The 72089-nt window shown below is 38.8% G+C and overlaps 5 protein-coding genes across 13 annotated transcripts in view; 3 read left to right on the top strand and 2 right to left on the bottom strand.

Annotated features, from left to right (window-relative positions):
• The window catches only part of LOC129095608 (CREB3 regulatory factor-like), a 25543-nt gene extending 16039 nt beyond the window's left edge, over nt 1–9504 (bottom strand). The window contains exons 1-4 of one of the 7 annotated variants that reach the window (XM_054604116.1): nt 9419–9504; nt 1289–1366; nt 1104–1169; nt 883–999 (exon numbers count right to left, since the gene is read on the bottom strand). In XM_054604116.1, the coding sequence (XP_054460091.1) occupies nt 883–999; nt 1104–1112 (126 nt within the window). In that variant the 5' untranslated portion in view covers nt 1113–1169; nt 1289–1366; nt 9419–9504. Of the gene's footprint in view, nt 1–882; nt 1000–1103; nt 1170–1288; nt 1367–4007; nt 4207–6367; nt 6416–8588; nt 8718–8740; nt 8819–9418 lie in introns of those variants that run through there. The other 6 variants (XM_054604122.1, XM_054604115.1, XM_054604117.1 and 3 more) reach the window with 6 other exon arrangements.
• An 11846-nt stretch (nt 9505–21350) lies between these two features.
• atpv0e2 (ATPase H+ transporting V0 subunit e2) lies at nt 21351–25529 on the bottom strand. Its single transcript, XM_054604126.1, has 3 exons — nt 25426–25529; nt 24062–24109; nt 21351–21444 (listed from the first exon to the last, which is right to left on the bottom strand). The coding sequence occupies exons 1-3, from the start codon at nt 25527–25529 to the stop codon at nt 21351–21353; spliced, it is 246 nt and encodes an 81-aa protein (XP_054460101.1).
• Nucleotides 25530–29443: 3914 nt separating this feature from the next.
• Nucleotides 29444–48775, top strand: LOC129095609 (stress-induced-phosphoprotein 1-like). Of its 3 annotated transcripts, none has more exons than XM_054604124.1 (16): nt 29444–29607; nt 38558–38652; nt 38933–39013; nt 39795–39854; nt 40674–40850; nt 41651–41779; nt 43450–43495; nt 44246–44336; nt 44461–44602; nt 44786–44890; nt 45151–45238; nt 45744–45765; nt 45994–46068; nt 47138–47240; nt 47331–47470; nt 48141–48775. In XM_054604124.1, exons 1-16 carry the CDS (start codon nt 29562–29564, stop codon nt 48274–48276), a joined length of 1536 nt encoding a protein of 511 aa, XP_054460099.1. In that variant the 5' UTR covers nt 29444–29561; the 3' UTR covers nt 48277–48775. The 3 variants fall into 3 exon arrangements, with proteins under 3 accessions (XP_054460099.1, XP_054460098.1, XP_054460100.1); XM_054604123.1 differs by having other exon boundaries at nt 38930–39013; XM_054604125.1 differs by lacking the exon at nt 29444–29607 and adding an exon at nt 37833–37856 and having other exon boundaries at nt 38930–39013.
• A 474-nt stretch (nt 48776–49249) lies between these two features.
• LOC129095309 (B-cell receptor CD22-like) lies at nt 49250–57195 on the top strand. Its single transcript, XM_054603708.1, has 7 exons — nt 49250–49358; nt 51805–52152; nt 52276–52494; nt 53290–53550; nt 54951–55032; nt 55147–55207; nt 56320–57195. The coding sequence occupies exons 1-7, from the start codon at nt 49304–49306 to the stop codon at nt 56344–56346; spliced, it is 1053 nt and encodes a 350-aa protein (XP_054459683.1). The 5' UTR covers nt 49250–49303; the 3' UTR covers nt 56347–57195.
• Nucleotides 57196–68182: 10987 nt separating this feature from the next.
• On the top strand, nt 68183–69959 carry LOC129095307 (hsp70-Hsp90 organising protein-like). The gene is made up of 5 exons (XM_054603707.1): nt 68183–68186; nt 68966–69056; nt 69181–69322; nt 69462–69566; nt 69822–69959. Exons 1-5 carry the CDS (start codon nt 68183–68185, stop codon nt 69957–69959), a joined length of 480 nt encoding a protein of 159 aa, XP_054459682.1.
• Nucleotides 69960–72089: the final 2130 nt, after the last annotated feature.

Below are 72089 nucleotides of genomic sequence, written 5' to 3'. Positions count from 1 at the left end.
CACAACAGTACATTGCTTTGCTCCTCCTGGTTCTCCAGTTTGGAGGTGAGCCGACCGACTATCCCCTTAAGGGCTGAGGCACGCTGGTGAATTTAAATGTTAGTATAAAATATATCCTTAAAATACCATCAACGAAACTGAGGGCCGTACTTTGCTTTTTTCTCAAACAAACAAACAAACAAACAAACAAACACATTCATGAATATTCGAAAAACCCCTGGAAAGTTTCAAAATGAGTTTATACTCGCGGTAGCTAAGCTAGAAATCTACGTAAGGACGACTGGCCTCTGAATTTCTGTAACTTGGCGACCCGATCATGTTACTGTCACAAATAGTTCATTGATAAAAACATTATTAACATGTCTAGGGATTAAACAAAGAAGGTCAATCTGTTTTTAAATGCTTTAGGAACAGGAAGTCTTAATAATCTTAATTTAAGTAAATATTTTCCAGCTTAATCAAACGTTTTCAGGATATTCAACCTTCATTTATTTATAATGGTTTTAATACTTGACTTGTTTCTTTACAGGTCTTGTGCATAGTCAATAAAGTAGTCCGTGAATATGAGATATGAGTTTACAGTTAATTACAATCCATCCTCGTCATTGTGGAAGTTGGTTCGTGTCTTTTTTCCGGTTCCATCTGCAGTCTACGTTCATATCTATGTGTTACACTCGCTGTCTTTTTGAATCTTCACAGTTCATTTAGTTTGTACGCTACTCTGGCGTTTTGTAGAATGATTCAGCGCACAGAGCATAGACGCCTCCGTTCATGCTCGGAGCTCGCCCGCCGTCTGCAGAGGCTCTCGCGACGGCGTAAAGCGCGAGTATAAACAAAGCTTCACTGTGAGTCACCTGACTAACGATATTTTCCTCGCCTCACCTGGTCGTACTCGGTCCTGCCCCCTTGTGGCGACATGGCCAGCGGGTAGGGGCTCAGCAGACCCCTGTGACCCCCGTAGGCCTCGCCAAACGCAGGCTCCATCCCATTCATGCCCGGCTGAGAGAGAGCGGGGGAGGAAACGCAGAGACACAGAGTGAGAGAGTGATCCATCAGGGAGGCCGCCAGCAGAAACATTCAGAGGTGACGGGTTCCTTCTTTACCTGAGGCATGCCAGAGGCAGGAGGGTGTCAGGTCGCGGTCGCGGCGTCAGGCTCAAGTGAGTTCTGCTGCATGCGACAACAACAAAATAAAACACAAAACAGAGTTCAGATGTGAGGGAAATCAAACCAGGAGACGGGAGAGGAGCAGAATGATCCACGACAAAAAGATGGAAGGTGTATTTTACCAAAGGTTGAGAGTCGAGGGTCAAAAGGGGCGGAGCTCCGTTCACATGTCGCAGCCCTGTAGCTCTCAGCCTCCCGGCCTGGAGGGAATAAACAGATGAACATATAGGCCTTTTAATAAAAACATAAAAAACAACCGAGATGTCAAAAAAAAATCCTCTCCTTTCACTTTGTTACTGTCATCTATCGTGGTAATATTCATAAAACACACAATTCAAAGGATTAGGAACTAAATGATCGTGTTTGTCTTTCAATATTTGCTTTGATAGAACATTTTGCAGGGGGTGTAAGTAGTTTTAATCGTGTATTATAAGCTGCTTAAAGCTAATGTTAGGAAGTGGAACGAGTCATAATTCCATCTCTAATATCTACGTTATATATTTATTTTTCTATTTTATTTATTTCATGTATTTATTATAACTATATAGATTTATATTACATCTCCAATAGAGTCCACAATGCAGCTTATGTAGCAATGAAACAGTGAAAGTTAAAAAATGTCTGTCGCTCGTCATCGATCGTCTACAAAGTACAAACATAGAAGACGGAGCTCTTTTCTGTCCATTCAGCCTTTATTATTGCTTAATATTACTGGCCACTTTTTTCTATTAATACATCTTTTTAGGCAACATGAAAAAAATATTGAAATGCTGCCGCCGCTGCCAGAAATGTAGGACACGTCATTTCCCAGAGAAAGAACCTGCCAACAAAGAGCATTTAAAATAGCAAACGCAGAAGCTCTTAAGTGCTGGATAAAGGTCGTTTTTTTACTGTGTAGAGCAGCAGAAGCATTCATGTCACATTTGTAGATGAATATGTGGATAATTAGCGGGAACTACGGTTAGTCATTTCAGCACTATGAGCCGATTCTATCACAAGATGCATCAAAGAATAACTTTTGATGTTAATTTGTTAAAGAATTACACCATGAAGACACTACGAGTGAGTTTAGAAAGATGAGGACGGGGATGAAAACAGAGTTGAGCTAATTATATATATATATTGTAAGAGGCAAGTAAAAAAAAAAAAAAAAAAAAAAAAAAAAGAAATCACATTTGTGTCCAATGAAAAGAGGCAGGAGAGGAGGAGGCTAATATTCAGAAGGCTAAATGTTGGCACCACTCCTCCAGCTAAGTGGAAAAATGCTAAGCTAGCCAGGTTAGCCTAGTGACAAGTTGAATTTAGCAGCATGAGTGGGTTTCATGACTTCCATTGATGTGAATGAACGACAACAAAAAGAAGTCACAGCCGTTCATATCGTAGCTCCTTCTTTGCTACACAGTTGGATTTTATTGATCTCTTATTTTCAACAAATGTGTCTCTCAATACTTTCACTCCTCTACCTATTGGTTCCTACTTAGATTTTAAACATTTCAAAATAGTTCATAAAAACATAAAAACAACAAAATTACTCTTAAACAGCTGGGCAATGTAGTTTTTAAGTCACTCAAACAAAAGTAAATACTGCATTTGCTAGGGGACTATTTTCAGCGGCGGATGAATCCACACTTGGTGCTCCAGTGAGTATTTTTGGCAGCAGGCGGTGTGTGTGTGTGTGTGTGTGAGATTGAGTCATAAGTGTGTGTGTTTGTGGTGATGAAGGAACAACAGTGAGGCTCTTTGATGTGTTGTTTGTAGTTTTTAGACAGAAATATGTCCTGAAACCCAGAAATGAGTCAGCATTTTTGCACTTCCTGTCTGGGAGTCTATGGGTTTTTTTCTGAATGTGTGTTTCTTGGTGTCTGAAATAAGGTCTGTGGTTAACACATGCTGAAGTGATTTCAATGTTTTGTTCTAAGATATACAATAGCTCGGTAAAGACGCCTCATGTGGCCGTGGTGTAGTTCTTTTATAGCCTAACGTTAGCCTATAAAAGAACTACACCACGTGTTCAGAAAGCTTTCGTAGCTTTACCTACAAAAAAAAATGAATGTGCTGTAATTCCTAAATATCCCAATAAATCAATTTGTCGGTCATCCACTTGATCATGAACCAGGAAGCACAGGAAGACCACACACAGATCTTTCACCCATTAGACCTTGCGATTAAAAAAAATCTGAGTTTATTTATTTTTCATGCAACTTCTGTACTTTAATACCTCCACTTGTCCCAAACTGGATCTTTTCCTAACTGAGCTGTTTCTCGTGAGACTGAAGTTTATTTTGAAAAGACTGCATGCATGTCCCGAACGGAAATCGACACGTGTTGCTGCAAAAACAAAAAGGAACAACTTGAAGATATTATTTACGATACTTTGCGTGAGGGAACTTTGCAGAGGAAAAATAAAAAACACATCCGGCTTTTATACAAACACGATACTTTTCATGTATTCATGGCATTCCCTGAAAACCAAAACACAGAATATGACCGCTCTCTGTCCCTTCTTCACCCAGCTAGCTCTGTCCTCCACAGAGCTGCTTCTTCGACTCCACCCAATACGTCCAAACTCCGCCAATGAGATCGTTTTTTTTTTCTTTCTTTCTGGGACGGATGCTGCTCTGCATCAGTTTTTTAATGTTTGTGTAACCAAAACTCCCGATCCTCCATTAGAGAGAGAGAGAGACAGAGAGAGAGAGAGAGAGAAGGCCACAGTGCAAAAAACTCCCGATCAGACCGAGCATGATGAAACACCGAGCAACACTAACACACACACACACACACACACACACACACACACACACACACACACACACACACTTGGTACCAACAATGCAGACCTACTGTTCGGTACCTGTAAGGAAAAACCAGAAGCAGGCGGCTCACACTGACCCTGGATCAGTGATTGTGGAGAACAATGGCGTTATGCCGTTCTGTGTGGATTGACCTCGGGCACAGAAAGAATGAGGAAACGAGGATTGGCTGGGCGGTTGTGACACTGCCTTGGCATGCCGCATGGAAAACTGGTATTTGGCACGAGGAGCGAGCCAGCTAGCAACACGCTGAGTACACAAGCACCCGTCAGACACATACAGCGTTTACAAAAAAAAGTAAATAACAAGCAGCTGGAACGACAGAAGCGATCCCAGAGAGATATGAATGCACATCTTTGTTGTGAAGATCTGAGACATACGACAGGAAGATCTTTACAGATTAAGAGCTGCTGATCATCAGGGGGATAATCATATATTTGACATCATCTACTTTATTGATACACTTGTTTAAGATTATGTTATGCTATCTTAAAAATGTCCCCTTATATTATATATTATGTTTACATGCAACGCTGTTTTATGACATTATGTATAGGGCTGCAACTAAGCATTTCTTTCGTTGTTGGTAAACTTGTTGGTTATTTTTGCTGATTAGTCGATACATTTTGTTTATAAAATGGTGAAAAATGTCAATATGTGTTTCCCAAAACCCACGAAGACGTCCTCAGATGTCCTATTTATGTCCACAACTCAAATATAATCAGTTTATTGACACATAGGAGGAAAGAAACATTTAAGAATCAGAGAATTTGGAAGACCGATTGTCCGATTATCAAAGTAGTTGCCGATTAATTAACGCGAATTAATGACAACCAATCGTTGCAAAACCTAATTATGAAGCATAACCACATTAATACAGACAAACACTAAGTATCATTACTTTGCAGATTATGTCATATTACTCACTTATCATATTATAAATAGGATATGATTTTCACAACAAGATTATCCTGGTCAAAAGAATTCACGAAAGCGTTACATTTTGAAAAGAATAATGCTAGAAGTCAGATTCATTTGTTTATAATGTCTTTTTATCTCTCTTTTTTTGCAAGAGAATCACTCAAAATATGAGAGTAGGGACTCTGTTACTATACCTGTACTAAAGTATGATCTAAGAGCAGCTGGATTATTTACAAAATATCAATATTCAACACGGTTCAACAGGACAGCAGAGTCACTGCCCATCTTTCGGCGCAGGCAGAAACCTCACCTCTTCAAGAAGTACTACCCTGATCCTTCCTCGTAGCACTTATTGTATTCATATTAGTTTGTTGCACTTATTGTTTGCGTAGTAATTTGCCTCTGCACTATACTTTTGCTCTGGTTTATGCTTTAAGATGCTTGTTTAAGAAAGGAGATGCACTTATGACTTCTGGTGACTAGTAGTTCTCTTGAATACCTATGTTGAATACACATCCTGTAAGTCTCTTTGGATAAAAGCGTCTGCTAAATGACTGTAATGTAATGTGATGGTTATCGTAAATACCACGACATCACGGCACTCTTACTGACTCTGCAGCTCCGTATGCACGTGCATCTTTAACTTTACATACTTTTATTTTATTTTTTTACTTCTCTGTGTGCATTTGTTCACATTTCTGTCACCGTGCTGCTGCGTTCCCCCTCCAGGGATCAATAGAGTCTAATCTAATCTTAAATCAGCGACCATCCTGTCACAGAAGGAGAGCCGCATTTCTTTGTGTCCTTTCACTACAAACAGTAAACGCAACTTTCATCTCGGTGGCGTTTCCGCCGCCATTTCCTCTTATCCGACGTTATCTGACTTCTGCTGCGCTTGCTCTAGTTTCTACAAGGTAAACTTCCACAGAGAAAAAATAGATCCTATGTGTTCAAACTCCTGATATATGTGTATAGGCGTGCCTTTTAGTGCAATAACAACCGCGCAGTTGTTCTGATGGTCCAACATATACTCGGTCCAAAGGTCTCCACGCTCATAAACAAACACACACACACACACACACACACACACACACACAGAGGCAGAGTTCAGCGTAAGGCAACAGGGGGAAACAAAAGGAAATTGCTTCATCTCCAGGAACTCACCGCGGGGCCACGTAAGCACCAATAACCGTCAGCTTTACGTTCACGCTACCATCCATTTAGCCCTCTGTAAACAAGACTCTGCAAGCAAAGTGGATGCCGACACAACCGCGTGGCTTATGTAACGACTACGGAGAACACGTACTGACAAAACAAGCGTGTGTGTGTGTGTTTACATCCACAGTGTGGTGAGATAATGGTTCATGTGCACGGCAGAGTTTACTTTCACTTATACGCACACAGAGTCCACATTTCAACAGCCTCTTCCATTTCACAATAACTTGATTTCCAGACCATAAATATACTTACAGCTGCCCCTGTTAGTAGTTGGTGTAGCAGTAATGCACAGGAGCCATTATCATCAACGCTGTGAGAGCAGAGCACATGCAAGATAAACAAGAATGACCCCCCTATGCTCGCAACAGCTTATGCAACACAGGGCAGGGCCTCAAACACGAGTGTGTGTCATGCTGTCATACATCAACAACTGCAAACACAGATTATTGTATCATAGGTGAATCTGATTTCTCAATATATTCGCTTTTTGTTCCAGAAATTGGACATTAAAGTCCAAGGTGAGGACTTTAAAGTGCTCTAAACACTCTAAAATCCAAATATGTTCAATTTAGTGTCACGTGAGACGAAGAAAAGCAGCAAATCCTCACAACTGAGAAGCTGCAGCAAGCAAACATTTAGCATTAACAAAGAATCAACTATCAGTCCATCGTCAATTGATTAATCAAATCATCGTAACCAGGTAAAGAAATATGACTTTTAAGGTATTTTTTTGTCGTATTCCGTCTATAAAAGTCATTTTTTTTATACTTCCTCATGAATACTCTGATGTGTGTGTAGTACTTTAAGATGTTTCTGTTCTATACAGCATCACCACAGAGTGAAAACTTGTGTTTACAAAGAACATTTCAAAATAAAGGTATGTTAGAAATGAGAAGCTCTCATCCAAACATGTGGCAAATGGAGAGTGGATGCAAGTCATGCTGACTGTGGACCGGGAGGCAAACGTTGACCAGACAATGAACCTTAAAACAGCTGGAGAAACAACAACAACAACAACAACAACAACAACAACAACAACAAGCCCATGGATGATGGATGGATGGATGGATGGAGGGAGTGGAGGAGTGGAGGGAGTCCACAGAGAGAGGCTGCGATGGCGGACATGAGTGAACCGAAAAAACAGAGAGAGAGAGGATGAGACCGGGGGGAGCAGGAGAGGAGAGGGGGAGGAGGAGGAGGAGGAGGAGGAGGAGGGGAGGAGGGGAGGGAGGAGGAGGAGGAGGAGGAGGAGGAGGGAGGAGGAGGAGGAGGAGGAGGGAGGAGGAGGAGGGGGGAGGAGGAGAGGAGGAGGAGGAGGAGGGAGGAGGAGGAGGGGGGAGGCGGTCTGTCTGGGGGAGGCCAATTTGCCAAATTAAAGCTCAAAAAAAAAAAAGGAAAGAGGAAAAATGTGCGCGGAGTAACAAAGCTCCGTGTCGGCTGGGAAATCTCCCCTAATGACACACATGAACTTCAACCACAGCCAGAGAATACTGACTAATATAATAATAATAATAATAATAATAATAATAATAATAATATAATAATATCCTCCCTCCCCTCTGTCTCTCCTCTCCGTGTCCTTGGAGCTCCGTTTCCCGTAGCAAAGAGGGGGTGAAGCCAAATGCGCGTCCAAGAAGAAGCAACTTACACCACCACCACCACCACCACCACCTCCTCCATCTGCGGATGAACAGAACCGGTGTGTGTGTGTGTGTGTGTGTGCGTCCAGCTGTGCACAGCAACACACACACACACACACACACACACACACACACACACACACGGTGCCATGGTGGCAGCAGCGTGTCCCGCATGGCACCGCACTTCCACGACCCAACATCTCTCACTGCATAAAAAAAATAAATCACAATCCATGCATTTATATATGAAATTAGAAATAAAAGCGTTTCATTCCTACCTCCACCACTCCACCACCTCCTCCACCACCACACACACCAAAAAAAACCCAAAGAAGCCACCGAGACAACAGGGATCCTTTCAGCTGAAGACAACAATACAACAGAGAGGAAGATGGGGCTCAGCTGGCAGTGCCACCGGATGTGTGTCCAACATGAATAGTTCATACGTCCAATGTGCCGCTCCCCGGAGTCTGGCTGGCTTTTTTCTTTTTCTTTTTTTTTTTTTTTTTTAGGGGGTGAAATATTAAAGTTGACACAAAGGAGGAAATAAATCAACCACATCAAGTTTTCAGCCTCGGCTGCAGGTGGAACACAGGACGAGTTTGAGAGGTTATTAAAAAAGAAAAAAGAAAAAGAAACACCATAAACACATTTGAATCCACTTCACATGGAGACATCCGTGTTAACAGACACTAAGGCTGCCTTAAAAACAACAATAAAGCATTTAAAAACACTCCAAAAGTCAAATCCTGTGCGTAAATCCACGTTTCAGAGCCATTAAAAGCACACATTATGACACATTATGACACATTATGATACATAATGATACATACTGTCTCTGGAGGATGCAACATGCAACATGAACTTCTCGGCCGCTTCACTTCACCAAAAACCCCGCAAGAAAAACGCGCATATTTGGTCCAAACGTCTCCAACATGACTGGGCTGTTTCTCTCTCATGTGTGTGTGTGGTTTTTTTTTTTTACCTTTCTCTTTTTTTATTTGTGGGTTCTATCTCCGTGTCCTCGGATGTCCTCCTCCTCCTCCTCCTCCTCCTCCTCCTCCTCTCTCTCTCACGGAAGTCAAAGGCTCCTCCGCCGGACCCCGGGGGTGTAAAATGTCGGCCTCTCCGGGTGATACTATCACACACACACACACAGGAGGAGGAGGAGGAGGAGGAGGAGGAGGAAGAGGAGGAGAATGAACTGCAACAATGTCCCCGATTCACCTCCTATGCAAGCGGTGCGGTGGATTAACCGGGACAGAAAAGATGGTTGTAGGACCCCCTCCTCCTCCTCCTCTTCCTCCTCCTCCTCCTCCTCCTCTTCCTCCTCCTCCTCCTCCATTGGAGCACTCATTTGCATTTCATTCCTCTAATAATAAAGTTTGAGTTGACCCCTCTCTGTGTTATAACATGGTACCGTCCTCTTTAAAACACCTTTTTCTTTTTTTTTTTTTTATGCAAATAGAGAATAAGAAGTGAAACTAAAGAAAAGAGGTAAAGAGATAAAGAGGTAAAGAGATAAAGAGGTAAAGAGGTAAAGAGCTGGAGCGTCCGGACTCTGGGTGTTTGTTTGTTTGTTTGTTTGTTTGTTTGTTGTGTTTTTTTAAAGCTTCCATTGTTGGGTGGTGTAAAGGAGCAGAAAGCAGAGAGAGGGACTGACCTGGTGGTGGAGGTTGTTGTGGGTTTTCTTCTCTTTTCTTTTTTTCCTTTCCTCTCTTCCACGGAGGGCATCTGAGTTCACCAGTAATCCCGTAAACCTTCCGTCAACCAGCACAGGTTTGACGAGCAAACACGTCCGGACACCGGTTCCAAAATAAAGAAATTAAAGTGATGTTTGTTGGGAAACAAGCTTTGTAAAAAGTGTTTGATTTCAATTCAAACCAGGTTTATTTTTAGTTTAGAGGGGGTATGATTTACATTTTGTTTCATATTTATTCTCATTATTATCTACCCCAAGATCTTCCTAATGAAATCTTAAGTAAAGAGGTAAAGAAATGAAACACCAAAGTATGGTTTACATTTTGTACTAACTTGTCATTTGCAATTTTGCATTTCAAGTGTTGATTGTAGAAATAAATGTTGTGTTTGTGGAGATTGTGTGTGTGTTTGATCTAAAGGTCTTTTTAAAGAAGCATAGTTTTAAGTGTGTGGATATCAACACCCCAATATTCCAGAATTCCCTCCATGGGGATCAATAAAGGAATATTGCTTATTGCTTATTTATAATACTTGTTTTTTTTTGTTTTTTTTCATTTTCTTTTTAATCTTTTCTCCTACTATGTCTCTTGTGTGCACTTTACTCTATGCTGCTGTAAGCCTGCAAATGTCCTCATAAATGATTATCTTATCTTATCTTAATAATAATAATCTATTCTACCAGGTTGAGGTTTTTTAAAACTTCCAGCAACTTCTTTCAAGAGAAAATAATAATAATAATAATAATAATAATAATAATAATAATAATAATAATGATAATAATAATAATAATAATAAAATCCTTTATTAGTCCCACAATGCATCCCAGAGGAGCAGTGGGCTGCTAAGAAGCGCCCGGGGAGCAACTTCAAAAAGCCGGGTGAAGCAGAAGTTATCCTGCTTTAGCGTCACGATACACTTGGAATTGAACTTGAAAAATGCACATTTAACCACCACATTTCATCACTATATGCATATATATATATATATATATATATATATATATATATATATATATATATATATCTTATAACCACTAATATAACAGGCTGTTAATTCCAAATGGGCCATATTTTGTAGAAATGTAACTATCAGCACTTCCACTGTTTGTTATGCTATTTGGTAATGCAATTTACATAGGGATTGGATTAGCCTTGTTTTATGCAAGTTGATTTGTATGGTTTGAATTGAAACTGACATTGAAATAATGAATCTTTATGGGGCCAAAATACCAAAATAACCCATCCTAGTTTACATATTTAAAATGACAACCATACAATAGATGTCAAAACAAATGTGTAGTTATATAAAGAGGTTTTTTTATTGTCATTGACATTACAGCCAGCCAGCAGCAGCAGAACAACAAACACAGTATACAGATACAAATACACAAAATGAATGAAAACTTTACTATGTGCAGCAGGTGAGTATATGGAAGCAATGAATACCAAATGTGCTTTTGCAGGATGTCATATGATGACATTTGAACCTTTTAAAATAGTTAAAATAGTTAAAATAGTTTTTTCTGTCTGTAAATATTATATTTCAGTTATTGTTTTTTTTTTTAATCTCATTTTCATTTGTATCTTGTCTTTCTTTACTATGTCTCTTGTGTGCACTTTACTCTAAGCCTGCAGATGTCCTCATAAAGGATTATCTTATCTTATCTTATCTTATCTTTTCACAGCATGCATACTATACATTATAGACTTTCCTTCCACTCCTGCTTTTATTGTGAAAAGCACCGACGCGTGTTTCCGGTTTGGTGCGTCTCCACCGTCAGCAGCTTGACCCGCAGGAGTCACTGAGACGAACCCTGTTTGTAACTACGACACGGTGACGTCACAGGGGCGGGGTCACATGACCCGTCTTTAAGGACACCGGGGAGAGAGAAGCAGTGAACCCGCTGACCTCCTCCTTTCCCCCGGGCTTCCTCAGAGCAGAGCCCCGCTGAAACAGCTCCACCTCCGGACCGACATGTTGGCCCCCCTCCCCCCCGGGCAGGAGGCCTCCACAGCGGGTTCACTGGAGCCGAACAGCCGCTCTGAGCTCGGTTCACTTTGTGAGGGATATGAAAGGTGACTCTAACCTCCTCCATTGATGAAGAAACACAATAATAGAAACACCTCTTAGATGAAAACGTAAACAAAAATACACAAAATTATATTAATAATTATCTAACTCCTTCAGCAATAACTGAACATTTTAACTTATTTTTATATTTATATTTATTTATTTATACGTAAACAAAAAAACAAAATTATATTAATAATTATCTAACTCCTTCAGCAATAACTGAACATTTTAACTTATTTTTATATTTATATTTATTTATTTATACGTAAACAAAATTATATTAATAATTATCTAACTCCTTCAGCAATAACTGAACATTTTAACTTATTTTTATATTTATATTTATTTATTTATACGTAAACAAAATTATATTAATAATTATCTAACTCCTTCAGCAATAACTGAACATTTTAACTTATTTTTATATTTATATTTATTTATTTAAACAAAAAACAAAATTATATTAATAATTATCTAACTCCTTCAGCAATAACTGAACATTTTAACTTATTTTTATTTTTATATTTTATTTATTTATTTATACGTAAACAAAATTATATTAATAATTATCTAACTCCTTCAGCAATAACTGAACATTTTAACTTATTTTTATATTTATATTTATTTATTTATACGTAAACAAAAAACACAAAATTATATTAATAATTATCTAACTCCTTCAGCAATAACTGAACATTTTAACTTATTTTATATTTATTTTATTTATTTTAACTTATTTTTAATTTACACAAAATTATATTAATAATTATCTAACTCCTTCAGCAATAACTGAACATTTTAACTTATTTTTATATTTTATATTTATTTATTTATACGTAAACAAAAATACACAAAATTATATTAATAATTATCTAACTCCTTCAGCAATAACTGAACATTTTAACTTATTTTTATATTTATATTTATTTATTTATACGTAAACAAAAATACACAAAATTATATTAATAATTATCTAACTCCTTCAGCAATAACTGAACATTTTAACTTATTTTTATATTTATATTTATTTATTTATACGTAAACAAAAATACACAAAATTATATTAATAATTATCTAACTCCTTCAGCAATAACTGAACATTTTAACTTATTTTTATATTTTATTTATTTATTTATACGTAAACAAAAATACACAAAATTATATTAATAATTATCTAACTCCTTCAGCAATAACTGAACATTTTAACTTATTTTTATATTTATATTTATTTATTTATACGTAAACAAAAATACACAAAATTATATTAATAATTATCTAACTCCTTCAGCAATAACTGAACATTTTAACTTATTTTTATATTTATATTTATTTATTTATTTATTTATTAATAATTATCTAAAGCAATAACTGAACATTTTAAATTATATTAATAATTATCTAACTCCTTCACAATAACTGAACATTTTAACTTATTTTTATTTTTTATTTATTTATTTATTTATACGTAAACAAAAATACACAAAATTATATTAATAATTATCTAACTCCTTCAGCAATAACTGAACATTTTAACTTATTTTTATATTTATATTTATTTATTTATACGTAAACAAAAAACACAAAATTATATTAATAATTATCTAACTCCTTCAGCAATAACTGAACATTTTAACTTATTTTTATATTTATATTTATTTATTTATACGTAAACAAAAATACACAAAATTATATTAATAATTATCTAACTCCTTCAGCAATAACTGAACATTTTAACTTATTTTTATATTTATATTTATTTATTTATACGTAAACAAAAATACACAAAATTATATTAATAATTATCTAACTCCTTCAGCAATAACTGAACATTTTAACTTATTTTTATATTTATATTTATTTATTTATACGTAAACAAAAATACACAAAATTATATTAATAATTATCTAACTCCTTCAGCAATAACTGAACATTTTAACTTATTTTTATATTTATATTTATTTATTTATACGTAAACAAAAATACACAAAATTATATTAATAATTATCTAACTCCTTCAGCAATAACTGAACATTTTAACTTATTTTTATTTTATATTTATTTATTTATATATTTATTTATTTATACGTAAACAAAAATACACAAAATTATATTAATAATTATCTAACTCCTTCAGCAATAACTGAACATTTTAACTTATTTTTATATTTATATTTATTTATTTATACGTAAACAAAAATACACAAAATTATATTAATAATTATCTAACTCCTTCAGCAATAACTGAACATTTTAACTTATTTTTATATTTATATTTATTTATTTATACGTAAACAAAAATACACAAAATTATATTAATAATTATCTAACTCCTTCAGCAATAACTGAACATTTTAACTTATTTTTATATTTATATTTATTTATTTATACGTAAACAAAAATACACAAAATTATATTAATAATTATCTAACTCCTTCAGCAATAACTGAACATTTTAACTTATTTTTATATTTATATTTATTTATTTATACGTAAACAAAAATACACAAAATTATATTAATAATTATCTAACTCCTTCAGCAATAACTGAACATTTTAACTTATTTTTATATTTATTTATTTATATTTATATATATATATTTTTTTTTATTATTTGCAAATTTCCCCGCTGCGGGACTAATAAAGGATTATCTTATCTCTTATCTTATCTTATTGAAAGCAGGTTTTGTTGGCTGCTAAGTTTATAAAATAATGAGAAATGCAGATTTTAATCATATTTATCCTAATATGAATCATCTGGAAAGCGATGTATCATATTAAAGTATACGTTTTAAGTGAAATCGCAGTACAGAATTGCAAAACACATTTTCTGATCCCTTTCTATGACGTCCATGTCTATAATGCATTCAAAACACAGCTTTAATGTGTTATTATCTGCTTATAGCACTGTATAATCAAACTTATAAGCAGTCATGCTGCTTTACAACAATAATCATAACACATTATAAATAATTGGCATAATTGCTGATCACTCACTGACTTGTTTTGTTGCAAGGATCATAGTATATTCTACATCCCATATTTATAATACACATTTATATTTTTCTAATGCATTACAGTGTGATAATAAGTTACTCTAAGTGGTCATTGTTTACCTTTCTAGTAAAATTAGAATTAATTTAACAACGTTTTGTGTGTTGTTCTTGCATAGTTTTACATTTTATCACTTTACTTAAAGCAGACAATAACACATAATGAAAGTGATTTAAATGTGATCCTTGCAGAAGAAAAGGGGGGGGAGTAACTATCAAATATTAATATTCATATCAGCCTCAATAATCCTGCATCTGCCAGGCTCTACTTATACAATATATTTAAATACAGATTAAAATATGCATTATGAGGCTCTCAGCTGCTCCCTTGTGAGGAAAAGAGAGAACGAGCGTCTATAGAAGAGCCGGCGTTATTTAGGCCAGCTCCATATAGCTGTTTGCATAAAGATCGTTAAATCTTAATGTACCGTTGGGAGGGGGAAGTAGGTTGCCATGGCGCGTTAAGCCTCATGTTATGAATATTACAGAGGATAAGCTGTGGGATGTTTATCTGTCAGTTAAAGCCCATATGTGTCGGCCCTGCTGGCTTTTTATGTGCCCTTAAATAATGTGTATTCATTTGAAATGTAGGCCAAGGCTTAGATGTATCAAACTTAAAGGGCAATACCGCTGTTTTTTGACTAGAAGTAGAGTGAATATATATATATATATATAAGTGTCTTCACTTCGTTATCCGTCTTTCTTTCTCGCCAAAAAACCCGTGCTTTTTTCACAATGTCATGCTGATTTTAATGGGCTGTTTACTCATTAATCTGCTCCCCCGCTTGTTTATTTGCAGCTGTGAATTATGGATGGTTGTTTTGTCCTCTTTGGTGGTAATGAAATGAGAGCCATTTGACAGGAAATGATCATAATCCAGCACAACAATGAGTGGGTCGTTATTTCACCACACAACTTTATTCAAGGATTGCTGGCTGTAAATAAACAACCGGTAACATACATTTATTTAACATCTTCCTGATTCAAAATAGGTTGTATAATGTTGGGGTCAGGTGCTTAGCGAGTCATCCCGTTGAGCTTTCTATTGGTGCTCCAAAGTTCATTAATTGAAAATAGGAACTCACCAGAAGAGAAAAGTAAACTACTCAGCGACCTACTTGGAAAACTAAATGTGACAAAAGGTGAGTGTGAGCTAATATCAACCTCAAGCTGTATATAAGAAATGGTTAAGTCCTTGTGAAGCCACCCATTGGTTTGTGGACTGCTGTTTTGAAGTTTTGAGTTTGGTGATTTCGCCGTCGCCATCTTGGATTACGGTCGTCGCCATGTTGTTTTCTTTGCAACCGATGAATGGAAGTTACCATATTTGGAATACGAAGCATTGGCCTAGAGACGCCGTATACGTCTCTGGTAGTGGAAGAGATTCGTAGCCCCGCCCTAAAGCATCCCCTGCTTTATGGTCTGTTTGACTCTAAATGGAGCATCATTTACTAAATGAACATCATGCTGTATTGAAGAAGACTTGAAACTAGAGATTGAGACCATAAACTCATGTTTACAATGTTTACTGAGGGAATAAATCAAGAGAGAAGTAGAGTCATTTTCTCATAGACTTCTATACAACCAGAGGAGTCGCCCCCTGATGGTCAGGAGAGAGAATGCAGGTTTTAAGACACTTCCGCATTGGATTCACTTTGCAGAACTGGAGGTTGACATTAAAGCAGTCACATAATCTGATGAATATTTGCCCAAATTATCAGATATATTGGCATCCGCCTTTAACAGCAATTTATCCAATTTACAAGCAGGAAAATGCACCTTAACTGTGAGTCTTCCACTTTTCAGCTCCTCTAGTGTTCATGTTAAATCTGCATCTGATGGATGAGGTCTTTTTGTGTGTGTTTGTGAATCATGAGTCAGGATTCAGCCTTGTCCTTGATTGCCAAGGTAGCTTTGACAAACAGCCACAGTCCTTCAGCAGTCAGTCATCAGCCTCTGCAGCAGCATCAGAAGCAGCAGAGACAGCGAACACAAACACACTGAGGACTCTTCAAGTGATACGATTAATCTCCAACCGGCCAAATGTTTGGAATGAAGAGGTGTGTTTGTTGTTGTGTCCTTGAGAGGTAGGATTCAGCTTGTGTCAGGGCAAAGGGTTAAGATTTCTGTGAAAGAATCGAAGAATCTAGATCCAAATGGCTTCACACTCACATTGTATGTCGGTGTGTGTGTGTGTGTGTGTGTGTGTGTGCTGTATGTGTGTGTTTCTCTGCACTTTTCGTTTACAATCAAAACACACATACCAGTCTGCTCCGGAGGAATGTCCACAATGTCAACAGAGCAGCAGGAGACACATTTTGTTTTTATTATTTTATTGGGTGTTTCACATACGATTCCACTCACATAGAAGCTTTTACTTCACACTAACACAAGGTCACATTTAGGATCTCGTCTCTACCAACAACCAGATCTGTTGTTCAGTAGCATTTTCTGAACACATAAACAAAACAAAAAGAATCTCCATAATCAGTATGTTGCCAGGGATATTTAACAGATAAGCCGAAGCCAGAAGATTCATAGAAACAGATTCACAAGAAAAAAGGAAAATAATAATGTTTCAGGTTTCATTTCACGCCCGGCATGTTATGGATCGTTCACTTCTGTAGTTCAGTTTGTCTGGTGATTCTTTGACATGTTTTGTTATGAACAGGGCTGCAAACAAATTGCTTCCCACAATTAAATGAACACGATCGAGTGTGGCGTTGACGTTTTTTAAAATGTCCCGCTCTTATAAAACGATGCTGCATATCAAATCAAGTGCTTCTCTAAAGTAACAGCCAGCCACCAGGGGAAGATCCAGATGTTTTCCTGAATGTTGCAGCTGCAGTCCATAGTAGAAGACCGACATACTGTATATTACTTATTTTGGAACCATATTTTTTTTTTAAGGCCTATTTGTATGCAAATATGTGCTAAGTAGCAGAAATGTAGCACAAGGTGAATATGAAAGCAGTGCTTTGTTGATTTTAAGTAAGAAGTTCGGTTATGGTTTATTTTTGCATCTCGGAGATCCACTGTGAATAAGGACGAGCAACAACCTGTCAATCACAGTTAGCCCCGCCCTAAAGCATACTGGAATTTATGGTCTGTTTGACTCTAAATGGAGCATCATTTCTAAATGAACATCATGCTGTATTGAAGAAGACTTGAAACTAGAGATTGAGACCATAAACTCATGTTTACAATGTTTACTGAGGGAATAAATCAAGAGAGAAGTAGAGTCATTTTCTCATAGACTTCTATACAACCAGAGGAGTCGCCCCCTGATGGTCAGTAGAGAGAATTCAATGCAGTTGTTGGTACAACTGATAGGCGGTGTTTAAACAAATGAAGCGAGAGTGAAACCACGATCTGGACTGATGTTCATTTTTTCTCCGACAGCACCAGCATCCCTCAACTTGGCACAAAACTCCGTCCAACTTCTGAGCTACTTGGGAGTCCACTTTCCAGACTGAATACCAGCATTCTGGAGAGGAGCGCCTCACGTTCCCGATGTGATCGGGTGGGATCGCACGCTATTTGCCATGTGCAGCTGACGTCACAGTACGCTGGTATTTATCCACTTTCAGGTGCAATGCCACCACCACAACCACCAAAGAGGGCTGGAGGAAAAGATACAACGCAATTTGGTCTTTCTAAAAAGTAGCTGTATATTGATTTTGATTATTTTTGGCTGAAGCAAAGTGGTTTTAGAGAGAAGGAATGGGGGGAGGGACGGTGTTAAGGGGGGGGAGGGAGGGAGGTAGTGGTTCTCAGGGTTGGAAGAGGGGTAGACGCGGTTGTGGTAGTGGCTCGCAGCGGGGGACTCTTAAAGCGATCAGGAGGAGGCCGGTGTGTCGATGTCCAGCAGATCAGAACGGGCTCAAAACGGTTCTCTAAATGATTTTTTTCTCAGATTCTGATCCAGAAATCTTCTTCCACTTCAGTAGCTCTTACATTCACCAAACTTTACAGTTTCATTCCTCTCTATATCCTGAAGGTTTGTACAGAGGGGTTTGTTCATATATCATTCAGAGCCTGATTTATGACCAGAAACAGTGCCAAAATGGATTGTTATGGCTGTTGAAGATATAATCAGATTAATGTGATACAAACAGATAACCAAAGTTCCCTCTGTATAAAACCTTTGACTCTGATTTGTCAACAAAATGAAACAAGAACGTTCTGATTTCTGTTCTTGCAAATGTATGCAAATTAGCACATATTTGATAAGATAATGCCTCATTTGCATATTTAAACACGACATGTCAGAAAATGTGTAATACAAAAATAATTGTCGTTATCAACTGAGGAAGTTTGACGATGATATCTGTTAGATTCTGCCGGTAAATCTTTTATCCTATGCACCCGGGGCGACTTCCCCTTTAATGAGTACTTTGCTGTGAAGGCTGTGGCTTTAAAGACGGTTTTTTTTAAGGGTGGGAATCAAGATTAAAACATTTAAAAGATAACTCGTCCCCTGCAGCCCAACCTGCGGTGCATCTGCACAAAAGCAGACGAAAAAAACGGGCAGGGTTTCATCAAAAGAGGTCGAGTGGAGAGGGGCTGAATGGGGCGACGAGATCACCATGGCAACGGGGAACCTCGGCGGCGTGGAGCAGCACGAGGCCGGGTGTGGGAGGGAGCTTCATGCTGGAGTGGAAGGGAAATCGCTCTCTTCACTTTCATGGTTTTTTTGGGGGGGGGTATTCTGGTGGCGGCGGTCCAAACACTCGGCGTAATGAATCCTTCACTCGCACTCAGCATGACATCACGGAGAACGACGGTTATATAACGATGGCACTCCCAGTGACCACGGGGGCCGAATAAATACAAATACTTAAAAAAAAAAAAAAAAATCATGTTCCCTGACGACGGTGCACACAAAACCAAAAAATATGTAAACAAACACAAAGTGAACTCTGGTTCCTACAGATTGCACATTTCAGAGAAGGAGGATTAATATCTACACCTAAAGGAGGATGTGACGGTTTCACTGGATATCATTAAAAAACAATAACTGACAAAAAAAAACACTCAATGCTTTTCTCATTTAAGAAATGTTAAGTCAAACTATGTGCGTTGTATGAGGAATTAAAACCCACCACATGTGTCTTAATACGCTCTAAATCCTAAATTCCAGGTACATCGTTTCCCAAGGTTGCAAAGAAAACTAACTTTTCAGTTGTTTCATCAAGTCTGCAGATTGTGTGTGTGTGTGTGTGTGTGTGTGTGTGTGTGTGTGTGTGTGTGTGTGTGTGTGTGTGTGTGTGTGTGTGTGTTTGTATGATTTAATGGTGAGGAGTTATGTTGAAATAAATTCCAGCAAACCAACGGGAATGGATTGATGAGAGGCATCACGTCACACGGTCCTGGAAGAGAAAAGAAAAATATTTATGTTAACCCAAGCAGAGTTATCTTGAGCGTCAGATAGCTCAGTAATCTCAAGTATGAGTGGCTCAGAGCAAACACGCTTTTAAAGACTCATAAAAGGACCTTTTTCTTTTTGCATTTCACTCCGATCTTTTTGTCAAGGAGTTGAATGATATTGACGTCTGAAATCACCTTCAGATATTTTTTTTTACCGACTGCATAATGGCTCTCGTTTTCTTTCAACTCTCTCCGGATTCTTTAGGTATTTTCTTCTAGACACTGAAGTTACATCAGCTAGTTGTGAAACGGCATTAATTTATTCTGACCCTTTTCTTAAAGCTCGAGAGGTTAATGTGTTTCAGAAAAGTTTTATTAATATTTGTTGAAACTCTCTTCACATCCCGACAGCAATGAATAAATAAATGCTCTAACAAAACTAGAAATACAGCGTTATTTCTTTTTTTCCCCAAGAGTTTGTTGCGCTTAGTCCCGCCCTACTGTGCTGTGATTGGCTAGTACCCCTGTGCACTGATTGGACAGTACTCAATTGCCCCAACTGATTATTTTAACCCACAACATAATCTATTCCTAAACCTAAACATCTGGGTTTGTTACCTAAACCTAAGGAGATTTCTGGACCATTGTAACATAAAAGCATGGTGGAATTAGCAAGCATGCTACCAAACTAACCGCTAAATGAGTCAAATTTAACAACTAAATTCATCCACATCTTAGGAAAGCACATTGTTATCCTCAGATGAGTGACTACTGTTTTCGGCTCATTTTTTGTAACTGTTGTAGCATTAAAAAGCATGGTGGAATTAGCAAGTTAGCTAGTTAGCGAGCTGCTAAATGAGTAGAATGTGACAACTGCATCCACACACGGTTGTCAATCTTTATATACAGACTACACTCATTTTTTCCCCGGCTCACTTCCTGTAACCAGTGTAGCATGAAAGCATGGTGGAAGCTAAGTAGCTAGCTTGCTCTATCCACACACTGTTGTCCATCTTTACATGGAGACAAAACTCATTTCACAGCGTAGGAAAGTACATGACTATCGCCAGATAAATCCCCCAATCACAGCACAGTAGGGCGGGGAAAAAAACAGAGTTAACCTAATTTCAGGGATTTATATGGTGGATATAAAGTCTAAGAAGTCTGCAGTAAATATAGTTTTTATTATTTTGTTCTTACCAGAACACCTGGTGAAGATGCTATTGGTCAGGAACTTCTTATATTGATTAATTAATAATGTGTATTTAAATAATATATAATATTAACACAGATTGTTCCAGGACTATTTTACTGTATTTTCTCAGTATTTAAAAACAGTTTGAGTGTATAAAACAGACACAGAGCTTGTTTTCTTGTGTTCTTCTGATAAACTCACCTTGTTTACTCCCAGAAGTAACGCAGATACCATATAGTTTCATTCTTCAGCTGGGGGCCAAACAGAGGGTTGGCCTGGGCCAAAATGGCTACCAACCAACTGAAGAGAGACAGAGAGAACAGAGAGGTTATAAACACAGTGACCTCTCATGTTTCACAGGCACGACGTATAATTCATCTCTTTATAGGAAACTTCTGCTTTTCTTTCTTACAGTCTTGGGTCTTGCTGCTGCACTTTTCGGGGCGATACACCAATAGATCATATTACTGTAATAACCACCGTGACCGTAAAGATAACAGGAGCTCCACCACAGGAAGCAGCTTAGCAACCAGTCCAAAGAGTCACCAGAGTTTAAACCAACTCTCAACGAGGTTGTGAAGAGGTCTTAATTAATTTTGATCACCCTGTTAATAATACACGATCGTCCACTGCCTTTGCAAAGTTACTAATGAGTTCAAACTATCACCACGAGAGACGTCGCGTAGATGTTTAGACCAGGCAGCCTTTTTTTCCCTGCCTGTAGTCCCAGTGGCCTCCGTTTTAAAGCTGTTTCCAGTGCATACATCCACATTCTCTACAATATTTGTGGTGTATACGATTCCATTACAACCCTTTTTATGTATTTGAATTAGCAAACATTCAAATATGAGTGTAAGCTTCTCTATTTACACGACTTGTAAGCCATTTTAAAACATGGAAGTGAGTCTTTTTGCACCTCCTGATCCCTCGTCTCTAAATACCAACTTGTGTAGTTTGAAGCTTTTTTTGTTTCTTGAAAAATGCTGAAAACCTTCTTGCCTAAAGTTCCTTTGTGTGCAAGGTCAGTTTAAAGAATATGTATAAGAAGTCTGCTATAAATATCGAAGTTTTCACTTTTTTGTAAACACCAACTTGTTCAGTAAATAATGCAACTTACATAAATGATCCATATTGTCCATTTCTCCTCTAATCAGAGTTCTCCAGTTTTCAGTAGTCCCTTAAATTAGATATATTCTGCACAATAAATCAGTTTATCAACACTATATATTCCTCATTTATCCCTCTTATTCCATTCAAGCTCCTCCCCCTCATCTAGCTGCATTACTTTCAAATTGAAGCTAAAACCGTGCAGACTTTTTATAGTTTGTGAGTCTACCATTGCCTGATAGTGAAGAGATAAACACCACCTGAAGGAGCGGGACTCCATCTAGTGGTTTGATGATAATCCTGCATGCTCATCACATTTCTCTGAGCACTCTTATCTGCATAAACTTCATTATTTTTAGGATAATTTATCCAACTCAAGCTATAAAAATATACCTGCAATAGATTTCTGTGTTGTGTGACCAGGTTTTTGTGTCAGGCGTCTATGAGCTTGTTGGTTTCGGGGGTAAAGGTTCAGTGCTTAGTTGTCTTTTGACCACAAAATCACCAAAAATGTATGTAAATGTAAAAATGCATCCTCTGGTGCTCCATAAATCTAACCACGATGTTGCACCTCATGTCCAGATCGTTCACTTTCTCTGTTTCAGTAAAGCTGCTGGGTTTTAATTCTTATACTCATTCTGCTTTTAGTCTGGCCTTGAGTTTGTAAGGCTGTCGTGTTCTCAGTAAGCCACTGAATAATAATAACTAATGACTAAACTGAAGCAGAGGGTGTGACAACAATTTGGAAGTACCTCAAACCTGCATTCTCTCAAATAGCCAGCAGGGCGGGGACTCCTCTTGTTGCAAAAAATTGTATAGAAGTCTATGAGAAAATGACTCTACTTCTCTCTTGATTTATTCCCTCAGTAAACATTGTAAACATGAGTTTATGATCTCAATCTCTAGTTTCAAGTCTTCTTCAATGAGTTTCTGTTTAACTCTTATAACTTTAACCCTTTCACAGTGTGTTTTCACTTCATGACAGTTAATCGTAACATTTTGGTTGCCTACGAATATTTTATTCAGCTTTTGGTTGTACTTAGCTCCACCCTCTCGTGTCACTTCTGGTTGCAAAAAAAACAACAAGATGGCGTCGGCCAAAAACTAGGTAGGGTTAAAAGTGGGTTCATATTAGGTCATATCATAGGGGCACAACAACATGCTCAGTAAAATCTGGTCTGGACAGGATCATGGATCATGAGTTTTGATTTGTTGCACTCGTTTCATCTGCTGAAAGGGTGTCATGGTGCCCTATTTTATGGGTGAGAAATACAATTATGCAACTATTGAAACATGGTCTTTAAACAACCATAACAAAACGCTTTCTTTTTTAAGAATGTTCTATTATATATCAGCCCGCATCCTTTCGAGCACATCCACAAACTTCTGTCACGCCAAGCGCACCCAATAAGCACCATTGCAGCTCCAGTTAAGGTGCACATGTGCCACACCCCCATAGCTCAGCCTTCTTCTATAGCCTTGCCAAAAAAGCGGGATGGCAACAGCCAAAAACCAAGATGGCGTCGGCCAAAAACCAAGATGGCAGCAGCCAAAAAACAATTATTTTATACGGTTCATGCTGTCCACTCACAGCCTCAACAGAAACCGTTTTATTAGAAAATCACTGGAAACTAAAACAACAAACTGCTTCTGATGTAAAACTCCACTCACTGCTCATTCGTAGAAGAAACTCTTTAAATTAGCAATATTTTAAAGTCTCATAATCAAAGCAGCAGGTCAACAAAGCAGAGACACAAATGAACATGCAACTTCACACCAAAGAAGAAGAAGAAGAAGAGTTTGTACTTACAATAAGTAGCAGCAGACCGCTGTGAGGATGAGACTGGTGACAATCACACTGTCAGAGAAAACAGAGAGGGGGTTTAATTAATGCAGCTCTGTCTGCTAAATACGTGGTTTCATATTCATGTTCATCATATCGATGTTACTTCCAAACATTTACAAAGCACCGAGGTCAGAGGGATGTACAGAGTTACTTTGACCTTTTTCATTTTGAATACTTAAATAAATAAATACAGCATTAATAGTTTAAACTACATGTTGAAAACCTAATTTAAAGTAGCAAAGCACCACATTCTATAAGCTCATACCAGTGTTGGGCGATATGATACATAGACGTATCAATTTTCTGTGATTTTGCTGTGCTGTTTATACTGAACTGAGGTCTGAATCTCTTTAATGTCTCTGGTTGTATCAGTCTGTTAAAATGTTCAGTGAGCAGGACAGAAATATTGCTTTAATTGTTGATCTTTCAAGTAATTTCTTGGCTGCATTAGCCCAAAACTAATTACTCTGTCTGATTATTTTATATATAAACAGTTTTATGAATGACCAATATCACGATATAACACTACGCATAAGAAAAGACAAGATAGAACTTTATTTATCCTGAGTTATATTGCTGTGCAGCAGTTGCAAATAAAACAACATTTAAATAATAAAGAATATTAAGAAGGTGCAAAAAAAAACCCAAATGAGATGCAAGCAGGTTAACTGTAAATGTCATCAACATAACTGCTTAATAGTAAATTGCAGAAATACACATGCAATCTTCTGTTTACATTTACAGTCGAGATCAATGTAAAATATACAATATCTCCCACTATAATATGTCACTTTGAGTTAAGTGTCTATACACACCAGAAGAAGACATGCACCTTTATGTCCTCATTGATCTACTTTATTAATTAACAAATAGAATCCACTTTTATTTTGTAGCTTCACCTCACAGCCTGTAAACCAGCATAATGGATCCAGCATCACAGTTATTCATCCGCGTGTCTGATTCGGACTATTTTTTCAACATAAAAATCTTATTACCCTTATCATCTTTTCATGCTTTTCTGCTACAGGATTGACCCTTTAACCTTAGTGCCGTGTCTGAATGGATGGATGGAGGGATGGATGGAGGGATGGATGGATGGGAGGATGGATGGAGAGGATGCAGGATGACGCTCAGGGCCTCCATCACATGAGCGCTTATTTATAAAGATTGCTCTGCAGCCTGAAATCAACTATTTCTTTCTTTTTTTTAATTTTTATAAATAATAAAAACATTTTGAAGCCTAATATATGAAATGCATTGTGTGAAATGAAAAAGGGAACATGCAATAATTAACTGCAGCCTATTAACGGGACCCACAGACCACATACCCCCGGTTTGGTCCTTTGGGCACCAAAAACGGAGCCACGACCCCCACCAGCCCCCATAGCGTGGTGAAGCAGATCATCGGCAGGGCCAGGGAGTGAGAAACCATCTTCAGGCCGCAGGAACACGACAATAGAGAGCAATTTAACCCGGTGCGTCCCCTTAGAAATAAAGCGCGTCAATGTCGAGCCAGACAAACGCTCCCCACAGTGACCCCGCCCCCTTTAAGCCTCAGCTGCACCTGATTGGTCCAGACGCAGGAGCTTGCGGACTCTGATTGGTTCAGCCGCCCGTCTGTCTGTATTACAGTGAGGAGGATTTGATGTGTTGTTTGTGCCAGCAGGTTGCAGGCAAGTGTGTTTTTTTTAAAGATAAAATAAAATATAGTTGTATTAATCCAGAAGGAGATTCTTGAGCAGAAAAATTGAAAAAAAAAAAAAAAAATATAAAATATAAACAATATAATTGACATATATGAACAATAGAATAATGACTATTAAGTGTACAATAAAGAATACTGACACCATTGAAGAATAAAACACAATAGAAATAAGAGTAAGGTAAATAAATAAAGTTTTAAAAAAAAGTCTGCTAAAAGTAATTTAGTATTAATCCAGAAGGAGATTCTTGAGCAGAAAAATTGAAAAAAAAAAGAATAAAAGTATAAACATTATATTCCTTTATTGACATATATGAACAATAGAATAATGACTATTAAGTGTACAATAAAGAATACTGACACCATTGAAGAATAAAACACAATAGAAATAAGAGTAAGGTAAATAAATAAAGTTTTAAAAAAAAGTCTACTAAAAGTAATTTAGTATTAATCCAGAAGGAGATTCTTGAGCAGAAAAATTGAAAAAAAAAAGAATAAAAGTATAAACATATATGAACAATAGAATAATGACTATTAAGTGTAAAATAAAGAATACTGACACCATTGAAGAATAAAACACAATAGAAATAAGAGTAAGGTAAATAAATAAAGTTTTAAAACAAGTCTACTAAAAGTAAGTTACAGTTAAATACAACACAGATTAAACACAAGGGTGAAAATAGTGTATATAAAGTGATACTAACACCATAATGGAAACTATAATAGAAAAGTAATATTGAGCATGATTCTGAGAGAGATATTGTTAGTTATATTGATAAAGTAGTAGAAATGTATATTGCACATGAAATTGAAATGTAATGTGGCACAATGTTGAAAAAAAAAAGAAAGTACTGGTGCACATGGTGTGGTTATTATTGTTGTAAGGGTCAAGTGTCTGTGATTCTATTTTCTTCAGCAGGAAAATCATAATTCAACTATTTTAACCACAATCTTGCAGTTTTTTACCATTATCAAAAAACCCCATCGTCTTTTATTTTTCCTCTTTAATTCAGCAGGATATATACTGACCCATGGTCAGATATCAAACAAATAAACAAAACAGTATAAAAACTAAATAATTATCTAATAATTGTTTAAAGGTGAAACAAACACACACACACACATGCACCTATCTAGAGAGACTGCATAGCTAATGTAAATATATTTTCTTTTTTGTTCTTAAGCCCATGATAATATATATTTATAAACTATTTATAGCCTGATTTATTTATATTAAATATAGGCTACTGTGTACAGTTATTTATTGTTATACTTAATAAAGTAATAAATCCTAATCTGTTTTCCCTCTTAATCAAACTATAAAATTAAAAATGTAATTAAATTTGCGCCGCGAACCTCAAATATAATATTTTAATTTATTATGCAAACTACAGTGTATGTGCAGTGCATAGAAGCATTGGACAGAAACTACTTAGAATACCTCTACCTTATAGTATCATTTATGTACAATGCGTATCAGTCCCACATGCAGTTGACTGGCCACAAAGCTGGAATTGAACTGCCGTTATTGCTTAAATATTCTGGTGACACTTCCAGTTTAAGTCATAAATCCCAGTTTCTGATCAGATCTCAAACATGTTTGGTGACTTTTATGAGCTTTCAAATTCATAATTGACCTCATTTAACAGTTTTTTATTATCTAATGTGCTTCACTCACACTTTATTTCTACTCCACTATGTTTGATTTAGCGACAGACGGTGCTCTGTAACTGCTCTCCGTGGTTGTTATATATGTTTAGGGGAAAAAAGGAAAACAGGACCACCAAAAAAATGAAACTGCAACTTTTTATCACAATATAACACAAAACAAAATGCCCTAATGTGGATGAAATTACCTTTAACACTACATTAAAAGATGACCTCTGTTGAACTGCCTCACTATAATGTTACACAGTGCAGTTGTACCACCCAGTGGACAAATGTGCATTCTACATTCCTCGTGCAGTTTCCTTCAATCCGTCATAGCTGTCCCAACAAATAGCTGTTGCTTTCCAGACCAGAGACCTCTGCTCTCCAGTGTTTAAGCGGGTCGACATGAGAGGAAATACCAGATGGCTTACAGTCTGTTGTTCCCAGGATATTTCCACTTCTTGGCTAGACTGGTGGTTTTGTGCCTCATGGGAAAATAGAGACAACATTCTGAAACAGTTGTGAGATTATAAGACTTTCACATTTCAAAAAGAAAAAAATATATTATTAATTAATGTTTGGGAAGTTTTTATTTTATTCCATTTTATATTTGTTGAATTGTATGCTTGCCTGAAAACATATTCAACAATTTACCTGCAAACTATAAGATCCATAACAGTGTTACCTAAAATAAGATAAAGTGAAATAGTTGATAAATATAATCAATATACAAAAAATACAAAAATATAGTTTTAGCGCAGTAATAAGTGACCCCAAATTGTATGCTTGATTTTAGACATATTTAACAACTTACCTGCTTCTAAACTATTTAATTCTAATTAATTTGAATTTATAAATTCAAAATCTATCATCTGAACATTGTCTGAATTTTCCCTATAATAAATACCACGTCATACTAAATAACACAGTTTTATCCAGGATCTTTGGCTTCCTTTTCTATGAAATTATAGTCGAACTATGGGATCCATAACAATAGTACCTCAAATAAGATTAAGTGAAATAGATAATAAATTAAATCAATATACAAAAAATCCAAAAATATAGTTTCAGTGCAGTAATAAGTAACAAATTAAATCTAATTAATTTGAATTAATACATTAAAAATGTATCATCTTTCCCTATAATAAATACCAAGTTATACTAAATTATTAAATAGAGTAATAAGTGGCCCCAAATTGAACAGAGGCAATAAAAGTGCAGTATAAAAAATAAATAAATAATTAAAGACACAGGAGAACATGAATGTTTTTAATTTAGAAAAAATAATCTTTGGCTTCCTTTTCTAGGAAATTATAGTCGAACTATGGGATCCATAACAGTGTTACCTAAAATAAGATAAAGTGAAATAGATGATAAATGAAATCAATATACAAAAATATACAAAAATATACAAAAATATACAGAAATATATAATTAAATATAATAATATAATATAATAAGTTGCCCCAAATTGAACAAAGGCAATAAAAGTGCAGTATAAAAAATAAATAAAATATACAAAAATATACAAAAATATACAAGAAATATACAAAAATACACAAAAATATACAAAAATATAGTTTCAGTGCAGTAATAAGTAACAAATTAAATCTAATTAATTTGAATTAATAAATAAAAAATGTATCATCTTTCCCTACAATAAATACCAAGTTATACTAAATAATTAAATATAATAATATAACAGAGAAAAAGATAAATAAAGAAAAGATAGATTTAATTTGGATATTTAAATTTACATTTAACATCTGAATCTTTTCTTTTTTTAAAATATAAAGCCATATTGAGTCACGACCCGAAAGCAAATTTAAATCAGTTTGTGGTTTTATTTTGAATTCTTATAACCGGACGTCGTCTTCCAAAAAATTCTGTCCGTCATCGTTTTATTGTGAAAGTCCCTACCGGAAGCTGTGTCTCTTTTCTTCTTTTTATCGTGACGTCAGCGAGCTTGACGCTTGTGATTGGTCGGCCGGAGGAGGAGGAGGAGGACCAGGCCGAGCTCCTCACCGGAGAGGTGTCAGCGGGGAATGAAGAGCGGGGACTCGGCGTCTCCTCCTCCGGTGTGACGGTGTCAACGTTATATTCAGAGCGCTGATGAAGTTCACCAGAGATCTCTGCCGGTTGCTGGGCTTGGGAGGCGGTGAGTAGAGAGCCGGACGGCCGCTGCCAACTTCTGCTTCCCCGGGGAGAGAAGTTGGTACCACAGGTGGTTCAGTGTGACGTCAGCGGTGCTTCATGACGTCACTGTTCACGCAATAACCTCCAAAGAACGGTAGAATAAATATAAATATATATATATATATATATATATATATATATATTTATATATATATATATATATATATATATATATATATATATATATATATATATAATTTTATATATATATATATTTATTTATATATATATATATATATATATATATATATATATATATATATATATATTTATATATATATATATATATATATATATATATATATATATATATTTATATTTATTCTACTGTTCTTTATACTACGTCCACGTCAGCGGTGCTTCATGACGTCACTGTTCACGCAATAACCTCCAAAGAACGGTAGAATAAATATATATATATATATATATATTATATATATATTTTATATATATATATATATATTTATATATATATATATATAATATATATATATATATATATATATATATATATATATTCTAATTGACATTATTCTGGCAGAAAATGGGAATTTGCAACCGTTATTATACTTTATTTATTTATTTTTCTTATATTTACTTTATTGTAAGAACAGATAAAGTTATTTATAAGATAAGATAATCCTTTATTAGTCTTTATTATTAATTTACAGGATTACAGCAGCATAGATTTAGTGCAAACAAGTTACATAGTAAAAAAAAAGCATTTTAAATAAGTAAATAAGAAAAATAAAAATCCACAATAACTCAAAGAAATATTATATATACAGACAGAATAATTATAATATTTATAATAATATTAATACCAGACATTTTTTTGTTTTAAATTAAGTGGTTGTCCTTTTATGTAAAAGCCACTTTTTAACTTCCGCATAGAGTATTTCACAATGGAAGACTGTCTGTGTGCGTGTTATTAATGCAATTTTTGGGAGGAATATACAGTACCAGTCAAAAGTGTGGACACACCTTCTCATTCAATGGTTTTTCTTTATTTTTTTAATTATTTTTTTCTACATTGTAGATTAATATTGAAGACATCCAAACTATGAAGGAACACATATGGAATTATGTGGTAAACAAACAAATGCTCAACAAACAAGAATATGTTTTATATTTTAGATTCTTCAAAGTAGTTGAATGAGAAGGTGTGTCCAAACTTTTGACTGGTACTGTACATATGTTTATTTGTATATATATATATGTATACACTATGTTTTAATTAGTTGTCACCTATCAAAAGTATCAGCTTGGTTTTGCAGTTGCATATGGTGCTTTGTGACGATACAAAGTTTAACAAAGTATTACTAGTAGTCCTCGTCCTTTAACCCAAGTTCCCAAATGACTGATACCATACCACAGCAGTTGCTCTTCCAATGCACCAGCTGGTTAACTAGAGAATGCTGTTTCATAGAAAGAACAAGATGTGCAGGCACCAACTGCACACACCATCATACCCCCATACTCAACCCCTCATGATATGGACCAATGGAATGATGGGGAATGTAGATTCCCTGTGTTTTCACCTGTTACCTACCAAGGCTGAGAGCTGGTCTAATATGTTGATATGTCTATCTAGATTAAAAAAAAAGACATTTCTAATCTGCCCCTTTATTCATAACATCTATGAAAAGCAGCTGGCATATTTCACAAAACTCTCTGAGAATCACCTTCCACCGGCTTCATCCAGTTCTAAGTTGTTTCCAAGTCTCTATTGTCGCTGCATTTCCATTTTTTTTTTTGGTCATAGTTTCCATCATATTTTATCATAAATCTGCTTGTATTGTGACTCTGTGGTGACCTGCAATGTTTTCCCTGTTGGACGTAGCAAAGACAATGACGGGTCACGTGTGTGATTAATATCAAACACAGCCTTTCCTGCGTTTCTTTACAGCCGCTGTATTCAAGCCAGGTTTTAGAAAAGCATCTGTCCTTCAGCGGTTTGCCTTTTAAAAAAACAGAGAGCTACGGCTGGGCGATAACTTAATATGATAATTACCGTCTTTCAATGGAATGGTATCGTGATGAAATCATGTACCTAAATATCGTGGAACACAATAACACTGTCTAAATTGATAATAACAAGAACACACTGACTGAAATTTCTAATATAATCTGATTAAACTCAATTAAATCAAATCAATAAATCTAACTGTTAGAATTGCAGAACTCGAGACTCCATAACATCCGTCAACAAACCAATGGGTGACGTCACAATGACTACGTCCACTTCTTATATACAGTCTATGGCTATATCATGATATATATCCGTATATATTCCCGCATGATGACGAACCATCACACGACCAACTTTGCAACTACCCAACAACATGGAGTTTGTCTTGTGACTTGAACACTTGCAAGTCCATCTTCCATCCCGAATATGACACAAACCCAGTATAAAAAACCCAAGCAGCCATCTTTTTGCGATATTAAACCTCAACCTAGTACAACCCGAACCCATGTCGTCTCTGCGATGCCAAACTATCGCATAAGTAACCCTTTACCATACTAACCAACCATGTAGAGGATCTGTTATTACTGGTATTAGCATCACTTTGCATATTTTAGCCCCTTTATTTTGCTGCATATTTCGTTTTGCATTGTGGTTTGTCTGTCTTTGCGGTTTGATACTTGTAAAATGATCAGAGCTTTTTTTTATTGGTGCTTCAAGACTGAGCTGGCAGGACGTCAAAAATTCATCCAAAACTATTTGACTGGCAAATGGGTCGGTCGTCAGCCGACAAGAATGTAAGGAAACCTGTTTGACCGCAGCTGCAGCTCATAAATGGTCACATCTGATTGAGAAAAGCCTCAACACAGGGTTTAATTAAAGCTTTATTTATACTTCAGCCAAACCAAAAGTAAACATTTTATAAACCTTGTTTCCATACTGAAGATACAGGACATCCAAGACAGCTGTAGAACGAACTGTTGAGGGACGTAAAACGTTATATTCTGAATATTAGTGAGTATTACAAAAGAACAATGACTCACGGTATTTGATATTAAATGTGGGCCACTTCCCATTCAAAGTTTGCAAAGTTTCTTTCTCACACAGTGAAAGCCTTTCTATTGAATGAATGTGGCTGTTGTTTTGGCCGCCATCTACCAAACTACTTCCTGGGGGAAATCCTGAACTCAACAATCTCACATCGCCCGTCCTTGTCCCATGACATTTAAAAAAAAAAAAAAACAAGCATAATGTCCTTATATAAAAGTTTCAGACCTCTGTTATGGAGGCCCAAAGCAGGAAAGGATTAGACAAAGGAGACGTTTTATATTTAGATTGTAAAATAACGAGCATTTACTTCCAAGTTAGGATGCAAAATAATGTAGTTGCGTGAATGTAATCATTCCCAGAGCACATGAGAACAAGGTGTCCAGATTTTTACGTTTTTAACATAAGATCTGTGTCCATGATGCTTGTTTTAGACTCTGTGCTCATTTTGCAAAACATTTTGGTTCATAAATTCTGACTAAATTTAAAGCCGAAGATACCTTTTCTTCAGATTTTTATATAACACTATTAATACATGATCACAACTTTGTTTAACACTAATTATCTGACTAATAAACCCATTTAACTTTCATTTCATCGTGTCAATGAAGAAGAAGTCTGATTTTGTTAATTCCTATTCAAATAACCTTGAAACACCTTGTGGTGGAAGTTTGACCGAATAAGGGAGACCAACAAAGATTCATTTGTCTTTGTATATTTTATAAAGCTTTTGCGCAAAAGGATCGAAACCAACAAAGTGACAGTCAGCAACTGACTGCCAAGGAATCGATCCTGAGTGCATCTTCACCAGGGTTTTTATATGCGTAAGGACAAAGAGTACATTCAGTGAAGGGATAGACATCAGTGGTTACATTCAATGACTTAATATGGAACAGAGTCAATAATTAGTAGAACAAGGGAACACGTTCTTGTATAGGGATCAGGCATTTGTGTTAAGAATATAACATAATCAAAGGTTCAAGGACAGTACTGAATAAAGAGAGCCAGTCATCAGAGGTTCAAGTACAGTTCAAACGGAAAGGCAGCCGGTTATGCCTTCACACATGCCATAAATAACAGTAAAACACAGAGAGTCATTCTTAATACAAAGGTCATACATGAAATGATCATTTTTCCTCTACACACCTGAAAGCAGAACAACACTCCGACAGCACCTCATGACTGAAACTTGTTAATCATGACAAAATGAATATTTTAAGGACGGTATCGTGGTTCCCGCGGGCGAAGGCCTTGGCAGCTGGACATTTCTGGTGAAGCAAACGCCCACATCCCTGCAGGCAATCTTCTCTTCCTGTCATTTATTTCTTCCAGACATAAATTAGGTTTATCTGAAATCAGTGAGAGTTTCCTCCCGTGTTCGTCATACCTCCTGTCCTTGGAACTGTCTCACTGAGTGCAGCATTCTCCTCACATGTCTTCATATGCGCTTATGCTTTTTGTTTTTTTAATAAGGAAAAACCCCAGAAGATGAAATCATTCTACCAATATTCCAAAAACTCTTTACCACCATGTGTTTATTGCTCTTAAATGTTTGGAAGAATAATGTTTAAATCTGTGATTGGTGAGCAGGAAAATGTATTCTTGACTTTGGAAATGGTTTGTTTAACTAAATAATGTGCTTTCGACTGCATCTCGTGGTCTTCATCATTACTCGACATGTTTAAAAAGCTTTTGGAGGCATAAACGATGTCGCTTCGTCTCGCTAAATGCTGCATTATGGTGACTTATTAATAATCTTTTCTCAAGGTCTACTTACTAACTTTTTGTAAGACTTTCAACCAAATCTCATGGTCTTCATCATGACTTTACATAGGCTTGGCAGTTTGAAAAACAAAGTGGAGACATGAAAGACGTCCCTGATACGTTGCTGCGTTGGCCATGGTCAGGGATTTGAAAAAAATAAATCTTAACTCAAGGTCTACTTACTTGCTTTTTAGATACAACACGGTAACAAATGTCAAGATCCATGTATTTAACACATTGATAAAGTGAATAAAAGTAGTATGTATGGAGCCGTTAATTAATCGCAATGAATGCAGCTGTGAGCCTTCCTCGTAGCACTTATTGCACTCTTATTAGTTGCTGCACTTACTGTATTCATATCAGTTCGCTGCACTTATTGAATTTGTATTTGTTTACTGCACTTATCTATTCGTAGTAGTTTGTAGCACTTATTATATTCGGATTAGTCTGTTGCAATTATTGTTTTCGTAGTAATTTGCCTCTGCACTATACTTTTGCTCTGGCTTATACTTTGAGATGCTTGTTTAAGAAAGGAGATGCACTTATGACTTCTGGTGACTAGTAGTTCTCTTGAATACCTATGTTGACTACACTTCCTGTAAGTCGCTTTGGATAAAAGCGTCTGCTAAATCACTGTAATGTAATGTAATGACTGAGATAAAGCAGAACCCTTTTAATAACCCTTCTCCACAGATGTCAGGTGACCTCGTCATCTCACCTCAGTGGTGTTTGTCTGGGTGCCAAGTATGCTGATGAGTCAGAGGGAGAGCGCTTTGGTTTTGACCTGCATACTTCCATAAGCATTTTGTTTTGTTTATGTTTCTCTTTGGGTGTGCCTGTGCTTGTGTGTGAGATCAGTCATGTGACTAGGCCAAAGGAAGGGGCAGACGAGACAGTGTTGTTGAGCAGAGCTTCTCATTAGCTCTGAGTTTCCCGTTCCTTGGAATGATTGAGCTAATGAGAGAGAGAGAGAGGAGACCACACCCTTTTTGGAGGTTGATGCTACTTTCGTATTTCGTTTTGCATGAAAGTCAAATGACTGTGTGAGCTATGACACTGACATCTCGAGGAAGGCAGAGGTTTTTTTTTTGTTTTTTTTGTAAATCCAACCCCTTATTCAGGTGGGTTTCACTTTTCATTTAGTCATTTTTTTTTCTTCTCCGGATTCTAAACACGGTTACTTCTGTTCATCGGTTGCAAATACAAAACAACATGGCAGCCGCTATATTCGAAGATTGCGACGGGGAAATCGCTGAACTCAAGGCTTCCAAACGGTCTGTGACATAAGAATACTTTTCCTCGGCATACAGCTGCATGCAAACCGAACATATATTATTGGAAATTGTTTGTATTAACACCAATATTCTCTGTAACCCAAAGTTGGAAGTCTTTTATGATAAAAGAGTGGAGGGAGCTGTCGAGGCCACGCTGCCCGGCGGCCTTGAGAACCAGAGCTCAGACCAGGTGCTTTTCATATGACACAGTAACCCGTGGCTCATTCTTATCTACCACCTCCCTTCAGCATTTTTGTAGTAATAAAATAAAGCAGCAGATATGAATGATATTCACTGTAATGTCTGATGCAGTGCTTTGTTGACATTAAGCCAATTATGAACGCAAATACCTTTCTGTGCTGCATGTTGAGACCTGGAGAGGACTTTGAAGGTGTGTTCTGTAGTTGACGTGGAAGTTCCCACGGCGATTAATCCTCTGTGTAAATATTGTTACACCTAATCCCAATGAAAACCAGCACGACCTCAATGAATGCCGATAGAATTCACATTCATCTGCAACATGTTTTTCAGTCAGGCATCATCTGACTCCAGCTGCCGCAGCTATCCGATCTACATCTCTAAATCTCTAAATCTGGCAACAGGATAAAACCAAAATATTCCGATTTTCCTCCCGGTGTGGGATGTAATTGTGATCACAGATACTTGTGGAATATTTTTGTGCTTTGTGCGTATAAACGTGTGACTGTTGGGAAGCTATATGAGTTAGACTGGAAGTCAAACTCAACTATGTCTCCATGCATGCTGGGGTTGTTTCCGTAGGTGATGTCCTCGAACATTCGCAGACTGAATGCAAAGTGAACTCAGAGGTGACGATGCAAACGCTGTCTGAGGCCCAGGAGGATGTTGTTACTTCAACCAGACCATGAATGTGTGTGTATGTTATGATAGGTAGGTCCACCGTGGCCTTGATGCAGACACACAAAGATGGAGGCAGGGCGCTCCAATCAATCCGCAGCCTCAGGAACCTGACCTTCATGTGCAGAAATTGGTAACTGAAAACTATTCAGGTAGTTTGATAGAATGGAGTTCGGCATTTTGGTCGTCACCATGTTGGTTTTTTTGGAAGCTGTGAACAAAGTGACCATATTTGGACTGTGGAGCAGTGAAGTAGAGACGCCGTAGACGTCTCTGGTCTGTCAATCAGTGTGTAGCCCCGCCCTAAAGCATCCCCTGCTTTATGGTCTGTTTGACTCTAAATGGAGCATCATTTACTAAATGAACATCATGCTGTATTGAAGAAGACTTGAAACTAGAGATTGAGACCATAAACTCATGTTTACAATGTTTACTGAGGGAATAAATCAAGAGAGAAGTAGAGTCATTTTCTCATAGACTTCTATACAACCAGAGGAGTCGCCCCCTGCTGGACAGGAGAGGGAATGCAAGTAACGTTCACTTTTCTAGACCTGAGGTTGCCGCTTTGTCTTAACTACAAAAATGGCCATGCGGAAGTATTAACAATTTATTACAGCAGGAGACCTCAAAGTTGTTCTACTGCCACATGAGCTAAAAACAATAAAACAAAATGTTAGATAATAAAATGTAATAGCACACATCAGCACGTAATACATTTAGGAAATGTGAATAAACACCATTTTATGATTTATCTGCAGTTCTGCATTGGAAATCAAACTTTTTTGTCATTTATTGTCAGAAATGTGGGTAAAGACTGATAAGACTGATTTCTATTTACAGCTCCATACAGCCTGTAAATAGAAAGCTGGTGGAGTAGTGGAGGCTGCCTTCATGCAAGTCATTTTACGTTTGACTGTGTTTCAGGTTCAAAGCTATAATTTGACATTGGCTAAAAGCGGATACATATCCAAGAACAAGCATGTTATTCTCTCACAAACATCCTCCCTCCTTCCCTCTCTGGTTATTCCTGTTTCCTCTCTGTGAGTCAGGCGCTGTTGTGGTTCTTGATGCCAAACAGATTCAGTTTTCTGAACGGACGGAGAACTATTCTGGGACGGAGTTTTCTCCCCTGGCTTTCCATCTTGTGTTTGAGGGAAAAGAATGTTGGCTGGAGATTTTACAGTATGCTTTTAGTTTTATCTCCGTATCAGCAGTTCTGTTTCATAAAAGCAAAGCCACATGTAGCCTGCGGGATTCTCTATGTTTTGAAGACATCTTAAGGTAATGAAATGGATTTAAAAAAGATACTGTAAGCTTGGTGATATTACGGAAAAATATGTAAATTCGTCCATTTTTTGTAAATCTTCTATTTTTACTAACCACTGCAGGGTAACTACTTCTGCACACATTTTAAGGATTATTATAAACTAATATTCTAAGATATATTTTCATGTTAAGGGACCATTTAAATGGGCTAGTTTGTTGATAATCAGTGTAATCAAAGTTTAAAAATAAAATTTTACAATTCACTTCATATCCTGAGATGGCCCCATATAAGCCTTCAAGAAAGTTTGTAATTTGGCGAGGAATATTTTTAATAATAATAATAATAATAATTAACACATTATAAATAAAAAATTGTATATCTTATTATCTGCCACTATTTGACTAAGTGGGCTTTTATTTGAGATTTTGTGGTAAAGACAGCTCTGTTCTTTCACTCAGTGCTGCTCATAACAGCCGAACGTTTTTCATTCATCAAAACCACCAAACATCAGAACAAATAAAGATTCTCTGTCACGCTTTTCCTTTCTGTTTGCATCGTCCAATCACAAGCTGCCACCAGATCACCTGGATGGATTTGAATGGGAAATGTCTCAGTCAACACACACACATTCTCTCTCTCTCTCTCTCCCCCTCTCTCTCTCATTTTGAAATGTGGAAACAGAGCTATAAACCACATATATTGTGTGTTTCTTTAGGAGGGCCATGTGAGGAGGAGATGGAGGTTCAGAACGGAGCTCCTGACCTGACGGACCGAAGAAAAGACCAAGACTCATCATCATCATCATCACAGGTACACTGAAAGGCTACTACATTATATATGTATACTCTCAGTTATGCAAATACTATATTGTACTTGTTTGTGTAAAATGTACATTAAATTTAATGTAAAAAACGTATTTTCAGTCCTCACAAGACATCTTTGTCTCAAAGGCTATCGTCTCTCTCTCAGAATTATTACCCATATTTAATAAACTGAAGTTAAATCACTTTGTGTTCTGGTCAGTTTAGAAATGACTCCAAGCTCTTCTTCAGTGAGCTGATCGTTGTGTGTGTCACTCTTTCTGAAGCAGGCGATGCTGAACGGTGAGGAGGGGTTGGATGAGGAGGAGAGAACGAGGAGGAGAGCCGAGAGGAGGAGAGCCAAAAGGAAAGTGAGTAACAATGAATCAATGAGTGATGTGACGATACTCTTCAAGGCTCATGATCTGCAACCACCAAATATAATACAACATCACAACGAACAGACTGCTACAGAAAACTGCAGATTAAAAACTTAATAAATGAATAGCAGATAACTGGACAACTGCACCGACTGTTCAAAGTTAAAATACAAATCATAAAGAACACTTTAAAGTAAAATTCAACGCACAAAGTTGTGATTTTTATCTCCATGTTGTCACATCACTCATCAGACTTTAAACTATGTTTCATTGCAAGCTGAAGTGTACGGTATCTAGTCAAAGAACACGGATATCTGACGTTAGAATGTGATAAATGTGTGTTTTTTATATTTTGAAAAATGTGTGAAGTTAGAAACATAACACAGAACAAACTATAATGTGTGAAATAGTAATGAAACTATTCCCACATCATATCTTAAACAAAAATCCACCAACAAAATGGAAACATTCGAATAAATACAAGATGTCTTTACCGTTTATGATTCCCCTACTCACTCAGATGAATATGTCTCCTTCACTCCACCACCACACCTTTATTTACTCATGTCACCTGTCGACCCACCACGTTTTCACACCCGTCTCACAGCTGTTTCTGTATTTACATCCCAGTCTTCTACCACACCCTCTTCACAACTGTTCTCATCATTTCTTTCTTTGCGACACACCCGACTGCCCTTCTACTTCCCCACCAGTGTCCATACGTATCTCTGTGCACCATCACACAGCCACCATGTCCATGCTCTCCTTTCAGAGGCAGAAAGAACGGAAGAAGCTGGAGAGAGAGGAGAGGATGGAGGAAGCGTCGGAGCAGGTGAGAGTATAAGAGCCTACACATGTGCAAAGCCTGGAAGAGTTTTGATGATTCCATACGTTCATACGATCGTCTTTATGCCCATATTTATACACAGAATCATGTCTATATGTACACATAACTTATGTATACTTTAACTTATAAAGTAATATTTCCGTTAAATTATTGCACACTGTATTCATGCACTAAATTGTCTAAAATGTGCTTGTTTCCATTAACTACCTTTTACAGTAGATTAAGTAAAAGAAAAAAATGTAAATGCCATCAAGGAATATTTTTAAAATATATGTGAAAATATGTGATTCTACTGAGCAACAAAACCAACATGAAGTTATTATTTTTTTACTTAATGCAAACAATCTGACTCGTCCAAACTGCGTTTATACAATTTAATAGCAAAGAAGTACTCTATTACTCTGTTACATATTATATAAATAATCTGTGCAATCCATTTTGCAATATAAGCAACCATTCAGTCCGATTATATCATTTATTTTTATTCAAACGTATTAATTATACCTTTACTGTGTGATTACTTATTTATTATACTGGTTTAGATCTTGTATTTCTACTTCTATCTCTTTATTTTTTGTTTGCACTTTCCACTCTGCTCCTGTAATCCTGCAAATGTCCCCGCTGTGGGACTAATAAAGGATTATTTTTATCTGTATTTTATATTAAATGCATTGCCCAACGTTATAGTCATAGCTTCTGCTGTTATCTTCCACACTTAAATACCTCCGTAAACCCCAGTAAGAATGTGTGACTTCTTCTTCTTCTGGGCTGTAATTTTCAAATAATGCATTTCACTGTTAACAGGAAGAGGAAGCGACTGGAGCGGCGTCAGAGAGTGACAGTGAGGAGGAACTGAAAGAGGAGGAAGAAGAATGGACCGCTGTTCGTCCCAGAAACAAATACAACCCTGAGTCGGTCCCAACCGTTGTGACAACAGAGAACAAGAGCAACGGCCTGCTGCCACACAGGACATCGGAGGAGGTGGGTTGAAGACAGGCCTTCAAAATAAAATACGCAGTATTCACAGTTCCTGTGAGCAAGGATTTAGTGGATCAGTGAAGCGTTTATGAGTGAGACAACAAATCCTTCTCCGCTCGCTTCCTGTCAAATGCTCCCGCTAAAATGTAATTGCTTTGGAAATTTGCATAGGCAAAATGACAAACTTGATCCGCCGTGGTGTCATTAAACAAATAAATCTCGATAGAGCGAGCTGGCATTCGCTTGTGTTGCCCTCTTACACGGCATAAAGGGAAAGATTGCATGTTATCAAACCTATCTGAACCTGTCCGAGTTGAGTTTGTAGTGTGAAAACAGCCTGCAGGTGTAACAGAAGTTCTCTGTGGCCCAACTGCAAAATCTGCTGTTCTTCCTCATCTCAGTGACTCCCTTGGATCGAAGAGGAACTACAGAGTTCTACTTTCAGTTTAACGAGTACATTTGACGGCGTAGACTTTACAGGGTTTTGGGAGACTTTGTCTAGAATCCGAGCTGCAGAGATCAAACACAGACTGGTGGAGCTTTTGCTCAAATTGCCCTCCGATGGCGACAGAAAATAGAATCGTTCTGCTCTAATGAATGTCAGCGTGTCGCCAACGACGACCCAGAGAAAGAAAGAGAGAGAGAGAGAGAGAGAAAGAGCTGTGTGTGCGTTACAATGCACGAAAGTTTTCCTCCTCACTGGGACAGAAGAGTGCCGGAGACCTTCTTCAGTATTCTTAAGTTAAACTGGAAAAGACAACCCAGACCAGCAGGGAGATTTCAGTTCCTCTGCTGTGTTTCAGGAGCCAGAGTGGGATGTCAGCAGTGCGTTTGTGGCCAACGCCGCCAGCCACATCAAACTGAGAGGCCTGAAGAACAGAGCGATACAGATCTCCAGAGAGAACAAGGAGAACGAGGCCCAGAGCAGCCAGGTACACACACACACACACACACACACACACACACACACACACACACACACACACACACACACACACACACACACACACACACACACACACACACACACACACACACACACACACACACACACACACACACACACACTCACACTCACACACACTCATTTCCACATTTAGTTTTTGCTGAAGATGTGGAAACCAGAGAAAACCAGTGGAATGACATACATCAGGGGCATTCAATTAAAATGTAAATGTCATGTTGTCTCAACTGTGTGCATTTCCATATCATTTCAACAAATCTAATAGTCAATTTTCAACAGCAGGATACTTTTGATATACAGACACATTGAACTTGTAGCATACAGGGCTATGCGTTAAGGCTTTTTAGAAACTACTAACGTTGACAGAGGCTCCATCGATTTACATTAAGATGTGTTCAAGCTCTATTCAGTAAAAATGAGTATTGGGTGAAAGTAAATCATAATCATTTATCATGATGTGTTCAAGTTAATCTTGTGAAATGTAGTTTTTGGGGCGGAACTTGAATTAAAACAGTTGTTTGAAAGAGTTGTTGTTAACAGCAACATAAAATAGATATTAGAGAGAGAATTATGAGCTGTTTAATTCCTTAACACGAGCTCTAAGTAGATTATAATACACCAATAGATCTACTAATGCTAAGCTTCTGTAGAAGTGAACCAGAGTTGGGGATTTTGTGGAAAGACAAAGCAAGACAGTTTTGATGAGTTTTATTTTGTTTCTTAATAGTTTGAATGAAGTGCGTTCACAATGATAGGGGAGGTAAACTTACTGTGTCAATGAAGTCTGGTAGCTTTGAGGAGAGCATATTAATTGTATACGTTGTAGTATCTTAATAAATATAATAATTGTCCTAATCTTCGCTGATTTATTTTTTTATAGACATACATTAGCGGTTTCGAACAAATTAGTCTTGCTATTGGAAAAAACAACACTCCAGGAAAGGGATTATTAATTCATATTAATTGTAGCGATTATTAATAACTACGTTGAAAATTGATATATTGCTTGCGTTAAAACTTGCGGGGCACCACTTCTGTATAGAAGAAAATAATAAAAATACAATCAATAATTTGGCAACAAATGATCAATTCTCAATATCTCAGGTGTAAGTCCTGATTTCATTGACCTCATAGTTCCCACTTTGAATTTATATGACAGACAACGACTTGGCGATGAATGGGTAATTCATTTCTAAAGGGATTAAATGAATGGATGACAAGATTAATAATTAAACAAGAATACAAATCAGGAATGAATTGATTGATTTCAAATAAAACAGGCAATATCATATCAGATAGTGAAGAAAAGTTGTGGTCTCCTCTTTCTCCTATCACTACTCTACCCGGTCATTCTAAATTATTATTCCTCAGAGCTTTTATATACCCGACACCAACTCTGGATCATATTAAAGTTGATAGTTTCCTACTGTGAGTATATTGAAATCTCCTCTGTAGAGATGAAATGCCAGAGAGGGGGAATGTCCCGGGGAAAGAACAAAGGAATCTCCAGTTGTTAGTCACATCAGGCCTCTCCAACCTCGCTACATAATTTATCTTAAATTGGTCATGGATCAGGGTATAACTGTCACTCATTCTGGGTCTGGACACACTGTTCTTATGAAACTGTTGTGATTGCAGGTGGAGAGCACAGAAGAAATGAAGAGGAGGGGGGAGTCTCTGACAGGTGAATCTAAGTATTTGATGACCTTTTAAATACACGTTTTGCACTTTTATTTACTGATGCACAAGATACACATCATATCATTACGTTGTTTAAGTAAATTCAGTACATCACATTGTGTGAATTTCATGTTTAATTCTTCTTTTTTTAATTCTCATCTCATCCTCTAATCATAGTTAGTAGAATTAACCTGAGACTGTCAGACTCTGCTGCAGTAAAACAAGAGGTTTTCTAAAGGGACTCTGGTGGTTGGAAACAGTACCACTTTTGTCCACAGGGACCGCCAGAATCAACTCAAAATGAAAATTCCTCCTAGTAGATTTAATCTGTTGTGTTGAGGCAAAGTTTAAATAATAGATATTAACTGTACTTTTAACATGACTTAGACATAAAACCATAATATAACTTACAAGATTTTTTACTCAGATTGCTGCTAATGCGAAGTGCTAAAGGCTGGTTCACCCAAATTACAAAAACATAATTTCTCACATTCCATAACATCTCTGTGCTTAAAGCTTTGTAAGATTTGAACAATGTTCTTTTTAAAAGAAAAACAGCTGTTGTTACTAAGAATAATTCACAGAACACACAGTCAATAGATTTCATAGACAATATTTCCTCGGTAGAAAAAGGTTGTGAGAGGGAATTAATTATGCCGGTGAAAGTCCTCATAGTTACAAGTGTGTGTGTGTGTGTGTGTGTGCGTGTGTGTGTGTGTGTGTGTGTGTGTATGTATATGTGTTCTTACTCCAGTTCAGGGCATTCAGATGTTTGGTAAAGGCCAGTACAGCCAGGCGGTGGACATGTTTACAGAGGCCATCTACTGCGACCCCAAGGACCACAGGTGAAATATGAGCTCAGCTGCACTGACCCTGTCCTCTAATGATTGGTCCTCCTCGTCTTCCTCCTCGTCTTCCTCCTCACACTCACTGTGGTTTTAAATCGACGTTTCTCCTCGACTCTCACAGGTTCTATGGAAACCGCTCCTACTGTTACTGGTGTCTGGAGCAGTACTCGCCGGCCCTCACCGACGCTCAGAGGTCCATTCAGCTGGCTCCTGATTGGCCGAAGGGGTACTTCCGTAAGGGGTGTGCTCTGATGGGGTTAAAGGTCAGCTTACAACAGACTAACAGTTCCAATAGAAAAGTTTCAATTAGCAGTCTGTGATTCAGCATTTGGACTTAAAATGTATGTTACTACGTATTTCTTTTTTTAAAACACACCTGTGTAGTGTCAAAAATATAGCAGTAGTATTATAACTATAATGTGTGTGTTTATGTTTTTGCACTCCAGCGGTTCAGTGAGGCAGAGGCGGCCATGGAGCAGGTGTTGAAGTTGGATCAGCACTGTAAGGAAGCATCCAGTAAACTCCTCACCTGCCGGGTCCTTCAGCTCATGGTGAGGAGAACCGAGGCTGCTCATCAAAAACTTTATGAATATAAGTTAACTGAAGCGTTCACATAAAACCAGGAGCTAAAATCAGTCCAGTTCCAGCACTGCAGGCTTGTTTATTTTGTATTTTCTGTTTATTTATGGGGTAAATTGATTTGTTGTCCTTGTCTAAGTGGTAATTAAGTGTCTTTCTTTAGTGCATTTTAAAAGAAAAAGGTGTTTCCATCAATGACTTTAATGTTCTTACCTCTTGACTGTCTCTGTAGGAGTTTGGTTTCGAGGAGGAGCAGAGTAAAGCGCTGCTGGAGAAGTTCACCAGCGTTCAGGCGGTCATCGACTCACCAGAGGCCCAAAGTAAGAGCTCGGCCGCAACACCACTTGTGTCCACAGTGAGGCAGCACTGCTCTCTGTTACTGTCACATCAGACATCAACAGCAGAGACTAATGACAGTACACTAGGACAGCAAGACTTATGTGTAAAGACAGTTAAATATGAAATAATTAGGGATCTATTAAGGGGCAGAGATAAATATATTTTGCAGATTTTAATCAGTATATTGGATTTAAAGGTGTATTAGGTTAGAACAGCAATCTGGACTAAAGCAGACATTCTGCATAAACTGTAGACAGTGTTGATGAAGCTCCAGTGGGGGATACGCTGTTTGATTATGATGTTTATTGATATGATGATACAGTCAGTAAGTAGTGTTTGAGTACATTACTGTAGCTGGCCAGAGAAAGAGAAGTACTTTACAGCAGACCACAGTGGTTAATCCTTTTAAATACATCTCATTGATGCTCTGTTTTTATTGTTTTGTCATTACATGATCTCTACTTCCTGTTTCCTCTGAACTTCCAGCACTGAAGCAGGACCAGAGTGGGTACGTGTCTGTAATACAGAATGTTTGAAGGGCGTGAATGTTAATATTGTATCATTTCAAACATGAAACCAAAACCAAAATCAATCCTCTCTTTTTTTATAGAATTATACACAGCGTGTGTTATCTTTCAGTATAGAATATACACAATGCACACAGCAAAATGATAACATAATGTAAACATTATCCTCTTTCTTCTCTCCCGCTGACTTCTGTTCTTCTATCCTCCAGGAGCTGTCGCTCTCTGTGGGTCGGGAACATCACATTGGAAGTGACAGAGAAAGACGTCTTGGATCTCTTTAAAACGTAAAAACACTGAACCTGTGTGAGGACGAATCACATATTTAGACTGGAGTCATGAATGTAGTCTTTAGAGGTGGACAACAACAAAATAAGGCAGTCAACTGAAGCCCATCTAATTGTTCCAGGACAACTACGATAACAAGATGGACTTCACACAAACTACACCTGTTTTAAGAAGGGTATTAAAAAGCATCAACTGTAATGTCTCGTATTATAACTGTAGTTACTTTAAATTCAGTGTTAGCAACAGTAAAAGCAGCAGCAGTAGTATAATCTTTTCCAAAATACAGTCCAGACTCTAAATATTAGGGCAGTGACACATCTTTGTTTCAGTGGCTTACATCTATAAGCTTAAGAATTGTAACTCTGTCATTGTATTTCTGCTGAAAGTCAGAACTTTACCCTTAAAAATGTTACTAATTTACTAAATTTAAAGCATGGAGATTATTTTGGTAATTTTATTAATTTAATCTAATTTGTTTTGATATTAAAAGCATCCAGTTTGAAAAGATGATTAGAAAAAAATATATCAAATATTCTGTTTCTTTTGAAAGTGACAGACAACACATCTCTAGGATCCTCCTGCTGCAGAAAACCTACATCCACAAAGATGTTAAAAATGTCATGTTATGCAATGTCACTGACTCTACTGCAAATATGAATAATTATCAGAACAGTTAAAGTGGGGAAACAAAATATTTCTGTCCTGGTTGAGTTGGCGACATCGTATTTACTGAAGGTAACGGCGAATGTGTATTAATACTACATGCCTCAGAATACTGGGTGCTGCAAAACAAACTTTGCTCGTTAATAGTAGAGGCATTAGTATAGTCACTGAGGTAGTTAAAGTAGAATTTTTAGTAGTAGTAGTAGTAGTAGTAGTACTAGTACCTTTGGTATATTCACAGAGGTAGTTAAAGTAGTACTTGCTTAAGTAGCAGCAGCAGGAGTAGCACCAGTGCTACTAGTTGTATTTCTACCATCATGAAGGACAACCTGCATCAGTTTTCCTTCACATCTGACCCACACTGCTTTGCTCTACTTTTGAGGTTCTGTGTTTCCATGGTTACAGGGTCGGTGAGGTCGAGAGCGTCCGGGTTCTTCATGAGCGATTCTGTGCCTTCGTCAACTTCAAGAATGCCAACATGGCCGCCAAAGCCCTGGAGAAGCTGCAGGTGAGCGATGAGCAGGTGAACAAACTCAACGTGACGTTTTGTCCTCGTCGTTGTCGGACTTTGTTTACGGCGCCGTCTCCTCCTGATCAGGGTGTGGAGCTGGGGAGCAGCAAGCTGGTGATGAGGTACCCAGACCGCTGGACCCAGAGAACCACGACCCCCATACAGAGGACCAACGGCAGCCTCAGCTCCAACGGGGCAGGAACACAGCAGAGCTCAGCTGCAACAGGGTACCGAACATCTTCTTAACATCTCATGTGTGTCTTTGTGCTGCTTTCTTTATTTGAGAAGGAATGTCCTCCTAACTCTGCAGCTGTGAACTCTGATTGGTTCCTTACGAAGTCAAGTTTTTTACCAGCTCTCACATCTCTGAGTTGTTTAAGGCTTCAGAGATGAGTATTAAACGGACAGGTCACCCCAAAATCAAATCACACAGCAGGTAACGCCAACACTCAGCATCTGAGACCAAAACATTCTAGATGGACAAATAGCACGAAGAAAATGATCATTGTTGATCCTCCTAAGATAGATATCTGAAGAGGATAGAGCCAGTGCAATAAAAAACGTTTTAAACTGTTAAAAAGATAAATTATTTGATGCTGATATTGTAAATAAAATAACATTATATTTAAGGTCAAATTAAGCTGTCGACTGCTGTAAAATCTCATTATTCTGGTGACTAAAGTTACATTACAGAATTTTCCATGAGAAAGAAATTCGCTCTTCCTGAGAACAACTTCAATCCACACCAATCAGTGATTTAAAAACACATTTAAATTGCAGTTTGATCCTTTTAACACAGAAGTTATTGTTTGTATCCTATAGTTCGTCTACATGCACTTTGTGTGCTTTGTTTCTAAACATGACTCCGGTTCTTCTCCTCTGGTTCTGTCCATGCAGGTCCAGACGGTGCGTACCAATAAACGGAGACGGGTGCTTCTACTGGCGGACCACAGGCTGTTTCTATGGCGACAAGTGCCGCTTCAAACACATACCAGACCAACAAGGTCGAGACAAGAAACCATGGCAACCTTAACTGTGTCCCATCCCAAAACCCAACCAACAGCAGAGAAGGAAGAAGAACAGGAACAAGGAGGGGAAGCCTGAGAACACTGAGAACAATGACAGCTGAATGTGTGAGACGGAGAGAGTCGGATCCGGTTTGTATGTGATGGGTGAAGTCAAGGGGTTGTGACTCGGACATCAAGAGGAATATTACACAGAAAACCTCAGAAAGACAAATTCACGTGATACCGCAAAACTTCTGATGCAAGAAGGTCCTCAAAGGAATTTAATTTATTGGAACTGAGGTGTTTGGATCCTGATATAAACCCTGATGAACTCCTGGTTTCTGCATGGAGAACCCTGCTCTGTGGAAGAAATGTCATCTGTCATCAAAAGGTTTTATTTGGACGAACGCGTTTGGTTGAACCATATTGGAAACACTTCCAAAACCCAGCTGAGTGACAAACTTTGTCTCATGAACACCATGAAGTCAAGAGTCATTTTTATTTAGTATTCGAAATGTATAAATATTTGGTCAAAAAAATAAATGAATGAAAAAAGTCGTTCACAGAATCACACAATTTTTGCACTGCATCACACTGGCTCCCTCGATAAAAAGCCAATGGGATTTTTTTCCATTAGATTTTGGATTATTGCAGAAAATAATCTGTGTCAAACAACGATTATAATACAAGTTTTGTTCAATGAGATAATCTTCACAAATTTAACATCACTTCTATGATTATTTGAAGCGTGAATAAAATCAACAGAAGTAAAAAACTAACCGCTATAAAGGAACTCCACCACGGTCACATGACTTCACGTCTCCACCACTAAGCTAAAGGAGGACTAGTGTTCTAGTGGCCTTCCAACACATGTTAATAATGTAAAGAGGAAGGAAGCCAGGCTGGTGTTAAGCAGCAGCTTTGTACCAACCACGGAAGACACAAGCTCACTTCAAAGACGACATCCTCCTTTTTAGTGAAGACGTGTTCATGATGACTTACTGACATAAAGAGTTTCTGATCTACCTGCTGATTCAACAGAGAGGAGCAGCTATGAGTTCAACAGCAGCAGCCAGTGGATTTGTCGTCTTCCTTCTCTCTGTACAAGGTACTGTACATCTACATTTATATTCTTAAGGCTGTAAGCGCACCTCAGAAAAACAGAGGAAGTTGTGTTTTTAGTTAATAAACAGACTTGATGTTATAACATTTGGTGCAACATTCCCTTTTCTTTCTTTAGATTGAAGTCTTTACAGGACGACCAACAGAGAGCTGTTTTTAACACCAGCAGCATCTCTGTAACATTACAAACGTCATGAACTGAAGAGTTGTGCGCCATTAAATTGAGTAACACTCTTGAGTTACTTGTTTTGCCCCTTCATGGTCTTTTTGCATCTCCTTGTAGTCATTTTGTGTCTATTTGTGGATGTTTTTACCCTTTTTGAAGAAGTTTTTCATGTATTTGTGGTCGTTTAGAGTCTCTTCCTGGTTGGAATTCAGATTTTTTCGTTTTAAAAGAGCAAATTTGAATTTTGAAATCTAAGGTATTCACATCTGAAGTTAGTTTATGTCGACCTTTAAAAGCCATTTAAAGTCTAATGCTTCTAATCTTCAGATCACACTATTGACCAACGCCTCAGTGTTCTACTTTTCTCTGCAGTTTGTTTTCACACTCTGCAGCAGCCTGATCACAGACAGAAAACCACAGAGCAAAGCAGACTGCATTTCTCATGAACTGTTTCCTTCTAATGTCTAATCTACAGCTTCTTTATCTTGTTCACTCTGTTTAAGTTGACAGGTTCAATACATTACTGTTCCTTTAAACTGCAGAGATCATGTGTACATCGTTGACTCATTCTTTATTTTACAATTCTCATGTAAACTCAATAATATGCATATTTCTCTATACCTCTGATCACTTTAGCACAAACCAACCAACAATAAAACTTAATCTACAGTATTAACCTATTTTTAAAAACAGACAGAAGTAAAAATATGAGAACAACACAGAATAAGTCTTTGGTAATATAAAAGGAGGACTAGTGTTCTAGTGGCCTTCCAACACATGTTAATAATGTAAAGAGGAAGGAAGCCAGGCTTGTGTTAAGCAGCAGCTTTGTACGAACCACGGAAGACACAAGCTCACTTCAAAGACGACATCCTCCTTTTTAGTGAAGACGTGTTCATGATGACTTACTGACATAAAGAGTTTCTGATCTACCTGCTGATTCAACAGAGAGGAGCAGCTATGAGTTCAACAGCAGCAGCCAGTGGATTTGTTGTCTTCCTTCTCTCTGTACAAGGTACTGTACATCTACATTTATATTCTTAAGGCTGTAAGCGCACCTCAGAAAAACAGAGGAAGTTGTGTTTTTAACACCAGCAGCATCACTGTACTCTTCTACTTTAACATTATAAACTTTATAAACTGAAGAAGTGTGCGCCATTAAAGACAGTAAAGTTGTGTTTGTGTGGATGGAAGTAATGACTGTACAAACATTAACAAAGAAAAAAAACTGAATAATTTGTTTAACAAAAATGAACCGCTCTGTGGAACTTCCTACAATCATTCAGCCAGCGTTTCTATGCATTAGACCACATTTATTCATTTTGTGTCTATTTGTGGATGTTTTTACCCTTTTTGAAGGAGTTTTTCATGTATTTGTGGTCATTTATAGCCTCTTCCTGGTTGGTGCGTTTATCTCTTTGAGTGACATTTTGTAAGTGAAGGCCAGAGGGGCCCCTGACACTTTGGGCCAGAGCAGCGATGGATTTATGATTATGTTTGAAGTAAAATTAGAATAAAGAAATATGTGGACATACTTACAGAGAAGCAAGAGGTTGTTTGTTTCCACCTGTCAATGAGGAGCCATGTAGGTATAACATGCAGGATTTAATTAAATCACTGCCAGGTGCTGCAGAATTCAGATTTTGGGGTTTTAGAAAATTGTTTTTACATCTGAAGTGTGTGTTTATGTCGACTTTTAAAAGCCATTTTCAGTCTAATGCTTAAAAAAAGCTGCCAGTGATCTGTTATCTACATATCACACTATTGACCAACGCCTCAGTGTTCTGCTTTTCTCTGCAGTTTGTTTTCACACTCTGCAGCAGCCTGATCACAGACAGAAAACCACAGAGCAAAGCAGACTGCATTTCTCATGAACTGTTTCCTTCTAATGTCTAATCTACAGCTTCTTTATCTTGTTCACTGTGTTTAAGTTGAAAGGTTCAATACATTAGTTCCTTTAAACTGCAGAGATCATGTGTACATCGGTGACTCATTCTTTATTTTATAAATAATCATGTTAAACTCAATGATTTGCATATTTCTCCATACCTCTGATCACTTTAGCAAGAACTAGAAACAGCATTAAAACTTTATTTACAGTATAAACATATTTTTAAAAACAGACAAAAAATGTTTTATATGAGCAAACGTGACACAGAATAAGTCTTAGTTAAGATAAAACTTTGTCTCACACTGACAAATGAGAGTCTGTCCTCTGATGTTGTTCTGAGTCTGACTGTGGTTCCTGATGTGCTCTGTGTTACAGTGATACAGAGTGAGGGTGGCTGGGGAGTGACTTACACTCCTACTGAGGTCTGTGCTGAAGAAGGATCAACAGTGGAAATACACTGCACCTACACATACCCATCTAGAATACAGCACCGTGATATCAAGGAAGCATTCTGGTTCAAACAGAAAGGTGGTGAACCTGTGGATCTGAGAACAGACTCTGAGTATTCAGGTCGTGTGCAGTACAGATGTGATGAGAAGAAGTGCACCCTGATTATTACAAACGTGATAAAGAGTGACTCAGCTGAGTACAAGTTCAGGTTCAGGACAAACAAACAATATGAGAAATATTCTGATTCACCTGGAGTCACTTTGTCTTTCACAGGTAATTAATTTAATTCACATGTAAATAATCTACAAATGTTCAACATCTAGAAAACTAGAATATAAATGTCTTGTGTATATTTTGACAGTTTAGTAAAATAACATTCCTGTTCCTTCTTCACAGATCCAGGTCTCCAGGTGAAGGTGAGCAGATCAGATCTTACCTGGTCGTTGCTGGAGTGTCACAGCAGTTATGTTCTGCCTGATAATCCTTCCTACATCTGGTACAAGAATGGACAGCACATCAAGAGAACATCCTCTTCTTATTCAGTCTACTTTGGTTCTGCAGACAGCTACTCCTGTGCTGTAAGAGGATCTGAGAATCACTGTTCTCCTCCAGTGTGTAAGTTTACTCCACTGTGTCAGCCTGTGGAGGTTTAAGACCATTTCATATGGCGGCACCAGTCTGGTACTGAATGAGAATTTATGGTTACCAAAAATATTAAGCACATCTGTTACAAACCTCAGGAGGTAGAGCTGTCGTCCACTGATCAGAGGGTCGGTGGTTCAATCCCTGGCCCCTGTTGTTTATGTGTAGAAGTGTCACACACACACACTGATATAACAATACATTTACAATCACAGCTGTAAACACACTGGAGTCTCCTTAATGTTAAAACAGTTGATGATGCAACAGCTGTGATATCAAGAAATATTTAAGAGTTTCTTTGTTAGACTTAGAGGGAATTTGTTAATGATGACAAAAAAATAAATAATAAGAGCCTGTCTTTATTTCCCCAGAAATGACACTTAAACTTCACCCTCCACCTCCATTATTTAATACATCTGTTTGGTAAATTATTTACAAAGCATAATTATGAAGTGATCTTCCAGCTGGGTGTGAGAAACAATCAATAACTCCCTACAACAGCTAGAACTGAGAGGACAGACTCAGCTAACGACACAACCAGCATCTAAAAGAAGAATGTTGATGAAGATTACAAATGATTAAAGGCTTGTTATTCTCAGTTTCCACCAGCAGGAGTCTCACCTGTGACAGATCCAGGATCAGCACTCTGGACAGCTGCTGTGATAAATAATAGGGACAGTCTAAAAGAAAAACAGATATTAAAATAGTCAATTGTCTTTGATAGTATATTATATAATCTTTAATTATGTGTATTCATTTCTCCTCCAGATGCTCCAAAGCTTCCCTCTGTGTCAGTGAGTCCCTCTGATGAGATAGTGGAGGGCAGTTCAGTGAATCTGACCTGTAGCAGTGATGCTAACCCAGCAGCTAACTACACCTGGTACAAGGAGGGTGAAGACTCACCAAAAGCATCAGGACAGATCTTCACCATCACTGGCTTCAGAGCTGAACACAGTGGGAATTATTACTGTGAAGCTCAGAACAACAGAGGACGTAGTAACTCCACCTTCCATCTGATTACTGTGGCCGGTAAATAATTCTCTTCAGGACCATTGACTTACACATTATCTTAACAATCCAGTTAAACAAGCGACTCACAATAAAAGGAGCCTTTAGTTACACTACTCAACTTGTTTTTGCAATCTTTACTGGTGCAGCTGTCATTCATTATCAACATGGTTACATTTGCACATATGTTTACACAAAAACAATGTATACTTGACGGATGAAGACTCACATTACCTGCTGCCCCTGTAGTCCAGTGGTGTCTGCCTTTATTGAACTTAGTTAACTAGTCAGCTGTATAAAGATAAAGATAAAGATGAAGAGGTTTCTATTGTCATTGTAGTGATACAACGAAATTCTGTTTGGTAGCCCTCAGCCAGCTAGCAGCAGTGAACACAATAACAACAATATAGAAGATAAATGATGAATGATGGAGGCCACAGCTCTGGGGAAGAAGCTGTTCATCAGTCTGTTTGTGCGGGTTTTTATTGTTCTGTACCTTCTCCCCGATGGCAGGGGGACAAACAGACTGTGACCTGGGTGGGTTGGGTCCTTGCTGATGTTGCTAGCCTTCTTGTGTAGACGACTAGCGTAAACCGTGTCCAGAGTCGGGAGCTTGGTTCCTACGATCCTCTGCGCTGTTTTAACTTCCTGGGCCAAGTCTCTCTGGTTCTCTGCTGTGCAGCTGGTGTACCACACAGTGGCGCAGTGGCAGAGGATTGACTCTATGGGGCTCCTGTAGAAGTTGACTAGGAGCTGAGAGGGGAGTTTGGCTTTTTTGAGTTTCCTCAAGAAGAAGAGCCTCTGTTGGGCTTTCTTCACCAGGTGGGAGGTGTTAAGGCCCCATGTCAGATCCTTTGTGATGTGGATTCCCAGGAATTTGATGTCACTTACACTCTCCACCTCTTCACCATTTATGTGGAGAGGGGGAGGTGTGGTCTTCCTGGTTCTCCTGAAATCCAAGATGATCTCTTTGGTTTTTATAGTGTTAAGGACCAGGTTATTGTCAGTACACCACTCAACCAGATGTTGTACCTGCTAGTTAGCCAGATATTAAGCTAATTCCACCATGCTTTTATGCTTTGAGTCTGTTTAGTTTATATAGAAGTTAGCCAGCTTCAAAAGTCCCAAAAGCAACAGTACACATAAAAATGGAGGCAACTCTGTCCATCCAGCTACGTTGCTTTTAATGTCCATTCTACACCTATTTTATTTCTACGATGTGACATTCAACCCAACGGCAACACACTTGACTTTGAAATCACATGTGGATGAAATACTATATCATCTGCATACAGCAGAGATGCAATCCTGAGTTCCTAGAGATTCTGTTACACTGCGTTAAACCATTCTATGTATAATTACCATGTCTAATGGACCAGAACAACAAATTAATATAGTTTGTTTGATCACTTTTCCCCAAGGATCAATGACAACAGTAGCTGTTGGATCAACCGCTGCTATTTTTCTGGCTATCATAATCCTCGCTGCCTTCCTGTTGATTAGGTGAGCAGTTCAGCTTTACTGTGATTATATTCAGTAATGCATCTTACATTTGCTCAGTTGTTGACTAACTTAATTTGATGATTAATTTGTTTGTTCATTTATTTTTCTATCCAGAAGAAAGAGGTCCTCGACACAAACTAGTGAGCCTGGAGAGAGACCAGACAACGACGCTCAGGTGAGGAAGAAGAGCTCAGGTGTCACAAAGAGTTCACTCTCACTTTAAAACGCATTTGAAAATTCATCATGTCTTCTTAAAGTCTTCATGGCCCTTTTTGGATACTTTCATCTGTTGATTATCACAATAATTAACCTAAATGTCAATGTCACACACTGGTTTTCCTTTACCCCATGCTGCCCGTTTTTCAAATTGCACACAGTGATTTTTTTTTTTAAATAAACTATTTTAAACACTAGAGTTCTCTGCCATTTTGAACAGCTGATCTACATTTAATACAATGAAAACATTTACTTCAGTTCATCAGGTAAACATGGCGGAAGCGAAAGACGGAAGAAAGCGAATGAGAAGCCAAAATTTCTGAAACTTTTGAAAAGTCAGTACTTTTTTGCAGTAGTCAAGGAATCCTTTGCGGTGATGAAAGAGTCTTAAGTTAAAAAAAACACTGTTTAAACTAAACATCAGTCCCACACTTTGTTCACAGGCACATGATGTTTTTCTGGTCCAGAAAGAAAGATTTTCTTGCAATGTGACTTGTTGAAAATTACACATTTACTATTGTTTGGCCCTTGACCTCTAACATGTTACTCTATACCCACAATCAAAGAATTGTAGCCGCCCCGGCTTTATCCAGCCTTTGTCTTTCTTAAACTATAAGGTCCTAGGACAGAGACACTGTTACCAACACTGTGGGTGATGTGGCTTTGAGCTTTGGCTCTTTCATTGTTTGAGGATGTACACCTCTACATCCACAGATACATGTTAGCAGTTTGTAAATTAAACTTCATTAACCTCTGCTGGTGACCAATCGAGATTACAACAACAAAAACAGAAGTGACCTCAAACCTGTGGTTCACTTTTTGACTTTGAAGCTGAGGTTTGATGCCACGACATGAGATATTGGAAAGAATGAATGCAGGGAATGTGTAGCGTCTGGCGAGAGTACACAAGTGTCAAATTTAAGAGTGCCAGTGCTACCAACGAGTGAGTCCATGATAATCTTTCTCTGCTACATAAAGTTTGGAACGGCTGTTGCTTTTATTCCCACTGTTTTCCTGTCATTTAAACCTGTTCTTAGTTAACATTGTGAGCTTTCTGTTTTTCATTCACAGATCAAGAGGTCAAGGAGCAGTGGATGATTTATCTGCACTGTACAGCAAAGTCAGCAAACAACCAAGAGTATGAACACAACCATGATCTGTGATCTGTTACTTTACAGTGTTAACACAAATGTATGAATATGAGGTTTGATATACTGTATTTACCATTGTTATGATGTCCAGCAGAGTACTAGTATCAGGTAGCAAATGGGTGGTCAGCTTGTAATATATAAATAGCCTTTAAATACAGAATTAGCTTCAAAATGTTACTTAGTTGTAATATTTTACTGCCAGTGCTAGCAGCTTTCAAACATGGTAGAATTATAAAGTGTATGTATGTCAAATAGTATTAATTTTGTGAAACAAGTTTAAATCATATTAATATAGTTGGTGGGATGGGAGTGGTCTGCTGTTCTGCACCCCCTTTCTCAAGAAGATAAACCAAGAAGAAGTCAGAAGAAACTGCGCTCATCTACTTTGTCCGCATTGGTGATCTTGACCCTTGAGCAAACTGACGCATATGGACAGAAATTCATTGTTATTCATTGTACTCATCATTTTCTTTATTCATTCCATTCAATTTGTTCGTTAATTGTGTATTCATTTATTTTGTTTTCAGTAGTTTTGGTTATGCAGTCCAATAAATATTTAATTCATGAAGAATTTGATGCAAATTTGGCTGCGCAGCATTAGGTACGGGAATGTCGATTGGTCAGTCGTTCCATCACTTCAGTCCAACACTTCGGTCTGGACTGAAATATCTCAACAACTATTGACATGAAAGGTTTTACTGACATTCGTTATCCATTGAAGATGAATCATACAGCCTTTGGTGGTATCCTGACTTTTAATTTAATTTGTCATACACTTTTATTCATGATTAAATGCAACAACCATCCTCTGCTTTACTTTGTGTTTACCTCTTATTACCAAACCTGTTAACACAGATAAACCTGTTTAACATCAGCATGCTAGCATTGTTAATGTGAGCATGATAGCATGCTGTTGTTAGCATTTAGCATAGGGCACCACTGGGCCTTACTGCAGCCTCACACAGCTTGTTTTCTGTAGCTGGATTGTTCTATTATTAGTTTTGCATTGCAATGCTTTGTCATGTTAACACCAGAAAGCATGTTTCTGTCTTTACATTTTCTTAACCTTCTTAATATCTCATCAGTAGTTTACCTTACTATCAAAACATTGTTGATTTGACTAACTTCATGGTGATGTTCTCATTGAACATGTCGGTCGTTTCTGTCTGCAGTAATGAAGGAAGCAGGTTTTGTAATAAGTATTATCAATAACCCCAGATGTTCTTTTGAATTAGACCACAAATCTTCCAAAGAGGAAGCCATGATGTGCAAGACGCAGAACTCACCTTAACATCTGCCTTCCACACTGATTAAAACTTTCCTTGAGGAAGTAAAACTGTGACGGCATCAGATTCCAAACATTTTCTCATTACGTCCTCTCATCATAGTTAGTAGAATTAACCTCAGACTGTCAGACTCTGCTGCAGTAAAACAAGAGGTTTTCTAAAGGGACTCTGGTGGTTGGAAACAGTACCACTTTTGTCCACAGGGACCGCCAGAATCAACTCAAAGTGAAAGTTCCTCCTAGTAGATTTAATATGTTGTGTTGAGGCAAAGTTTAAATAATGAATCAGGTATGGACTGTAGTTAGTTAGTTAGTTAGTTGTTAATACTTTTCTTAAACTTGAAACCATAGAATAACTTAAGGTATTTCTTCATTGCTGCTAATGCAAAGTGTTAGATACTGGTTCATCCAAATTACAAAAACATAATTTCTCACATTCCATAACATCTCTGTGCTCAAAGATAGAAAAGATGTGAAGGATGTTCCTTTTCAAAAACAATGATCTGCTCTGGTTATTCAGAATAATTCACAGAACACACAGTCAAGTGATTTAATAGAGATTCATTATGTCAGTGAAAGTCCTCATAGTTTAAAAGTACGTGTGTGTGTGTGTGTGTGTGTGTGTGTGTGTGTGTGTGTGTGTGTGTGTGTGTGTGTGTGTGTGTGTGTGTGTGTGTGTGTGTGTGTGTGTGTGTGTGTGTGTGTGTGTGTGTGTGTGTGTGTGTGTTCTTTCTCCAGTTCAGGGCATTCAGATGTTTGGTAAAGGCCAGTACAGCCAGGCGGTGGACATGTTTACAGAGGCCATCTACTGCGACCCCAAGGACCACAGGTGAAATATGAGCTCAGCTGCACTGACCCTGTCCTCTAATGATTGGTCCTCCTCGTCTTCCTCCTCGTCTTCCTCCTCACACTCACTGTAGTTTTAAATGGACGTCTCTCCTCGACTCTCACAGGTTCTATGGAAACCGCTCCTACTGTTACTGGTGTCTGGAGCAGTACTCGCCGGCCCTCACCGACGCTCAGAGGTCCATTCAGCTGGCTCCTGATTGGCCGAAGGGGTACTTCCGTAAGGGGTGTGCTCTGATGGGGTTAAAGGTCAGCTTACAACAGACTAACAGTTCCAATAGAAAAGTTTCAAAGTTTTCAAAAATGTCATGTTATGCAATATCACTGACTCTACTGCAAATATGAATAATTATCAGAACAGTTAAAGTGGGGAAACAAAATATTTCTGTTCTGGTTACAGAGGTAGTTAAAGAAGTACTTTTAGTAGTAGAAGTAGTAGTAGATCTAGTAATAGCTTTGGTTTATCCACAGAGTTAGTTTAAGTATTACTTTTAGTAGTAGTAGTAGTAGCCTAGGTATATTCACAGAGATAAGTAAAGTTGTAGTTTTAGTTTTAGTAGTACCTTTGGTATATTCACAGAGGTAGTTAAAGTAGTACTTTTAGTAGTAGTAGTAGTAGCCTAGGTATATTCACAGAGATAAGTAAAGTAGTAGTTTTAGTTTTAGTAGTACCTTTGGTATATTCACAGAGGTAGTTAAAGTAGTACTTGCTTAAGTAGCAGCAGCAGGAGTAGCACTAGTGCTACTAGTTGTATTTCTACCATCATGAAGGACAACCTGCATCAGTTTTCCTTCACATCTGACCCACACTGCTTTGCTCTACTTTTGAGGTTCTGTGTTTCCATGGTTACAGGGTCGGTGAGGTTGAGAGCGTCCGGGTTCTTCATGAGCGATTCTGTGCCTTCGTCAACTTCAAGAATGCCAACATGGCCGCCAAAGCCCTGGAGAAGCTGCAGGTGAGCGATGAGCAGGTGAACAAACTCAACGTGATGTTTTGTCCTCGTCGTTGTCGGACTTTGTTTACGGTGCCGTCTCCTCCTGATCAGGGTGTGGAGCTGGGGAGCAGCAAGCTGGTGATGAGGTACCCAGACCGCTGGACCCAGAGAACCACGACCCCCATACAGAGGACCAACGGCAGCCTCGTCTCCAACGGGGCAGGAACACAGCAGAGCTCAGCTGCAACAGGGTACCGAACATCTTCTTAACATCTCATGTGTGTCTTTGTGCTGCTTTCTTTATTTGAGAAGAAATGTCCTCCTAACTCATCAAAATCAAATCACACAGCAGATAACTCCAACACTCAGCAACCAAAACATTCTAGATGGACAAATAGCACGAAGAAAATGAACATTGTACCTGTCTTGCCGGCTTTCCTGACTGTGCCTGTCTCGCCGGTTATCCAGACTGCGCCTGTCTCGCCGGCGTTCCGGCCGACTCCTGTTCCGTTGGCTTCCGGCCGACCGTTCTGGCTCCATTCCTGGCTCCATTCCATCGGGCGCCCTGGTTCTCCACCGCAAAGGTCTTCACCCCTGTTCCGTCGGCGTTCCGGCCGACTCCTGACACGTCGGCGTTCCTGCCGACTCCTGACGCATCGGCGCCCCTGCCGACTCCTGTTCCGTGGGCGCCCCTGCCAACTCCTGTACCGTCGGCGCCCCTGCCGACACCTGTCCAGTCGGCGTTCCGGCCGATTCCTGACCTGTTGGCATTCCGGTCAACTCCTGACCCGTCGGCGCCCTGGCCGACTCCTGTCCAGTCGACGTTCTGGCCGACTCCTGACCTGTCGGCGCCCCCGGCCGACTCCTGTCCAGTCGGCGTTCTTGCCGACTCCTGACCCGTCAGCGTTCTGGCCGACTCCTGACCCGTCGGCACCCCGGCCGACTCCTGACCCGTCGGCACCCCGGCCGACTCCCTGCCGACTCCTGACCTGTTGGTGTTCCGGTCAACTCCTGACCCGTCGGCGCCCGGCCGACTCCTGTCCAGTCGACGTTCTGCCGACTCCTGCGACTCTTGACCCGTCGGCGCTACGGCCGACTCCTGCACCTCCTGACACGTTGCCGCTCCGACCGACTCCTGCACCTCCTGACCCGTCGGTGCTCTGTCCGACTCCTGCACCGCCCGTCCCGTCGGTGCCACGGCCAACTCCTGCACCGCCCGTCCCGTCGGTGCTCCGGCCAACTCCAGTCCTGGCTGGGCAGCAGCCTTCCCGGGTCCCGTCCCGGCTGGGCAGCAGCCTACCCCGGGTCCCGTCCCGGCTGGGCTGCAGCGTCCACCTGCTTCCGCTTGGTCACAGCGTCCCCTGCTCCTGTTCCCGCTGTGTCGCAGCGTCCCCCTGCTCCTGTTCCCGCTTGCCACGCAGCGTCCCGCTGCTCCTGTTCCCACCTTGCCACCAGAGCCCCAGGTCCGAGAGACCTTGGCGCCAGAGCCCCAGGTTCGAGAGACCTTGCCTCGAGAGCCCCAATCTCGAGAGCCCCAATCTCGAGAGCCCCAGTCTCCAGAGCCCGAGTCTCCAGAGCCCCAGTCTCCAGAGCCTCTCCCGTCCCGACCTCCAGAGAGGATCCGCCCACCTCGAGAGACCCTCGCCCGACCTCCAGAGGGGATCCGCCCGCCTCGAGAGACCCTCGCCCGACCTCCAGAGGAGATCCGCCCGCCTCGACAGACCCTCGCCCGACCCTCCCCTGCGATCCACCTCGCCCGACCTCCAGAGAGGCCTGGTCGTCCCCATGGCCGACCCCCAGGGAGACCCTTCACCTGGTCGTCTTCATGGCCGAGGTCCCCCAGGGATTTAATTTATTGGCCTGGTTTGGTCTTCATGGCCGAACCCCCAGAGAGGCCCTGTCGGCCTGGTTGTCCTCCAGTTCGCCCCCCCCAGAGGGGTTCTGCCTCTCCGCCTGGTGTTCATGAGACAAAGTTTGTCACTCAGCTACAAAAAGACAATGGGATTTTTTTCCATTAGATTTTGGATTATTGCAGAAAATAATCTCTGTGTCAAACAACGATTATAATACAAGTTTTGTTCAATGAGATAATCTTCACAAATTTAACATCACTTCTATGATTATTTGAAGCGTGAATAAAATCAACAGAAGTAAAAAACTAACCGCTGTAAAGGAACTCCACCACGGTCACATGACTTCACGTCTCCACCACTAAGCTAAAGGAGGACTTGTGTTCTAGTGAGGACGTTTAGTCACATGACTTCACGTCTCCACCACTAAGCTAAAGGAGGACTAGTGTTCTAGTGCCCTTCCAACACATGTTAATAATGTAAAGAGGAAGGAAGCCAGGCCGGTTTTAAGCAGCAGCTTTGTACCAACCACAGAACACACAAGCTCACTCCAAAGACCACATCCTTCTTTTTGATGTAGACGTGTTCATGATGACTTACTGACATAAAGAGTTTCTGATCTACCTGCTGATTTAACAGAGAGGAGCAGCTATGAGTTCAACAGCAGCAGCCAGTGGATTTGTTGTCTTCCTTCTCTCTGTACAAGGTACTGTACATCTACATTTATATTCTTAAGGCTGTAAGCGCACCTCAGAAAAACAGAGGAAGTTGTGTTTTTAACACCAGCAGCATCACTGTACACTTGTACTTTAACATTATAAACTTTATAAACTGAAGAAGTGTGCACCATTAAAGACAGTAAAGTTGCGTTGATGTGGATGGAAGTAATGACTGTACAAACATTAACAAAGAAAAAAAACTGAATAATTTGTTTAAGAAAAATGAACCGCTCTGTGGAACTTCCTACAATCATTCAGCCAGCGTTTCTATGCATTAGACCACATTTATTCATTTTGAGTCTCTTTGTGGTTGTTTTGCCCCTTCATGGTCTTTTTGCATCTCCTTGTAGTCACTTTGTGTCTATTTGTGGATGTTTTTACCCTTTTTGAAGTAGTTTTTCATGTATTTGTGGTCATTTATAGCCTCTTCCTGGTTGGTGCGTATCTCTTTGAGTGACATTTTGTAAGGGAAGGCCAGAGCGGCCCCTGACACTTTGGGCTGGTTCAGCGATGGATTTATGATTATGTTTGAAGTAAAATTAGAATAAAGAAATATGTGGACATACTTACAGAGAAGCAAGAGGTTGTTTGTTTCCACCTGTCAATGAGGAGCCATGTAGGTATAACATGCAGGATTTAATTAAATAACTGCCAGGTGCTGCAGGATTCAGATTTTGGGTTTTTTAAAAATTGTATTCACATCTGAAGTGTGTGTTTATGTCGACTTTTAAAAGCCATTTACAGTCTAATGCTTAAAAAAAGCTGTCAGTGATCTGTTATCTATATTTCACACTATTGACCAACGCCTCAGTGTTCTGCTTTTCTCTGCAGTTTGTTTTCACACTCTGCAGCAGCCTGACCACAGACAGAAAACCACAGAGCAAAGCAGACTGCATTTCTCATGAACTGTTTCCTTCTAATGTGTAATCTACAGCTTCTTTATCTTGTTCACTGTGTTTAAGTTGAAAGGTTCAATACATTACTGTTCCTTTAAACTGCAGAGATCATGTGTACATCGGTGACTCATTCTTTACTTTATAAATAATCATGTTAAACTCAATGATTTGCATATTTCTCCATACCTCTGATCACTTTAGCAAGAACTAGAAACAGCATTAAAACTTTATTTACAGTATAAACATATTTTTAAAAACAGACAAAAAATGTTTTATATGAACAAACGTGACACAGAATAAGTCTTAGTTAAGATAAAACTTTGTCTCACACTGACAAATGAGAGTCTGTCCTCTGATGTTGTTCTGAGTCTGACTGTGGTTCCTGATGTGCTCTGTGTTACAGTGATACAGAGTGAGGGTGGCTGGGGAGTGACTTACACTCCTACTGAGGTCTGTGCTGAAGAAGGATCAACAGTGGAAATACACTGCACCTACACATACCCATCTAGAATACAGCACCGTGATATCAAGGAAGCATTCTGGTTCAAAGAGAAAGGTGGTGAACCTGTGGATCTGAAAACAGACTCTGAGTATTCAGGTCGTGTGCAGTACAGATGTTATGAGAAGAAGTGCACTCTGATTATTACAAACGTGATAAAGAGTGACTCAGCTGAGTACAAGTTCAGGTTCAGGACAAACAAACAATATGAGAAATATACTGGTTCACCTGGAGTCACTTTGTCTTTCACAGGTAACATTTTAATTCACATGTAAATAATCTACAAATGTTCAACATCTAGAAAACTAGAATATAAATGTCTTGTGTGAATGTTGACAGTTTAATAAAATAACATTCCTGTTCCTTCTTCACAGATCCAGGTCTCCAGGTGAAGGTGATCAGACCAGATATTGACTGGTCGTGGCTGGAGTGTCACAGCAGTTATGTTCTGCCTGATAATCCTTCCTACATCTGGTATAAGAATGGACAGCACATCAAGACAGGACCATATTATCTTTACATCTACTTTGGTTCTGCAGACAGCTACTCCTGTGCTGTAAGAGGATCTGAGAATCACCGTTCTCCTCCAGTGTGTAAGTTTACTCCACTGTGTCAGCCTGTGGAGGTTTAAGACCATTTCATATGGCGGCACCAGTCTGGTACTGAATGAGAATTTATGGTTACCAAAAATATTAAGCACATCTGTTACAAACCTCAGGAGGTAGAGCTGTCGTCCACTGATCAGAGGGTCGGTGGTTCAATCCCTGGCCCCTGTTGTTTATTTGTAGAAGTGTACAATCACAGCTGTAACACACACACAATACAATTACAATCACACTGTAAACACACTGGGGTCTCCTTAATGTTAAAACAGTTGATGATGCAACAGCTGTGATATCAAGAAATATTTAAGAGTTTCTTTGTTAGACTTAGAGGGAGTTTGTTAATAACGACCAACAAATAAATAATAATAAGAGCCTGTCTTTATTTCCCCAGAAATGAAACTTAAGCTTCACCCTCCACCTCCATTATTTAATACATCTGTTTGGTAAACTATTTACAAAACATAACTAGGAAGTGATCTTCCAGCTGGGTGTAAGAAACAATCAATAACTCCCTACAACAGCTAGAACTGAGAGGACAGACTCAGCTAACGACACAACCAGCATCTAAAGAGAAGAATGTTGATGAAGATTACAAATGATTAAAGGCTTGTTATTCTCAGTTTCCACCAGCAGGAGTCTCACCTGTGACAGATCCAGGATCAGCACTCTGGACAGCTGCTGTGATAAATAATAGGGACAGTCTAAAATAAAAAAAGAGAAATATATATTAAAATAGTCAATTGTCTTTGATAACATGTTATATAATCTTTAAGTATGTGTATTCATTTCTCCTCCAGATGCTCCAAAGCTTCCCTCTGTGTCAGTGAGTCCCTCTGATGAGATAGTGGAGGACAGTTCAGTGACTCTGACCTGTAGCAGTGATGCTAACCCAGCAGCTAACTACACCTGGTACAAGAAGGAATGGATATTCATGGTCTCCTCCTCCCAGTAAAGAACCTCAGCTGGTCTTCAGCTCCATCCAGTCCTCTGACTCTGGACAGTATTACTGCACAGCTGAGAACCAGCTGGGGACGAAGACATCTGAATACATCTCTATTAATGTGACATGTGAGTGAAACAGATTATTCAAAGATAACAAACATCTTAAATCTGTCCAGTCTTTACAGGAGAAGATTTCACTGATCATAACTATTTTTCTTCAGAGCTCTACTTCCCTCTGCTTCACATTCAGTCTGCTGTAATTCACTGAGCAGACTCTGACCTGTAGAGTGATTTAAGGTTTTACCTGGTTACAAGGATCCAGATTCAAACCATCACACATCTGCTTTGTCAAACCACTTTCAAAAATCTGAAATGCTGATACACACATCTAATTTTTATTTCACAGTTTATTATTCAAATACCACTTGTTCCTCTGTATGAAAACAATCGTAACCTAGAATAATCTCTGTTAACACGTCTCCTCCAGATGCTCCAAAGCTTCCCTCTGTGTCAGTGAGTCCCTCTGATGAGATAGTGGAGGGCAGTTCAGTGACTCTGACCTGTAGCAGTGATGCTAACCCAGCAGCTAACTACACCTGGTACAAGGAGGGTGAAGACTCACCAAAAGCATCAGGACAGATCTTCACCATCACTGACATCAGAGCTGAACACAGTGGGAATTATTCCTGTGAAGCCCAGAACAACAGAGGACGTAGTAACTCCACCTTACATCTGATTACTGTAGCAGGTGAGTTTCTCCATGACTCTTATCTTCCGTTAACAAACAGCATGGCCTGGCAAGTTAATTCATGAATCAATCAGTTCTAATAATGTAACGTGCTCTATATCTAATAACTGTCTATCTCCAGTTCTAGATAGAACATCAATGATAATACATTACACCAGGTTGACTCTGGTGGTTTTGATGCCGATTCCTCTGCTTCTTTTTTGTCTGTGGATGAGGTGAAACAACAAGAACTAATCCTCACTCATCTTTTACTTTGAATATTTAATTAAATAGGTTTAACATTTTCTATAAACGTTTGATTTATTGAATTAATTTGTGTATTTGTTTGTTTTTGGTTTCAATCCAGGAAGAAGAAAGCTCTGAGCTCCACCACTGAACCACATGAACCCATAGAGCCTGTGGAGGTGAGAGAGATTTGGCCTCAGTGACAGAACTTACCAAAGGGTTTATTGTTTGTTGTTATTATGAGGTCATAAAGATAATTCACACGTTACTTTATTAGTAATATTTCTTTTTATAAACCAGCAATGTGTATTTACCCTCAAACATTTTCCGACCTTATTTACTGCAAATGTCTTCGTATCAGACGAGCAATTTAAAGGATGTAGAATCTTATTGACCCTCTGCTAAGCCCCTCCCTCTTGGTTACTGTTGCTAGGCTTATCAAGCTTTTGCATCCCGGCATGTCATTGATGCAAACCAGCCACACGTCAATTTCAGTCATACAGTCTTTTGCAAAATAAACTTCCATCTTTACAGGAAAAAACTCAGTTAGGTTTAGGAAACAAAACTACCTTGTTTAGTTTAGTAAAAGATAGTGAAATACTTAGTTAGGTTCAAGCCGCAAAACTACTTAGTTTAGTTTGTTAAAAGATTGTGTAATGCTTAGTTAGGTTTAGAAAAAAACTACTTAGTTAAGTTAAGGAAAATATTGTGAAATACTTAGTTAGGTTTAGACAACAAAACTACTTATTAAGGTTAAGTAAATTAAAGTGAAATACTTAGTTAAGTTCAGGAAAATATTTTTTACTCAGTACGTTCAGAGACACTGTCCTCTAAACTTTGAGGATATCTGCTGTCAGACTTGCAGGTTTCATACACACCAGGCATCTGAACGTTGCTAACGAAGGATTGTACAGTGGTCGTTCTAGGGGAGGGGCTTAGCGAAGGGTCAGTTGTATCTGAATTCCCTCTGAGGCCTCTGACTCTCATCTTGTCGTCTCTCCCCATCAGTTAGACCTTTGTCCTGATTATGAGAACATCTCAGTCATCGCAGCACAGACAGAAGACGAAGAGGAGCAGGAAGACACGGTGTGAAGGTCAGACAGGTTTCAGTCTGCTGCATGGGGGGAAAAACAACAACTCAAAACTACTTCATACTTACTACTACTTCCTGGTTCTCTTCAGATGCAGTCAAACCAGAGGGAGACTCACCTGGATGGAAACAGAAAGAAGTACACTGAAGTGGACATATTGACCTTTAATACCAAAAGTTATATTCTGAAGTATTTACATCTGCTTACTGTCAATTAAATAATGAATTTCAAATTCATTAATTAATTACCATTTACCTTATACCTTATTTATTTTAGCATGTTTTTATTGTATTGTCTCTTAGCTCTTAAATCACTCTTTTAATTGTATTTAAATGTCCTTTCATAACGTGTGTCTTTTGCACTTAGTGAAGTTTTATGTAAATAACTTTGAATTGCCTTGTAGCAGAAATGTGTTATATAGATAAACTCGCTTGACATGTCAGTTTTCAGAAGCAGCAGCATGTAGCAGAAGATTCATAATGCATGCTTTATTTGTACCTGTGCAGGTACATTTCATATGTACATGATTTAACTTTAATGTAATAAATTGCTTTTAAGAAATACTGATTTCCATCACATCACGCCTGTTTGGGTATAAAAATCCCAAAAAGTGTGTTTAATGAAAAACACAAAAGTTACCATTAGTTTATGCCACATTTGCATTTTTAAACAAAACCTTTCAGAAAGTTTGGAATACAAATAATAATTATCTTAATGCAAGTTATCAACGGGGGAATTTTCATGCTGATATATATTCATTGATTAATAAATAAAACTGCATTAATTATACACAGAGTTGGTGATTGGAAAGACAAACCAAGAAAGTTTTGATGAGTTTTATTTTGTTTCTGTTGAGTTTGACTGAAGCATGTTTTACAATGAGCATCGAGGTAAAGTCACTGTTTCTGTCAATGGAGTCTGGTAGCTTTGAGGAGAGAATATTAGTTGTATACTTTGTATCTTAATAAATTAAATAATTGTCCTCATCTGCATTGTTTTTATTAATTTTTGAATAGACCTACATTATCGGTTTAAAACAAAATAGTTTTACTATTGGAAAGCTAAACATTGCACTGTTAAAAAAAAAAAAACACTCCGGGAAAAGGATTATTAATTCCTTAAAAAAAATTATTAAATTGGTCATGGGTCAGCGTAGAACTTTCACTCATTCTGGGTCTGGACACATTATATTAACAGAACTGATGTGATTGAAGGTGGAGAGCACAGAAGAAATGAAGAGGAGGGGGGAGTCTCAAATCTAAGTATTTGATGACCTTTTATTTACTGATGCACAAGATACACACATATTTACTTTCGTAAATTCAGTCCCTCAGATCCCAAACATTTTCTCATTACATCCTCTAATCATAGTTAGTAGAATTAACCTCAGACTGTTGGACTCTGCTGCAGTAAAACAAGAGGTTTTCTAAAGGGACTCTGGTGGTTGGAAACAGTACCACTTTTGTCCACAGGGACCGCCAGAATCAACTCAAAAGGAAAGTTCCTCCTAGTAGATTTAATATGTTGTGTTGAGGCAAAGTTTAAATAATGGATCAGGGATGGATATTAACTATAGTTAGTTAGTTAGTTAGTTAGTTAGTTAGTTAGTTGTTAATACTTTACTTAAACATGAAACCATTGAATAACTTAAGGTATTTCTTACTGTCATTGCTGCTAATGCAAAATGTTAAACGCTGGTTCATCCAAATTACAAAAACATAATTTCTCACAGTCCATAACATCTCTGTGCTCAAAGCTAGAAAAGATTTGAAGGATGTTCCTTTTCAAAAACAATGCTCTGCTCTGGTTATTAAGAATACTTCCCAGAACACACAGTCAATTGATTTAATAGAGATGAATTATGTCAGTGAAAGTCCTCATAGTTTAAAAGTGTAAGTGTGTGTGTTTGTGTGTTCTTTCTCCAGTTCAGGGCATTCAGATGTTTGGTAAAGGCCAGTACAGCCAGGCGGTGGACTTCTTTACAGAAGCCATCTACTGCGACCCCAAGGACCACAGGTGAAATATGAGCTCAGCTACACTGACCCTGTCCTCTAATGATTGGTCCTCCTCGTCTTCCTCCTCGTCTTCCTCCTCACACTCACTGTGGTTTTAAATCGACGTTTCTCCTCGACTCTCACAGGTTCTATGGAAACCGCTCCTACTGTTATTGGTGTCTGGAGCAGTACTCGCCGGCCCTCACCGACGCTCAGAGGTCCATTCAGCTGGCTCCTGATTGGCCGAAGGGGTACTTCCGTAAGGGGTGTGCTCTGATGGGGTTAAAGGTCAGCTTACAACAGACTAACAGTTCCAATAGAAAAGTTTCAATTAGCAGTCTGTGATTCAGCATTTGGACTTGTAGTGTCAAAAATATAGCAGTAGTATTATAACTATAATGTGTGTGTTTATGTTTTTGCACTCCAGCGGTTCAGTGAGGCAGAGGCGGACATGGAGCAGGTGTTGAAGTTGGATCAGCACTGTAAGGAAGCATCCAGTAAACTCTTCACCTGCCAGGTCCTTCAGCTCATGGTGAGGAGAACCGAGGCTGCTCATCAAAAACTTTATGAATATAAGTTAACTGAAGCGTTCACATAAAACCAGGAGCTAAAATGAGTCCAGTTCCAGCACTGCAGGCTTGTTTATTTTGTATTTTCTGTTTATTTATGGGGTAAATTGATTTGTTGTCCTTGTCGAAGTGGTAATTAAGTGTCTTTCTTCAGTGCAATTTAAAAGAAAAAGGTGATCAATGACTTTAATGTTCTAACCTCTTGACTGTCTTTGTAGGAGTTTGGTTTCGAGGAGGAGCAGAGTAAAGCGCTGCTGGAGAAGTTCACCAGCGTTCAGGCGGTCATCGACTCACCAGAGGCCCAAAGTAAGAGCTCGGCCGCAAAACCACTTGTGTCCACAGTGAGGCAGCACTGATCAACAGCAGAGACTAATGACAGTACACTAGGACAGCAAGACTTATGTGTAAAGACAGTTAAATATGAAATAATTAGGGATCTATTAAGGGGCAGAGATAAATATATTTTGCAGATTAAAATCAGTATATTGGATTTAAAGGTGTATTAGGTTAGAACAGCAATCTGGACTAAAGCAGACATTCTGCATAAACTGTAGACAGTGTTGATGAAGCTCCAGTGGGGGATACGCTGTTTGATAATGATGTTTATTGATATGATGATACAGTCAGTAAGTAGTATTTCAGTACATTAGTGTCGCTGGTCAGAGAAAGAGAAGTACTTTACAGCAGACCACAGTGGTTAATCCTTTAAAATACATCTTATTGATGCTCTGTTTTTATTGTTTTGTCATTACATGATCTCTACTTCCTGTTTCCTCTGAACTTCCAGCACTGAAGCAGGACCAGAGTGGGCACGTGTCTGTAATACAGAATGTTTGAAGGGCGTGAATGTTAATATTGTATCATTTCAAACATGAAGCAAATCAATCCTCTCTTTTTTTATAGAATTATACACAGCTTGTGTTATCTTTCAGTATAGAATATACACAATGCCCACAGCAAAATGAAAGGTGTATCCTTCCCAGTCCACCAGGTATTGAATGCCCCGACCCCAGCGGCGAGAGCGAAGCAGGCGATGGATGGTGTAGACAGGCCCTCCTTCGATGAGACGAGGAGGCGGAGGAGGAGGAGCAGCTGGCATCAAGGGGCTCTCCCGGACTGGTTTCACCTTGGAGACATGGAACGTGGGATGGATGCGCATGGACCTCGAAAGCTTGAGTCTTATTGCCGCCGGGTTGATGACCCTTTCGACCTCGAACGGGCCGATGAATTTAGGACCCAGCTTCTTTGATTCTACTCGAAGGGGTAGGTCCCGGGTCGACAGCCACACCTTATCCCCTACTTGATAGACGGGGACTGGAGTGCGGTGTCGGTTGGCCGCCTTTGAGTAGCGGTCAGCAGACTGAAGCAGGGCTGTTCTGGCTCTCGTCCAGGTCTGTTGGCAACGGCGGATGAAAGTCTGGACCGAAGGGCAGGAAACCTCCTTCTCCAGTGTGGGGAACAAGGGAGGTTGGAAGCCGTACGCGCACTGGAAGGGGGACAGGCCGGTGGCGGAACTGGTCAGGGTGTTATGCGCGTACTCCACCCACAATAGCTGTCGGGACCAGGAAGTAGGATTCCGGGAAACCAAGCATCGTAGTGCGGTCTCCATTTCCTGGTTCTTCCTCTCTGTTTGGCCATTGGACTGTGGATGGAACCCAGAGGACAGGCTTAAGGTGGCCCCCAACAGTGTGCAGAACTCCCTCCAGAAGATGGAGGTGAACTGGGGACCCCGGTCAGAGACGACGTCGACCGGAATCCCACGTAGGCGGAAGACGTGGATGGAGATGAGTTCGGCTGTCTCTTTGGCAGATGGGAGTTTAGGCAGAGGGATGAAGTGGGCCATCTTGCTGAACCAGTCAACCACCGTCAGGATGGCAGTGTTGCCTTCGGATGTGGGCAACCCGGTCCAGGGAGATGTTTGACCAAGGACGATGGGGTACTGGAAGAGGACGCAGGAGACCAGCCGGAGCTTGGTGAGAGGGTTTGTGCTGGTTGCAGATCGGGCAGGCGTTGACGAACTCTCTGGTGTCCTCGGGGAGTGAGGACCACCAGAAGCGCTGTCGCAGGACGTCTTGGGTTCGCTGGATGCCCGGATGGCAGGTAAGTTTAGAGGAGTGGGCCCATTGGAGAACGTCGGACCGAAGAGCTTGAGGGACGAACAGGCGGTTCTGAGGACAGGCGCTGGGACCGGGTTGATCCTCAGTTGCGGCTCTCACGGATTCCTCGATCTCCCAGGTGAGGACCGCGACTTGGCAGGAGTCCGGAAGGATGGAGAGATGACCCGGGGTAGGTTCCTCCACCTCCTGGAACTGGCGGGAGAGAGCGTTGGGCTTGATGTTGCGGGAACTGGGACGATAAGAAAGGGTGAAGTGGAACCTCGTAAAGAAGAGGGACCACCTGGCCTGTCGGGAGTTGAGCCTCTTGGCGGTGCGGATGTACTCCAGGTTCTTATGGTCAGTCCATACCAGGAATGGTAGCTTGGTCCC

This window comes from Anoplopoma fimbria, chromosome 9, assembly GCF_027596085.1.
Source record: "Anoplopoma fimbria isolate UVic2021 breed Golden Eagle Sablefish chromosome 9, Afim_UVic_2022, whole genome shotgun sequence".
NCBI classification, from domain to species: Eukaryota; Metazoa; Chordata; class Actinopteri; order Perciformes; family Anoplopomatidae; genus Anoplopoma; species Anoplopoma fimbria.
Note: the sequence above shows the minus strand (reverse complement) of the source record. Positions and strands in the feature narration are given on the sequence as shown.

Bases quoted from the DNA above. Each gene is read 5' to 3' on its own strand.
- atpv0e2 (XM_054604126.1), bottom strand. From the start codon at position 25,529: ATGGTTTCTCACTCCCTGGCCCTGCCGATGATCTGCTTCACCACGCTA. The intron at 24,110-25,425 runs GTATGTGGTCTG...TTTCTCTGACAG, and splicing joins CCCAAAGGACCAAACCGGGG to TGTGATTGTCACCAGTCTCA. The intron at 21,445-24,061 runs GTAAGTACAAAC...GTCTCTCTTCAG, and splicing joins GCGGTCTGCTGCTACTTATT to TTGGTTGGTAGCCATTTTGG.
- LOC129095609 (XM_054604123.1), top strand. From the start codon at position 29,562: ATGAAGTTCACCAGAGATCTCTGCCGGTTGCTGGGCTTGGGAGGCG. The intron at 47,241-47,330 runs GTGAGCGATGAG...CCTCCTGATCAG, and splicing joins AAGCCCTGGAGAAGCTGCAG to GGTGTGGAGCTGGGGAGCAG. The intron at 47,471-48,140 runs GTACCGAACATC...CTGTCCATGCAG, and splicing joins CAGAGCTCAGCTGCAACAGG to GTCCAGACGGTGCGTACCAA.
- LOC129095309 (XM_054603708.1), top strand. From the start codon at position 49,304: ATGAGTTCAACAGCAGCAGCCAGTGGATTTGTCGTCTTCCTTCTCTCT. The intron at 52,495-53,289 runs GTAAGTTTACTC...TTTCTCCTCCAG, and splicing joins TCACTGTTCTCCTCCAGTGT to ATGCTCCAAAGCTTCCCTCT. The intron at 53,551-54,950 runs GTAAATAATTCT...CTTTTCCCCAAG, and splicing joins CCATCTGATTACTGTGGCCG to GATCAATGACAACAGTAGCT.
- LOC129095307 (XM_054603707.1), top strand. The intron at 69,057-69,180 runs GTGAAATATGAG...CGACTCTCACAG, and splicing joins TGCGACCCCAAGGACCACAG to GTTCTATGGAAACCGCTCCT. The intron at 69,567-69,821 runs GTGAGGAGAACC...CTGTCTTTGTAG, and splicing joins GCCAGGTCCTTCAGCTCATG to GAGTTTGGTTTCGAGGAGGA.